Source organism: Colius striatus, chromosome W (genome assembly GCF_028858725.1).
Source record: "Colius striatus isolate bColStr4 chromosome W, bColStr4.1.hap1, whole genome shotgun sequence".
NCBI classification, from domain to species: Eukaryota; Metazoa; Chordata; class Aves; order Coliiformes; family Coliidae; genus Colius; species Colius striatus.
In genome coordinates this window covers 22,056,204-22,127,377 of record NC_084789.1, presented here as the reverse complement: position 1 = coordinate 22,127,377, position 71,174 = coordinate 22,056,204, and the positions used below count along the sequence as shown (strand labels likewise).

The 71,174-nt window shown below is 48.2% G+C and overlaps 1 protein-coding gene and 1 pseudogene across 3 annotated transcripts; one reads left to right on the top strand and one right to left on the bottom strand.

The window, feature by feature from the left end:
• Positions 1-12,035: 12,035 nt before the first annotated feature.
• On the bottom strand, positions 12,036-44,531 carry LOC133628654 (cyclin-dependent kinase 12-like). Of its 3 annotated transcripts, none has more exons than XM_062017065.1 (14): positions 43,023-44,531; positions 36,352-37,236; positions 32,763-32,939; positions 31,154-31,293; positions 30,350-30,520; positions 29,356-29,545; positions 28,393-28,449; positions 26,045-26,146; positions 21,912-21,989; positions 21,340-21,456; positions 20,377-20,508; positions 19,387-19,601; positions 16,257-16,688; positions 12,036-13,897 (listed from the first exon to the last, which is right to left on the bottom strand). In XM_062017065.1, the coding sequence occupies exons 1-14, from the start codon at positions 44,072-44,074 to the stop codon at positions 13,209-13,211; spliced, it is 4,437 nt and encodes a 1,478-aa protein (XP_061873049.1). In that variant the 5' UTR covers positions 44,075-44,531; the 3' UTR covers positions 12,036-13,208. The 3 variants fall into 3 exon arrangements, with proteins under 3 accessions (XP_061873049.1, XP_061873050.1, XP_061873052.1); XM_062017066.1 differs by having other exon boundaries at positions 12,036-13,870; XM_062017068.1 differs by lacking the exon at positions 12,036-13,897 and adding an exon at positions 14,502-15,068.
• Positions 44,532-49,125: 4,594 nt separating this feature from the next.
• LOC133628645 (mediator of RNA polymerase II transcription subunit 1-like) lies at positions 49,126-69,009 on the top strand (annotated as a pseudogene).
• Positions 69,010-71,174: the final 2,165 nt, after the last annotated feature.

The window sequence follows — 71,174 nt, the reverse complement described above, 5'->3', positions numbered from 1 at the left end:
CCATGGGCTATAGTTCTTCATGAACTGCTCCAGCATCGGGCCTTCCACAGGGGCAGCTCCTCACACTCTGCCCCAGCATGGGTCATTCACCAGGAGAACCAGGTACCAACTGCTCCAGCCTGAGTCCCTCACAGAATCACAAGTCCTGACAGCAAACCTGCTCTGGTGTGGGCACCTCCCCCACGGACTCCCAGGTCCTGCCAGGAACTTGCTCCAGGGTGAGCTTCCCATGGAGTCACAGCCTCCTTCAGGCATCCACCCTCTCTGGCGTGGGCTCCTCAATGGGCTGCGAGTAGGTCTTTGTTCCCCGCTGACCTCCATGGGCTGCAGGGGCACAGGTGCCTCACCATGGGCTGCACCACAGGTCACAGGGGAGCCTTTCTGTCCGGGCCTAAGCACCCTCCTCCCCCTCCTTCTCCACTGACCTTGGTGTCTGCGGCAATATTTTCACATTCTCACTCCTTGTAGCTGCTGCAGTTTAGCAACTGCACAGCAACTTCTTCCCGTTCTCAAATACATTAATCACAGGGGTGTTACCTCAGTCACTAATTGGCCAGGCCTGGATCAGCTGTGGGTCCATCTTAGAATTGTCTGGCATTAGCCCTGTCAGCTACAGGGGAAGCTTCTGGCAGATCTTTGTTTAAAGAAGCCGCCTCTGTAGCTCCCCCTGCTACCAGAAAATCTGGCCCAGGCAAAACCACTACACCTCCTACAACCCCCCAACAGGCCCCAGGAGGAGAAAAGGGGTGAAATCCAAGCAGGGGCAGAGGTTGGATCCAGCAGATGCGAGGCTGGCCCTGGCTGGGAGCTCTGGAGAGCAGGTGGTGTCCACCTGAGCATCCTACAACAGCCAGGTCCTTTCCCTTCCCTTCCCTTCCCTTCCCTTCCCTTCCCTTCCCTTCCCTTCCCTTCCCTTCCCTTCCCTTCCCTTCCCTTCCCTTCCCTTCCCTTCCCTTCCCTTTGTTACCCCCATCCTGGGCTCAAGCCCTGCAGCCCCTCTGGAGCCTCCAGAGCAGGGGGTATCACCCTGCCCATGCCCACCTTGGTGCCCCCAGGCCCTCACCCTGGGCTAGTCTCTCTTCTTCCCCCTCTCCATGGCAGGTGGTGGCTCATTTCATATGGGAAATGTCCATTTTGTTGCTACTTAAAAGCTGATTTACAGCAGCTGCATCCCAGCCCTGCCTTGGCCTGTGTTCATTCCATAATCTGCCCATTTCTCTTGGCAGCTCCAGCTCGGCTGGATTTACTGGAGCTCTGTGCCGGGTGGCAGGAGCACCCAGGCCCTGGCCCTGCTCCCACCTCAGCAGCCTGGTCCTCATCCTGCTGCTCCCAGCTGGATCCCATCTGCTTCAAGTGAATCCCGATGGTCCCAAGTCAGCAGTGTGGTGGGATAGAAGGGACCCAACATCCTCAAAACACGTACCTGGGGCTATGGGGCTGGAAGGGACATAGGCAGAGGATGGGGAGCACATGGGTGGCTTCTCATCACCCTGGCACAGCCAAAACCCCTCCTCCATCCCACAATGGGGCTGATGTGATCCAACCATACACCTGGTAGCACAGGGAGCAGACATGCCCAGACAGACCCCGTGGTGCTGGGGACATGGGGACAGCACCAGGGGCCTGAGCCGAGGTCCTGGCCCGGCAGCTGCTGGCAGCGAGTAGCATCCTGACTGACCCAGTCATCCTGCACACTCCTAATTAAATTTTACTCCACTATAAATCTTTTTGTTAAAAGTAATTGAAAAGCACACCTTTGGAATCATCACATTAACCCGGCATCCGCTTTATTAGAGTAATTAAAACCCTTCTCAAGTTAGCGGCAGGCGGATTGGCTGGATTGTGCCGTAATCCCGGCAAAGCAAACAACTTCAGAGCAAAACTAATTACATTTAGAGCAGCTGTGATAATAATCCTAATTCAACCCCATTTGGTGCCTAAAATCCAGTGATCTGGCAGCAAAAGCCGGGGGTGGTGTAGGGGGGAGCTGCTGCAGCCCACCTCTGCCCTCCACCTTGTCCCCTGCCAGGGCTGGCAGCAGCCCTGGGGTTGCCCTGGGTTGTCCCAATGCCTGGGGAAGCCTCAGAACCTGAAAGGGAGAGTCCCTCAGGGTTAGGGGGTTCCCTGTCCCTGAAATCCACCCTCTCCATCACCCTGTCTGATCCCATTATCTTTTGACAGGCTCTGCCCAGGTGCCTGGGTGGTGGCACAGTGCCCAGCCACCTCCCCACCCCACCACAGCCTCTCCAGGGACTGGGGGGATCGGACAGGTGCAGCTGGCATGCACAGCCGTAATGGCCACGGCTGGGCTGGCACAGCGGCCCGCGCCTGCAGGCACACGCAGGCAGGAGCAGCTTATGCATGGTTTGTCCTTGACTAGTCCCCTGCGTGGCTGCCCCTGCCTGGCGCTGCCTGCCTCGGCACAAAGCCCACCCCACTCTGTCACCAAGACCTCCCAGCTCATCATGTGTGATGCTAGAGCTTTGCCAGGTCTATCCATCAAAAAATAGGGGCAGGGCAGCCAGATCTATCCGCACCACACCTCCTTTCCAAAGTAGGGGCAGGGCAACTACATCTACCCTGGAAAAGTCAAGCAGGGCAGAGCAATCCCATTGCTTTGCTCCAGAGGGATGAAAATGCTCTGGAGGGAAGAAAATCCTCCACTGGCATCTTTCAGTGCTGGAGATGGTGGGTACATTGTTGGCACTGCAGCCAGGCAGGACATGGGAAGTTATTTCCATCCTCACCATTACCTTGAGGAACATTTGCTCCAAATGCATATTGGAGCTTTCAAAATTTTTATTATTATTATTGTTTTTATTTCATAGAATCATAGAATGGTAGGGGTTGGAAGGGAAAAATTTTCTTTTATTAAAGTTGCCAAAAAATTGTGTTAGATAATGGCTTCTTAATTCTACCTAAAATGAGAGAAGGAAAATGATGCCATTCATCTTGTATTGGTTTGAAATTACATCTGACAACTAATCGATCATACTGTGGGACATTAACTCCTTTGGATGGGGGCCCAAACCAGCTCCTTGCTCCCACAACGGATCCATTTAAGTACTTTACTGCTGGTATTTTGGCACGTGTCTCAGCGGGCTGATTCCTATCCGGTTGGTGCTGCTGAATGATTTGCCTTTCTCCGGATATAGCTGGCACCGTGTGCCGCCTCAGCCTCCGCCCCATCGCCTGCAGATGCCCTTCACCCAACCTTCGCCCTGCTGGGGGTCCAGCCCTCTCCTTCCCCCCTCCTTTCCCATGGGTCTCCCCTATTTTGGCCACTAACTGGGGTATTTTTGCTTGAGATGGGAGCACAGCCACGGGGACAAAGGGAGACAGCCACAGGACTTGGCTTTGCTCCCTAGCCCCACAGAAGCCCCAGGTGACCCGTGCCTCAGTTTCCCCATTGCCTCGTGCGGAAGGACACAGCTTTTGCCTGCCTGCGTGGTCACTGGGATAAAGAGGTCCCCAGGGCAAGTAGAGGGCTGCGGTGGCACCTCGAAGCCACAAACAGAGGCAGGTTGGCCTCATCCCCTATGACCCCCTCCCCAACAAACACTAGTGACCCCCTCACCACTATCACTGCTATGCCCCAGTAGCCCGAGGGGCCAGCAGAGATCTATAATGCCGGGGAGAGTGGCTGGGGCTGCAATCACCTCCCCCATGCAGGGACCCCTGGGGCGCAGCTGACGGTGCTCTGGGCACCTCCACCCCCTCAGCCAAGAGGAGTCGGATCTTGCCCCCCCCCCCCCCATCCATTGCCGTGGGGAGGGCGGGGGGAAGGACCCGGAGGGGACCCCGGGGACCCTCCGAGCATCCCCCGGGACGTCCCGAATCTCCGAGCATGCCGGGTTCTGTACCCAGGGTAGGCGGGGCCAGGAGCAGGGGCGGCTATGATTGGTCAACAGCACAAGGTTTGGCAAGCGGATTGGCTGAAGGCGTGAATCCTGGATGGAGATTGACTGAGGTCTGTCCCCATCCCTGGGACCGAGGATGGGTCACCTGCTGCTGACGTCGTCGGTGTACCAGGGACCCACTGCCACTGGCCTCATGTACCCCGATGGTTCCCGGTCCCTCCTCAGCCAGTGGGTGACACAGAGCAGGGGTTGTGTTCCCTCCCCCTCCCCAAAGTGGAGGATACCATGATCAAGTCCATGCACTGGGCTCTTCAGATGGGTCCTGGTCAAGGAAAGGCACCCACTCATCCCTCCATCCATCCCTTTATCTTTCCATCCACTCATCCATCCATCCCTTCATCTTTCCATCCACTCATCCATCCATCCCTCCACCCAGACACCGTGTCCCCTCCTGCCTGGGTTACCCAGACCTGTGCACATCCCACCTGGTTGGGTGACCTGGCACCCATCCCCAGGTCACCCGGAGACCTTCCTGGGGTCACCTCCCCCTTTTGGGATCCAGAACTCTCTCTGTGACCTGGAACCCCCCAACTGCTGACCAGGATCCTCGTGTGCCCCCCCAGTGGGTCGGGTGTAGCACCATGGGTAGGACCAATCAGGGCGTGGCGCGTGTGGGTGGAGCCAGAGTGTGGCAGAGATGGGTGGAGCCAGGGGGGCAGTGGGGGGCTGTATCCACTCAATGCTCCCATCAGCCCCATCACCCCCTTCATCCCCATCATCCTCATCACTCCCATCTCCCCCTTCAGCTCCTTCATCCCCATCATCCTCATTGTCCCCATCACTCCTTTCACCCCCTTCATCCCCATCACCCTCTTCACCCCCTCCACCCTTTCCCCACCCTCTCCCACCCCAGCCGCAGACCTCGAGCGTATGTCAGGAATCAGTCGCCTGTCGCAGGCACCTTAATCTGTTTTTCTAAGCCGCCCACGAGCAACGGCAGGAGCCGAATTAGGCCGACAGCTGCTCCGGGTCCTCTCCCCCTCCGCGCCCGCTCCTCGGTGCCCGCCGCAGCTGCTGAGCGCTCGGCTGCCACCGCCCGCCTCGCACCTCCCGCCGCCACGCGGGCACCGGCCGCTTGATGCCCTCCCCGGGCCCCGATCCCACAAGATGAGAGGGGCAACAACATCCCTCCCCTTCTCTTCCCCCCCCCCCCCTTATAGTTTTTTTGGATGGCAGTAGAATGTAATATGCAAATGAGATGGTTATTACCGCAATGTTCATCAAGCTGAGCTGAGAAGACATTAATAGCCTGATGAATATGCATGTGAATTTGTTAATTAAGTTAATTATTCTGCTGAAAATGCATTCGTCTTCCAAGGACATTTTCCCAATGATTTTTACATGCTTCATTCCTGCTGTATTTTATCAGGGAAATGGGTTTGCTTAAGTTGTAAAAAAAAAAAAAAAAGGAAGAAAGAAAGAGAGAGGAAAAAGGGAAGAAGGAGAAAAATTCAAAGAGAAAAGAAAAGGGAAAATAAAGAGCAGAGCTGGGCACAGGGGGAACTTTGGGGCTGCAGGTGGGTACAGGTGGGTGTGGGGACCCTCCTCCCCCTCTTTTCCCTCTGCTGACAAACTTTTGTGGTTTTCTCTTTTTTTGGTTTTTCTTTTTTTTTTTTTTTCCCAGTGCCAAATTTCCAACACATTAATTAATTGTTGTAGCCAATTAACTGTAGTTGTGCAAATGAGTTTAGCAAATTAACATGCAGTGCCTGTAATCACATAAAAAACTTGCTGAGAGGTGGGAGGAGGAGGGGGGAGTGGCAGCAGAGGCATGGGGCGGGAGGCGGCTGCTTGGCACAGGTGCCACCCCCATGGGGACTGCCGTGTCCCCAGGGCTCAGGTCATGCCAGGGCAGGCAGGGCTGAGCTCCATGGGGCTGATGGCCTCAGGCACTGTGCCAAGCTGTGCTGTGGGGTGCCACACTGTGTCATGATACTCTGCACCATGCCAAGCTGTGCCATGCTGTGCCATGCCACTCTGTGCCATGCTGCACCATTCCATGCTCTGCAGAGTCATGCTGTGCTGTGCCACACCATGGCATGAGAAGGGAGAAGGACATATGGCACCAAGTGGATGCCCACAGTGAAATCCCATTTCACCCAGCCCCCTATGGGCAGAGCCTCCACAGCCCCTCAGTGCCTGGAAGCCCCTCTGCCCACCCAGGGACAAAGTGAGGAACATTGGCAGGGCTAGGCTGGCATCTCCCAGTGAGGGGCAACCAGAGCAGAGGGCAGCCAGGGTCACGTCCCCTCACCAGGCAGCAGGCAGGCACCTGGGGTGGGCTGGCATCCTGCCTGGCTGTGGGATTAGCTGTGACATGGATACAGACTCCCCAGAGGCTGCATTGCTGCCAGCCTGGGGCTCTGGTGGCATGGCATGGCACGCATGGCTTGGCATGGCACAGTATGTGATGGTTCAGTACAGCATGGCACATTTCAGGGCAGCTTGGCCTCACATGAGGTAGCACATCCCAACGCGGCATCACCTGGCCCGGTCCGGCACAGCCACCATCCCCGGCCCAGGCAGGGTTAGTGCCCCTCCCCCGCCCCCCACCCGGCAGGCAGAGGGTTAAAGCGGCCCCGCTGAGCCATCAATTTTGCATGGTGGGGCCAGGGGGGGTGGGGGGGGGGGGAGCTGGACAAGAGCCAGGGGCTGTCTCTGGGTAACAGTAAACACCCTGGCTGGAGCAGCTGCCACTGTGTTCCCTGCATCACAATGCCCGAATCACGCTAATAACACCCCCCCCCCCCACGTCCCCTCCATGATGGCCAGGGGTGGGGTGGGAGGCAGGGGATGGCTGGAGGGGCAAAGGCTGGCCATGGTCTGGCTGTGGGGCCAAGGTCCAGCTGGGGGTGAGGGTCTGGCTGTGGTAAAGGTCCAGCTAAGGAGGTAGAGTCCAACTATGGGGCCGGGATGCGGTAATGGCCAGGATGTGTCTGTGGGGTCAGAGTCTGGTTGTGGGTCCACTGTCAGGCCATGATGAGAGTCTATCTGTGGGGCCAGAATCCAGTTATGTGGCTATAGTCCAGCCACAGCAAGGGTCTGGCCATGGAGTGAAGGTCTGGCCATGGCAAAGCTCCAGCTGTGGGGCTAGAGTTTGGCCATGGAGTGAGCACATCTGGACACGGTGAGGGTCTGGTCATGGGTCACAGCATCCCAGTGCCATTCACAAGGGAGTGGGGACAGTGATTCAGGGCCCCGGCTGCTCCCGGCGGAGCATCCCGGGATGCTGGTACAAAAGGGTCTGGCCCCCCGGCCACCCCCAGCATCGCTGCTCAGTGAAAGGCCCAGTCTGGTGACACCATGTTCCTCTGCAAGATGCCAAAGCTGGCATGTGGTGGCTGCTGTCCCCGTGTGACGTGCCACTGGCCGTCCTCATTGTCCCAATGCAGAGGCAGCATAGTAGCTCATAACCTGAACATCAGGTAGCAGCATCGTGGCACAGTGGGGCTGGGTATCATCTTCCTGTCCCCCAACATGTGGCCAGGGGCTTCGAGGGGCAGAGGTTTGGCCACCATCATGTTTATCACCTCCCACATGCCTGGAGCAGGGACTAGGTGCCTCAGGTTGTGTCCCCCCCATCTGCAATGTGCCCCCCACTTCTCCAGGCAGGCAGGAGGAGGCTGTAGGGGTCCAGCAGTGGTGGCAGTGGCCATCCCCACAAGCTGCAGTTCGCATTCCAGCAAAGGAGCCAGCTGTGCCCAACCCCACCACCCACATAGCCCTCCCCCCCGTCACTAAATATTAATGTCTGCCCTACATTGAGCTGTGGTACCTGCCATGGGAAAAGCCCCCCTGGCTCCCCCAGCCGGCCCGGCCCTCCCAGGGCTGTGCCAGAAGGTGTGGGGGGGATGTGCCTGAACTAGCTGTGCCCCCCATCCTGCCCGGGGCCCGGCAGGAGGGACAAAGCGAGAATGGGGGCACAGGGAGGTACGGGGGGCACTGAGAGGGAGGTACAGGGGACAGAGGGACTGCTGACACGGGATGGGGCTGGGGGCTGTCCCGGGGTTCCAGGAGCTACCCTCTCCAGACCCTCACCCTGACCCGGGGGGATCCCAGCAAGGCGAACGGGACAGCAGATTGGGAGGGGGATTTACAGGCAAATGCTGTGGCGAGAATGGCTCTGTGCACTCGGCACAAACCCCTCCCCACCACTGTCAATCACAGCTGAGGACGTGCCACTCATCACACGTGTGCCAGGCAGCACCGGAGTGGGAGCAGCTGCAGCCCTGGTGCCTGCCTTGAGCCCAAGCCAAAAGTCCAGAGCTGAAAAGTAGGGGGTGATTGATGGCAGTGTTTGGCAGGTAAGAGCACCCTGCGGCCCAATCTGCCCACCGTCCCCAATTCCTCCCTTGCCCCTCTTCAGAGATCATGTTGTCTCATGTCGGTCCCAGAGGCACTATTAATTAAAAATACATCCAATTAAATGGCAGGTGAAAAGCGTGCAGGCGCAGGCTCTCCCCTGGCCTCCTCCCCTCTCCTCAGCTCGGCTCGGCTCAGCTGTGCCGGTAGTGGGTTGGGGTGTGGTGCTGGGCCCCGGTCCTATGGCCACTGGGTGCATTTGGATGCTCTGTCCCCGTACAGGCACCCGCTGTGGTCCCTGAGGTGTGTGAGTCACGCTGTTCATGCCCTCCTCCTGCACGTGGGGCAGAGCAGGTGGCAATGGGAACAATGGCCGGGGAGTGAATGACCCCAAAAATGAGATGTGCTCAGCCCTGGCACGACCACCACCGCCTCGACGTGGGGACAGAAGCAACGGCGGGTGGCCACCAGCTACAGCCCGGCTCGGCTGCGGCATCCCTAGGAGGTGGCACCCGGGGTATACGTGGGAGCTGGGGAACCCCTCGGGCTGCGGTGGCTTCTTTTTCCCGTTAATTGGAGATGTTAATCTTGGGCGCCTTTCAGCTCGGGGTGCTGGCAGTAGGCACCAGCTTGTGCCGCGCCGCCTTTTTAATCAAGCTGCCGGTGTGGTGGGGCAGGGGCTTGCTGGGCCAGGAGTGGGGACAGGGCAGGACCCTTCCCAAAGAACCTCACCGAGGCAACCATGCCAAAGGGCATGGGAGGAGCGACAGCCTGGTAATGACACCCAAAATGCCAGTGCAACATCCTTGTCCCATGGGATGGAAAACGCCAAACCCCATGGGGTGGGAAGTACTGGGGCTCACAACCTCACCCCCAAAACCCACCCTCAACCCCCACCACTGGGTCTCCAACATCTCCACATTTTCTTTGATGGTTTTATCCCTTCCCTCAAGTTTGGTTTTGGTTTTTCCCAAACACCAAGGAAAGGTGTGAAGGGATTTTTTTTTTTTAAAGGAAACGTCAAAATTGCAAAGAAAAAAAAAATCCCACAACCCCTTTAATGACGACAGCGACACCTAGTGACTGGCACCCACGGACACGCGTGTTCACAAGCCTCCAGGTGCGCGCACACGCATGAACACGCCTGAGCGCACCTGGGGCTCGTGCACACGCATGAGCGTGGAGACAGACACGCTATTTACCGTGCTCGAATCTGTGGCTCATCCTGCCATCTGTATCAGACACGACCGCTGGCACCGTGGCGGGATCCCCACGGTGATCCTTCTGCAGTGGGAAGAGCTCCTGTTCCTCCTCCTCTCCAAGCCTTCACCCGTCCATCACCACCGCAAAGAAGCACCGAGTATGCCCACCCATGGAGTCCGGCAACGACCCCCCGTGTCGGGATCAGCAGAATTTCCCACAAGGAAGATCGTGGGGGATCCCACGAGGATCCCGGGAGGAGCTGGAACCTGTGGGATTGAGCAGGCGGGAGAGCCACAGCTCCGCCGATCGTAACCCATCAGGGGAAGGAAGGGAAGAGCGGAGGAGATTTACAGCGCCGGCTCCGAACGTCGCGCAGCCCCTGGGGTCATTTGGCCCGGCAGCTGCTGCCGGGGAAGTTCAACGCAAGAAAAAAGGAGAAACGAAATGGAATAAAACGCCCTGAACAGTTTTGGAAGGCAAAGGAGATGCCGCAGGAGCCTGCCCGTGGCAGGAAGGTGGAATGAAGTGAAGCCGTGCATGGGTGATGCCCCAGAGCGGAGCGGAGCGTCCCGGGCAACTCGCCGCCCCGGGCAGGGACCGGGAGGATGGATCAGCTGCCCAGCCGACTGCACGGCTCCCAGCTGCCCCGCTCATAAATCAGGGCGGCCGGGTGGCCAGGTTCGGCTGCTTCAAGGCTCGTTCCTGCTTTCAAAGGCTGAGGGAAGCACCCGGCGCCGAGGTCGTCCCCGCCCCCCTCCTTCCCCCCCCCAAACCATCTGCACAGAGATATATTTTAAGACGTGTCAGCGGCAGGGATGCTAAACCAGGCGAAAGGAGAGCGAGAAAGCCAGGGCCGGAACGAGAGATGACGGCCAGACTCTACCGTGAAGCGCGGCTGCGGTGCGGGGCCCCAATCTCATGGGGCACCCCGGATCGAGACCTGCAGCACCCCAGAAGCACTCCCTTCTTAGCCCTTGTTCTCTTCCCTCCCCCCGCGGGGGCTGCCCGGCCGGGGGTCACCTAAGGAAGGAAGTGAAGGTCTGTTCGAGGCTTAGCCCAGCTGAAGTAGCTGATGCTAGGGAGCAAACTGAGCCCCGGGAGCAGGACCATCCCCCCCGCCCCCTCCCCAGCCCCTGACACCCTGGTCCTTCCCCTTTGCCTTCCCTTGGATGAGAGCTGGGGCAAATTCGAGAAAGAGGGATGGATGGATGACATAGACCCACTGACCCGGCCACAGCTCCATCCCCTCAGGGCTAAAGCAGAATCCGTCCCCCAAGCTGCCCCAAGGTCCTCTCCAGCACCCAAGGAACTGCCCAGAGCAGAGGTGAGGTTTGGACACAAACCCTTTCTGACCCTCACAGCCCCATCTCCTCTCCTAACGCTGTTTCAGCTCCACATTTCCTCCTCCCTACTCCCACTGTAACCGAAGCCACCCCTGTGCTCCAGTTTGGGCGTTGCCCACCCAGCCAGGGACCAGCGCTGAGCTGGGGCACATGAGGGCTCAGTCCCACTCTCAATTCACCGAGTGGAATTTGGGGGTTACAGGGTAATTAGCAAAGGAATTCAGGGTGAGGGAGCATGAGGCAGTACATTAACAGGAAATATTTAATCTTCCAATCTCCACTTTCCATTTTTATAAACTGAAAAGAGAAAATATATTACAAAATATCTGTACAGAGATAAAGGTACAACCGAAAGAAACCCAAGACGCACTCAGTCTTGGAATGAAATTCGGAGAAGAGGTACAGGGAGAGTCTGACTGGATGCTTCTCTGCGAGGGAACTGGATACACACAAAACCCGGCCCATGGGGAGGAGGAAAGGAGGGGGAAACCACCATGGGAGGGCGTGCCTGCGACCTGCACCACCTTTTAAATCCTTTTAAACACATGGATTCTTGTCTCCCTTTCCTGCCCCCAGTAAATCCTTTTGTCTTGTGGAGACCCCTTTGGAAAAGCGAAAAAAGAAAAAAATACCCCAAGAGCTGTTGGGAGGGGGTTAGTGTCTCCCCCCTCCACCCCAGACTGGTCCCCCTTTGCTTCCCCAGCAGGGACTGAAGGCCTCTTGCTGGGACTAGGTCAGAAAAACCACTGGAGATAGAGCAAGTGGTCCCTGCCAAAGTCATGGCTCTGACAAACCTCCTCAGGGTGGGCAGTGGGCTTGGACCAGAGTGGGGAAAACCAGCTTGTGTGGGATCCCAGAAGCACCTCTTGACACAGGCTGGCCTGTGGGGACAGATGGTAGGTGCCTCAGACACCTCAAACCAACAAATTTACACTTGAAAGTTTGCACTCCCAGGTGCTGACTCAATGCTCCATAAGCCATTCCTCCCTCACTCAGCACCAGACACTTATTTTCTCCCCCTGCTCTGTCCTGCCACTTGGGCAAGGCAGGTCCTCCTCCTCTAGAGAAGAACCACCCATTCGGGTGCTGGGTTTTTTAAATTTCTCTCTCTGTGTAAAAAGGAATTATATCAAATTCTGGTGGTAGCAAGAGCTCTCTCAGCCCCCCACTCATTTAACATCTCAGAACCCTCATCTCTAAAATCAAAAGCCCCATCTGGTTTCTACAGGAAAGGCCTACTCAGAAAAAAAAAAAAAAAGCTCATCAATAAGTACCTTTGTTTTATTTCAGCTCTTTTGTTTAAGTCTCATTGAAATAGACAACATGGCAATGTCTGCAGGAGAAAATTCATTGTCAATACTCCCTTGGCAACAACAAAAAATAGATATGCTTAGATAAATGAGAGAGGAAGGGCTGGGAAGGCTCCAAGGAGCAAGGAGCTGCCTCTGAGACCAGCTGACCCTGATAGGACACACAAGCCCTAACCCTGGGGGGATGAAAGATTCTCCTACAGGTTGGGTGGGGTTTTTGTGTGGGTTTTGTTTTGTTTTTTTTTCCCCTTTCTTTTAATTCTTAAAGTGTTTGGGAAGTTAGGAATGACAAAGGAATACAGATTTTTAAGTGAGGTATTCTCTTTGACTCTTCAAAATAAGAAGAGACTAAAGAAACCTCAAAAACCCAAGACAATTGTCCCTGTAAAATTCTGGTGGGAGAGCTTCAACCCCCACAGAGATCCTTTACCAACTCACTAAGGCAAGATGGAGGAGCTGGCCCAGGGCTGCCTGGGCAGGGCTGGCAGCAGAGGAGAGGGTTGGCCTGACATCAGGATAAACAGGGTATGAGCCACAGTACAGGGCTGCACAGCCAGGACAACTGATCCAGGTGCTTGTGCAGCAATATATTCCCATTTCTTTCATTTTTTTTTTTAAAATGGATTAGGAAAAAAAAACCAAACCCAAAAAACAGCAAAACAACAAACCAAAAGCCAACACCCTCAAAAAGATTGCTTTGGGAAGCAGGCTCTTCCACCCCAGCCCTACCTGCACACCACCTACACTTCCCCCTCCAAGAAGCACTGCTGCCCAAAACACTTCTTCCTTATTTCCTTCTTTCCTCTGTGGTTGGGTTTGTTTCATTCCTCCTGATTTTTTAGGCTCAGGGTAGAAAGCTCACTGCCTGTTACAGTAGAGTTTTATTTCATTGGGGTGTTTTTTTTGTCTCTGTCACTAACCAAGCGAGACAGCGAGACACCCAAGTAGGGACTCTCATGGTGAGGCAGCCTAGCAAGGGATACAACGGGGAGCTCTGCAGCAGCTGAAATGTGGATGAGACCTTGCTCTGGCAAAAAAAAACCCAAACCAACAAATGTAAAGAAAAGAAACTGGCATGTGGCTAAAGGGAGAAAGACGAGGGAGGGGAGGGCCGGCGCGAGAGGCGCAGCTCAGTACGGAACCCCTCTCCCCCGTCCCCCCCGCGGAGGCACTCGGCCAGGACCACGGTATGTCTTCCTGTAAGAAGTGGCCTGTGTTGGGGCCCCCCAGCTGGGAGTTGTTCCTGCCCCGCTGGAACCTGCTGTCCCGGAGCCCAGCTCGCTGTAAATTTGGATTTTGGCCTCTGGATGTCCCAGTGTGGTGGTGGTGTTGCTCCCCTCGGCTTTTGTAAAAGATTGCCCAACCGAGTGTACGGTGATGGGGACTCTGGCGAAACGGAGGTCCTGGTCCCCTGGAAACTGGACAGATCCTGTGCCCTGGTAATTGCTTGTCTCCCCGAGGTGGCTCACAGAGCCCATGAAGGTCCTGCTTTTCCCCAGAGGTTGGGCAGAGGGTTCTAGTAATGTCTGGCCCAAATTCAGCTCCTCAGTACCAAATCCCCCCTCGGAGCCCTCGGTGCTGTATGTCCTAGAGGAGTGGGACCTGCCGTAGTCCAGGGCTCTGGAGGTTTGGTGTTCCTGCGTGGCGTGGCCCAGGGATTCCGTCTCTTGCTGGGAAAAGAGATGGAGCAGAGCAGCCGTCACGGCCGGGTTCAGCTCTTGAGCCGCACTGGAGAGATTCCCCTCGGAGAGAGGCGGCAGCGGTGGTCTGGGGGGCTCGGGGGATCTTTTCTCTGGTGGACGAATGCAAGGAGGACACGCTGTGGAAGGGTTACTTCTTTTAAACACCATCTCAATTAAAACATCATGCAAAACAAGATATAAGAAAACAAACACCAACAACCTCCAAACCAGCCTACTGTGACAATCCGCACTCTAGGCCGTGCTGGGAAAGAGGCTGAGGGTTTTAAAAGCTGACATCAAGGCACGTTGTCATCACCACTCCCCCTGCACCCAAGGAGGCTGTAACAGCTGTCCTAACACATAGGCACCTGAGGGAATTCCTGCTCCTGCAGCAAAGGCCTCCACCAGCACACATTTCCTGAAAGCAGAGGACCTCACCAGGTACTGCCTGAGACTGGCCCTGAACTGGTGGTGGGTTAAAGAGAAAAAACAAACCCCACCAAAACCAACCCCAAACACACAGGTATGACTGTGCTCATGCATGACGGAGGGGAGGGGGCACACCTCAGCACAGCAGGGCCCTGCTGTGCCTGCCTTTTGACCTCTTTACAAAGCACATTTCTAGCACACAGTGCAAATATCAACCCACAGATATTTGCATGTAACATACAGACTTCTCTGGAGCTTGAAAAAAGTCCTTTGGACCTCCCACCCCTTTCATTCCCAGCCCCTATCCCCCAAATCAGACCTAAACTCACATGGATTTTGATTTCCAAAGGACCCCTCCTAGCCATAACAAAAGCACCCTTCATCTCCCCACCATGACCATGCTTGCCCTACTTTGCATTTCTGTTTTTGAGACAGTAGGAAGAGCAAAGCAGCCTGGTTGAGGGTAGGAAAAGTGAGGGCAGAGCTCTGGCCCTCCCCCTGCCAAAGCAGTACCAAGGTTAGAAGGGCCACCACAGAGGGGAGGATGCAGTGTGCCAGCTGGGCCCTCAAAACCAGTCCTGACTCCTGCAGAGCAACACACAACTCAAACTCAACTGACTCCAGCTCCTTCATCCACAAAAAGGGTGAGCTACAAGATGATTCAAGTGATTGCTGGCGATGACATGAGAGGCCATGAACACCTTGTTTGAATCAGATCCTCAAACCATGGGCAAAAATGGTTATTAAAAAGGTCAAACTTTATTGTGAAAACCAGTAGTCTTCCAGGACCACTCCTCCACCCGTTATCAGTCAGTCCACTTGAAAACTCGATTGTATTGAAATCCAGAGGAACAATCTTCAGGTAATTTGAAAGCCAAGCTGATTTGAGGACATCATTTAAAGATTAATCATCATTTAAAATCACTATCAACAGAGAACAATGTTATTGAAATCAAAGCTGCTCTACAATAACCTAGTTATCTTCCAGTGCTAGGGCACAAAAAAAAGAAACCCAAACCCAAGCCATCCCCAAAAAAGCACAATCACAAATGGCTTGTGGTGGGTGAGTGTATTGAAGGCACAAGAACACAGCACGTTCAGCTACATTGCAGAGGAGTTGGGTATCGGGCTAAAAGAGGCTCCCCGTAGAGTCTGAGACATTACTCAGGAGGTGCTTCTAGAATTTGGTGAGGTCGTCACAGGATGTTGCTAATAGTTCAAAAAAACCCAAAAATAGAATCAAAGAGAAACAAAAAGAGACATGGAGATATTTACACTCACCTTTGAAAAGGACAAGCCAGGAGTTCAGCCAGACAATGGGGTCTGTTAGACACATCTTGTGTTTCTCTACCAGAACCAGCCATTAGGCTCTGGTTTGGAAGGTACTGAATTTCAGGACTCAAAAAAAAAAACCAAACCAAAAAAAACCTACCAGGCACAGCAAAGCTGGCTGCACAAGCTGTCACCATCCCTCCCGTTCCAGCATTCTCCAGGATTGCAGTTCTCATGGTCTTTAAAATCATCTCTGCATCTCTCTTATTTTATTTGGGTGGATTTTTTTGAGAGGGTAGGAAGGAAATAGTGAAAACAAGAACTGGGACAAACAGTAAGATGGGAAAACCTGCAGAGATTCAACATCCTGTGCAAAAGAACTACCTGGATGTGTTAACTGATTACTGGGGGTATTGGGAAAAAGATGAGCCTCCAAAGTTTTTTTTTCTTTGGCTTTTGGGTGAAACAAATCCTTGATCTTCACTGACCCATTCACAGTGGATTTTACATGCTTTGGGAGTGTGAAGCAGAGCATTAAGTATTTCTATGTTTTGGCTTTTTGTGAAAATCTCCTGAGCAGTCCAGCACTTACTACAGTGAGGGAGTCAGCTGCTTTCTCAGGCTTGATCACATTCTAGCACTCAGCACCTCCCATCCACACCCCATCACACCACTCAAAGGTGTCTGGCTTCCTCCTGGCCACAGTTAAACCAGAGGCACTCTGATGGAACACTTGAACTGTTCAACCAAGTGCATGGCAGCCAGTTTGCACAGGCAATGGCCGTGATTATTTACCTGTACTTTCCTCTGGCCCCCGTTGCTCTTGCTCGCTACTCTTCTCCCCATTGCTCTCCTGCAGGGTTATTGTGGGCTCCTGGCTCTCCATCAGCTGACTCAGCAGAACTGCCAGCACATTCTGCATATCTCCCTGAACACTGGCTGCTTCTGGAGTCACTGTTTCCTCTGGTAGCTGGGTCTCTGTGGGTGGCTCTTCTATGGCTTCCTCTGCCGCTATCGCTGCCCGAGACTCGTGCTGCTGAGTTGTGGCTTCTGTCAGGGCGTTGATGGACTGGTTGAGAGCCTCCAACTGCTGCTGCATCTCTGGGTTAGAGTGTATGTTCAACAGCTGAGCCATCTGTGGGATGGTCAGATCAGTCTGGCTCTGCAGCAAATTCAGTAAGACAGCTAGTTCGCTCTGATTCAGCTGCTGGGTGATTTCTCCAAGGCCTGCAGGACACACAAGAAGCATCACAGGAAGGTCAGGCAAAGCTACATCACATTGCTTTGTCATCATGACAATGCACATCCTAAAAAAACCACTTTTCCCTGTCCCTAGGGCCAGTGGAATCAGAGAATCAGAAAACTGTTTGCTTGGAAAAGACCTTTAAGCTCAGGAAGTCCACCCCCTGCGCTCACAGTGCCCAGCCCACCACTAACCCATTGCCCTCAGCTCCATGGCTTTTCAATAGCTCCAGAGCTGGGGATTCCCCCACCTCCCTGGGCAGCCTGGGACAGGGGCTGACAACCCTCTCAGGGAAAAAGTTCTTCCTCAGCTCCAATCTAAACCTCCCCTGGGGCAACTTGAGCCCATTTCCTCTTGTCCTGTCACTTGTTACCAGGGAGCAGAGACCAAGCCCCATCTCACCACAACCTCCTGTCAGGGAGTTGCAGAGTGCTCTTCTCCAGGCTGAACACTCCCATTCCCTCAGCTGCTCCCCATCAGACTTGTGCTCCAGCCCCTTCCCCAGCTCTGCTGCCTGGCTCTGGTCACGCTCCAGCCCTTCAGTGTCCCTCTGGCAATGAGGGGCCCAACACTGAACACAGCCCTCAAGCTGCAGCCTCACCAGGGCTCAGCATAGGGGGACACTCACTGCCCTGGTCCTGCTGGTCACACCATTTCTGACACAAGCCAGGATGCCATTGGTCTTCCTGGCTACCTGGGCACACTGATGGCTCATGTTCAGCCACTGATGACCAACACCCCCAGGTCCTTTTCTGCTGGAAAGCACAGAGGCTCCAGGAGGAGTATTCCATGAGAGTTGGCTCAGATTTCCACCATCAGCTTGCCCCCTCTAGACTGTGATGAGCTCTGAGAAGCTCTGCAGCAGCACCCCGTGGCACCACACACACACTGCACTCACCCAGGGCTACAGCTGGTTCCTGCTCTGTCAGCCACCACCCCTGCAAACCTTTCAACAGAACCGCTTAAACCAGCCCAGCCACCAGGACACCACCAGTTATGGCAGCAAGTCTGTAGATCATAAAATTGTTGGAAAATTGTTGGAAAAGCCCTTTAAGCTCCTGGAGTCCAACCCCTGCCCTCACAGTGCCCAGTCCACCACTAACCCATGGCCCTCAGCACCTCAGCTCCACAGCTTTGCAATAGCTCCAGGGATGGGGACTCCCTCACCTCCCTGGGCAGCCTGGGACAGGGGCTGATAACCCTCTCAGGGAAAAAATTCTCCCTAATCTCCAATCTGGCCCCCCTCAGCCCGAGGCCATTTCCTCTTGTCCTATCACTTGTCACTTGGGAGCCTCCTCCTCTCCAGGCTGAACACCCTCATGCCCTCAGCTGCTCCCCATCAGACTTGTGCTCCAGCCCCTTCCCCAGCTCCACTGCCCGGCTCTGGCCACGCTCCAACTCCTCAGTGTCTGTCTCATAGTCAGAGGCCCAAAACTATGAAGATGGGAACCCTCAGTCCACTTCAGCCTTGCTGTTCTGACCCAGCAGTGTAGCCCTGAGTGAGACCCCTGAGGCACCAGAGCAGGTTTTCCCAGGATGCTGCTGTTTGGGATGGAGGAAGGGTATGTTCCACTGACACAGCACAATAAATTAGGCCCAGCAGAAGGTAATTCCTTGCTGAAAGCTGTCCTGGGATCACAGAAGAGACTGTCCTGATCTGCAAGTATCCATGTTAGCTTAAAATACAACTCGAGTGACATCGTCTCCCTTTACATCATGCTGGAGCAGAGCTTCCGGAGTGACAAGTGGCAGGGGTGTCCCTTCACACTGACATGATAAGTCAAACTTTTGGGGAAGAAGGGTACAAAAGTTTGGTTTTAGAAGCTTAAAATTAAGCTCTTCTTGCTGGTAGGCAACTAAGAACACTACATTCACTTTATTCAGCTGCTTGTTAATCCAACCACCACCTTTTGTCCATCTGCTATGTTTGTTTCCTTGGACACATGGATTGCACATTCCCTGGAGCAAGAACTCTCTTCCTCTTTACTTGTCAGCACATTTGACACAAAGGAAGCTTTAGTCCATATCCGTGTTTTTTATAAGGCTCCTACAGAACAATCAGTGTGGTCTGGGCAGCTTTGTACCTCTCTGTACTCACAGGAATCAAAGTACCTCCCCTCCAACTAATTTCTAGAGGCAGGAAGATTGGTCACAGTGTTGGAAACAGTGTACAAGTCCTGGTCCTGTAAATCTTTATGACCAACTGATCAACAAGTAAAGCACAATAATGTACACTTTTGCCCACCAGACACCAGCCTGTCACATTCCACACCTCACCTTTACATTATGCAATCAATAAAATCAAACTTCAGCTGATTTGCACACCCTTTACATACTGTACCTTCCAGCCTCTTAACTGTTACTCCTCTGGCCTACCAGTGACTCCTCTCATTGTCCTCTGTGAACTCACAGAACATACTCATTGTCAGCTCATCACTGAGTGTCTTCTGAAGACTGGTCAGAATGTTCTGCAGACAATAGTTTTCACAGCAGAGGTGAAAAAAAGGTGTGTGTGGGGGGAAGGTCAGAATAGTAGGACTTTGAAATATCCTTTCTGTAGAGATGGAGGCAAAAGAGACAGAATGGCTTGGAAACAGACATGAGCCTCCCACACCCAGAGTAGTGAGAGCAGAGAAATAACACATCAAGAGGAGCCTTTTACAGACCAGAGTGGGCACTGACCTACTGGATCTCCAGCACCAGCCTCTGTTTTGAGCTGGGCAGGCTGTGGGTGCACAGGATTACTGTTGTTTTTGACAGTGTCTGTGCTTGTAACAGAGGTAGTTTCTTTCCTAGAAACTTTTGATACGGGTGGCTCCTCCACTGCAATCCCACTTTGCCGCTGTCGTCGGCGTTTCTTGCTCCACAGCTCATGGCAATCCTGCCAGTGGGGAAGGCTGGAAAAGAACAACACTTGGCAGTTAAAAAACAAAGCAACAAAACCAATTTGATCCCCAAAGACCACAGAAAGTCATTGGTGCCAGAAAAGATGCACAGATGTTCCTCTGACTGCAACCAAGAACGGGTAAGGCTTAGCATCAGGAAAAGCAGCCTAACTGCATGAGAATAATTTAATTTGCACTGGATTCTCACCCCTCAATTGGATTGGGTTAGCTACAATGTTACACAAGCTCCCAAGAGCTTAAGTCTGTCAAGCATTGAGTGTCTCGTGGCTTTCAGAAAGCTGCTGCCTTCAGTAACTCTAAATGAAACAGAAATCTCACAAGCTACTGCTGTACTGGCACACAAAGCAGATAGAGAGGGGCTTTATAATCTGCTGATTAGAGGAGGAGAAGAGAGCTGCAGCGTGAGACTGCTCAACAGGCACTTTCTAGGCAATTAAAAAGCAGCACAAACAAGGCCTGAACAGTCCTCCATGGCACAGAGGACAGGGATAAGCTACAAGCTACTCCTGCATGTCTTATAACAAGAGTTTCACCTTACTAGCATTAAACTGAGCTTTATAAAACCAGCATGTTTTCTGGCAGAAAGTCAACAGCACAGGAAGAGCTATCTGCTCAGCCATATGACAAAATACAAGGGCAGTTGAGAAAAGAACCTAGAAATCGTAACTTAATTCTGACTGAAAAAACCCCAAGGCCAAGGCAGTGGCTCCTTCCCAAAGCTCATTAGCAGAGCCCACTGCAGTGGGAGATGCCAGCTGGAACTTACTCTGGAGGTGCCATTTTGCTGAGGTCAACGTCCTTAAGGAAGTCACTCTGCAGGGCCTGTTCTGCCGTGCAGCGCTTGCCGGGGTCGAGCGTCAGCATGTGGTCCAGCAGGTCGAGAGCAGACGAAGGAATGCTGCGCAGAGAGTTGGAAACAGGGCTGAGATAAGGGGCTGCTCTGAGCAGGGGGAGAAGGCTGCTTTCAGAGAAACAGCTCAGGCATAAGAGAAATCCCTGCAGTCAACATTGATTACTCTGTGATGCTGCAGCTCAAAGACATTGACAGAACAGGCCTCAGACAGGTGATTTTTCAGTCTGATTTTGGCCATTTATGAAGAGCAACTCTGCTACAAACCCCACAGGATTATCACACAATCATACTCTCCCTCCAGAGAGTGTGTACAAAGGGTAACAAGCACAAGCTGGAACACAGGAAGTTCCACTGGGACACAAGGAGAAACATCTTTGGTGTTGAGGTGAGGGATCCTGGCCCAGGCTGCCCAGGGAAGGTGTGGAGTCTCTTTCTTGGGAGGTTTCCAAACCCACTTGGACATGTTCCTGTGCCCCCTGATCGAGGGGAACCTGCTTTAGCAGGGAATTGGGCTGGATGAGCTCTGGAGGGCACTTCCAACCCCCACCATTCTGGGATTCTCTGTCTCTGAGGTCAGATAGTCTCACACTGAAGTGTGCTTCCCAAGTGCGTGAGCATGCAGAGGCAGGGAACCCCTCCAACAAGCATCTGTGGCAGATCAGATATTTCAGAAAAAGGGACAATGACCCCATTCCAGCCTTCCTCAGATGGGAGAAGCCCTCCTGGAGAGGGCTGCCTGAGGGCAGGAGGTAAGCAGGGGAAGTACTGCTTTATCCTGCCAGTAAACAAGAACCAAAGGATAGCAGATAAGTCACACAACCAAACAGAAGGCCATAACTCCCATGCAGTCACTTAACTCCTCTTCTACCAACTCACAAGGAGAACTCCTCACGCAGGCGCCTGCGGTATTGCTTCTTGGGTTTCATAGTGTTGAAGTAGGGCAACTTGATGACATCAGGCCACACCGCTGGACAAGGGCTCCCACAGAGCCGGCTGAGAACCAGAAAAGCAGAGGTTGATCAGCAGTTGAACAGAGCTAGGAGAACAGCCAGGGTGAAAAAAACTCCCTTCTGAGCAACTCACCGTACCCCAATAACCTAGGTCTGGACACACTTCAATGGAGATTAAATACGTCTTCTTTAAGATGAGGGTTATCAGGAAGAGGAAAAAAACCTACCTTAAGTTTATAAACTATCCAACATGACGAATTTTCAGTGAGATGTAATTTAGGTTTACTAACAACAACAAAGTTTACTGAAGGTGCATATATTAGCAGTCATATCCTTGACATTAGTTAGGTGTCCATGCCCATTCACATTTACAGTTACAGTCCCTTGCTGGTCTAATTTTGCAGACAGGTTACAGGAGAGCTCTTAAACACAGAGATCGTGTGCACGAGCAGTTTCTGCAGTACCTCTTCTCATAGGCATGTACGTACAATGCTTTACCTGATTAATTCAAGTTGAGCCAGTTCCAGATTAGCTTGAAAAATAGGCTTCTTGGTAAACAGTTCCCCGAGGATGCAGCTGGAAAGAGGAAAAGCAAGAGGTCATGAGAGTAAATCCTTGGGATGAGCATTTCTGTTCAGAAACAGGTTTGCCTGAGGAGAATTATTTGCATCAGGGCTTGTAGTTGGGAACTGACAAACTAACAACAATCAACAATTTTGAACAATCATGAAGGACAGGCGAGGTTCCTGAGGACTGGAGAAAGGCCAATGTCACTCCAGTCTTCAAAAAGGGCAGGAAGAACGACCTAGGAAACTACAGTCAGCCTCACCTCCATCCCTGAAAAGATGATGGAACAATTAATCCTGAATGTTATAACTGAACATATGAAGGAAAAGGTGGTTATCAGGGGAGTCAACATGGATTCACCAAAGGGAAATCCTGTTTGACTAACCTGATAGCCTTCTATGAGTGCGTAACCAGCTGGCTAGATGAGGGGGGAGCAGCAGATGTCATCTACCTTGACTTCAGCAAGGCTTTTGACACTGTCTCCCATAACATCCTCATCAGAAAGCTCAGGCAGTGTGGCTTGGATGAGTGGACAGTGAGGTGGATCGAGAGCTGGCTGAATGGAGTACTGTGTCCAGTTCTGGACTTCTCAACTGAAGAGGGACAGAGAACACTGGAACATCTTTAATATGAGGAAAGGTTGCAGGAACTGGGGCTGTTTAGTCTGGAAAAGAGGAGACTGAGGGGAGATCTTATTAACATTTATAAATATCTAAAGGGTGGGTGTCAGGAGGTTGGGACATCCCTTTTTTCTATGGTATCTAGCAACAGGACAAGGAATAATAGGATGAAGTTGGAACACAAAAAATTCCATATAAACATAAGGAAAAACTATTTCACTGTGAGAGTGACGGAGCCCTGGCACAGGCTGCCCAGGGAGGGCGTGGAGTCTCCTTTCTTGGAGGTCTTCAAGATCCACCTGAACACATTCCTGATGCTAAGTGGACCTGCTTCTGCAGGGGGGGTGGACTAGATGATCTCTAAAGGTCCCTTCCAACCCTACCATTCTATGAAATTAACCTATGTGTACAGAGTCACCAACTCTAGGCAGTTGGGAAATAACATTCACTGGGCTGGGTAACATCACAGGCTTCACACTTCAACTCTTTGCAGTGAAAGGAGGATGTGTCAACAGCATGACAGGAAAAACACCCAGGCATCTCATTTTCCTCCAGCTTCAGACCATTTATCATTTCCAATTTAGTGGGGGATATTTACTGGCCCAAGTTATCCTCAGCTACCAGTAGCTGACTGTCATTGCCAAGCAGAGGATATTGCTCTGTAAACACACACACACATACCAGTTATACAGCTGGAAGAGAAGGAGGGAGGGGACAAGTCTGACTCATTCAGTTCTTAACACCTACCTTTAAGCCTTCTGACAGGGATGACAGTCAGTGCCACATATAGCTGTGTGCTGATAGAGGCACCTGTCTGCTGGGACTGGGCTAACCCCACTCATTTAGCACGTGACAGCAAATAGCAAACAGACCTCAAGAGTTTCCAGAAGTAATTATCAGTGCTTGTCATGGTTTGACATGACAGCCTTTTCTGGTAAGGGGGAAGGGGCTGTAAAGATGGCTCCTGTAAGGAGTTGCTCGCAACTCTCCCCAGCTCAGAGCCAGACCCACTTCTGGGGCTGAGCCAATTAGACGCCTCCACGATCACTTTTTAAGAAGACGCCTGAAGGGGAGGTTTTCTTCCTCCATCTTCTTTCCTTCTTCTGCCCCTTCTTTTTCTGGCTGGTGGTGGTGCAAGGAGTAGGAACAGTGAGAGAAACAACCATGTGGACTCCAAGGTCAGTGATGAAAGAGAGGAGGAGGTGTGCTGGAGCAGAGACTCCCCTGCATTCTATGGAGAGAACTGCTGAAGCTGAGATTTATTTTCATTTCTTTAAAGACCCTGCATCGGCGGTAGAGACTCATCTTGATAATGAGCCCGCATCAGGGGCAGAGACTCATTTTGCTAAAGCTGGCCCCAGACCAGGGGCAGCGATTCACTTCATTAAAGGCCCCGAGTCAGGGACAGTGATTTTGGCTGGAGGAGTCCGTGTCCCGAGGGAGGGACCCTTTATCACTATGGCCGGAGCAGGCCGTGTCCCGAGGAAGAGACCCAATATCCACAGCTGTAACTGTGGGGAGGAACCCACGACAAAGCAGCTCATTAAACTTATGCCCAGAAGAGGCCTTGTCCCGAGAGAGGGACCCTGCAACTGCAGAAACTGCAACCGTGGTGAAGAATCCACGTCAGAGATATTCATCAAGGACTGCGTCCCGTATGAGGGAACCTGTATTGGCAGAAGCCGCAGCTGTTGGGAACAACCCATGCCAGAGAAGTTCGTTAAGGACTGTGTCCCGGGGGAGGAACACCGTGTTGGAGCAGGGGAAGAATGCCAGGAGTCATCCTCATCTGAGAAGGCAGAAGCGGCAGAGCCCATCTGTGAGAGACTGACCACATTCCCCATTCCCTGCCCCCCTGAGCAGCTGAGGGGGGAGGAGGTAGAGATATCGGGAGCAGTGAGCTGGGCCCAGGAAGAAAGGAGGGATGGGGGAGGGAGATCTTAAAGTGCTGGTTGCAATTGTCTCATCGTCCTACTCCCTATTTGCTTTTATTCCGTTCTGTTTCTTGTAGAATAAACTTTCCTACTTTCTTCTCTAAGTCGAGTACTGGAGTCTGTTTTGTCCATAACCATAATTGGCAGCGAGCCCTCCCTGCCCTTGTCTCAATCCACAACAACCTTGCTTATCTTTTTCCTCCCATTTTGCTGGGGCCTCTGCCATCCTAACGAGGGTGGGGGTGAATGGGGACACTGAGCGAGAGACTGTCGTGGTGCTGCTGTGCTAAACCACAACAGTGCTCAACTTCTACAAACTTTTGTTGTTTGTGTACTAAGCTGTGCTGAAAGTTTACCTGGGAATATCACAATGGGAACTACATACTTTGGGAGATTCCCACTTCTGAACACTGAACCCTCAAGTCTCTGGTTCTAAACAACCACTTGTGTACAATCTTTGTGGCTAAACTGCCTAGACTCCTCCCAATCATAAGGCTCCTTCCACTATCGGAAACTTGAACTCCCTACTTTAAAATGTTTCCCAGGTTAAGCTGAAAAAAAAAAAATCAGGTGACAAACAGATCAATCTGAAAAGCTTACAGAAAAACTGTATTAGGTTGTTAAAACTGTACACTGAAGTCATGACCAGCACAGACTAAGCTTGTCACTTCTGATCTTAGTACATGGTTAGCAAAGGTTGGTTACAAAGAATACTTTCAATGTTTTCACATGTTTATACCAAGAAAAGCCTCATTCTAGGAGTTTTTACTAAATGGTATAGTTTTAGTGAGGTGACATTGTCATAATTTGACATGACAGCCATTTCTGGTAAGGGAGAAGGGGCTGTAAAGATGGCTCCTGTAAGAAGTTGCTCACACCTCCCACCAGCTCTGAGCCAGACCCACTTCTGGGGCTGAGCCAATTAGATGCCTCCACGATCACTTTTTAAGAAGCAGCAGCAACTGAAAGAGGAGGCTTCTTCCTGGGCCCGGGAAGAAAGGAGGGATAGGGGAGGGAGATCTTAAAGTGCTGGTTGTCATTTTCTCATCATCCTGCCCTGTTTTTGTTTTGTTCTGTTTCTTGTAGGTAGTAGAATAAACCTTCCTACTTTCCTCTCTCAGTTGAGTACTGGAGTCTGTTTTGCCCAGAACCGTAATTGACAGCGAGCCCTCCCTGCCCTTGTCTCAATCCACAACAACCTTGCTTATCTTTTTCCTCCCATTTTGTTGGGGCCTCTGCCATCCTAATGAGGGTGGAGGTGGATAAGTGGGGGCAGTGAGGAAGAGACTTTCGTGGTGCTTCTTTGCTAGCTGGGCCAAACCACAACAGACACACATCAATTTCCTCAAATCACAGAATTCTGAAAGTTTTCCTAACACTCTGCCTAGCTGGAACAGATACAGCTTCAGAAAGTAGCACAAATCAGAGACAATTTTCCATTAGAACTTCTCTGTTCACCTGCTGTTGGTCACAGCCCAAACAGGACAAGAGATCCAAGCCAGGCACTTACCCACAGCTCCACACATCTATGGCTGGCGTGTAACGCTCCTCACCTAGCAGCAATTCTGGTGGTCGATACCATAATGTAATGACTTTATTGGTGTACGGACGGCTGGAATACAAGACACAAATATAAACTGATGCCAAGGGCCACAAAACCCTTACAAACTGTAATTTTCACTTCCCAATGTCAGAAATGTAAATAGGAGTGAGCTTTCAAGTGCCTAGACTTCCATAGCACCTGCCCAAGTTAAAGAAAGCTGGTATCACAGATTTTACTGGTTTGTCTGTGTGCACAAGATAGCAAGTTGTAGGTACCCAAGACTGAAAAATCCTGACTTGCAACAGTGTGGCATAATGTAGTGGGTCTGGGATGGTAGTGATTTTCCACAGCAGCTCCTGCAGTGCTGTGCTTACTGTTGATATCAATATTATGACTACCGCTCACACAGCATCAGGGCTGTCCCTCCAGCATTCCTTCCCCCACCTTCACCAATAGCTGTGGGTGGGCATGATCTTGGGAGGGACTATGGCCAGGACAGCTGACCTAGGCTGACCAAGGAGATATTCCATACCATATGACCTCAGCTCAGTAATATAAACTGGGGGAGAGGAGCAGGAAGGGGAGGTGAGATTCATTTCTGGCCTTCCCAAAGCAACCGCTACGTGTACTGAAGCCCTGCTTCTCGGGAGGTGGCTGGACATCGCTGCTGATGGGAAGTAGAGAGTAACAGTTTTATCTGCTTTTGCTTTGCTTCCCGCGCGCGCGGCTTTGCTGCTTCTTTATTAAACTGCTTTTATCTCAACCCACGAGACTCCCATCTTATTTTCTCCCCTTCCCTGGCTTGCTGAGGAGGTGGGGGATAAAGCAGTGTGGTGGGCACCTGGCATCCAGCCAGGCTCAAACTACCACACATAATTACTTAAGTGGCCTGGAAATTAAAGCTTACATTAAAACTTATATTAGAAATCAGCACTGTTTGCCATTTAAGGAAAGGTATAAAATCAAGAAAGCTTACAAGGTGGATACAGCTGCTGCTGCTATGTGAGGAATCCACAACACAGCAATTCCCTGAAAATACCATGGAGCAGAGTGGAGGTTCTGTGGTCAGACTCTGTGATGATACGAGGGAACGAGATGGTCCTCTAGAACTGATCAGCAGCACTTTTGGTACCCTAAGCCAATGGTCTACTAAATCTTGACAAAATTCTACCCTTTGTGTGAACTTTGCTCATTTTAATGTCATTATAATACCAAAACACACCTCCATCCCAAAGGCTACCCAAAGGCCTCCAAGGTGTGACCACTCCTTGAGTCTGCGCCCTGAATTGTTTGTAAGCTGTACCTTTAAATGTGAGGCAAGATAATTTTACACCAATCGTAATAAAGGTATTTATGACTAAAGCCACTCAAACGCCACCTTGAAGGTAAAAAAAAGGTATAAAAGGGTTAAAGAAAAGGGGGATGTTGAGGAGGACACCATCGTGAACAAGTCAGGGAAGCTCTATCACAGACTATCTCTGACTCCTGGGATCAGTCAATGGGCTGAGCCTCTCTTCCCCTCCTTAGGATGCCTTGGGTGAGACAAACCAAGCACTTCTGCAGGAAACTTAGAAATCTCTATAGAGAGTTACTCTTTAACTTTTTATAGCCAGACTGTATTTCATAACTTTGCATGCTGTATTACTTATAGAGCTATTTTTGCCCGTGCTTTCTTTTGCAGACAGTCTCTATCACCGACAATCCATAAGAACCTGTATATCAGTTGCATGAATAAAACTGCACTGTTTCAGTCATCACAGGTTCTCACTGAATGCGACCAAACCCTGGAGTGTGGCTCTGATAGTTCATGAGCACAAATGGACTGAAGGTGCAGTCCACTATCAGTGAATCCAGAATGGTGATAGTTCACAGGAGGTGAAAGTGCCTGGACTGATTGAGGTAAATTGGGCATCACTCAGAATTTAAACCTAGTTGCACCTAACCTCCCACCTTGGTGAGGAGAGGTAGAACACAAGGGGGATTATTTTCTGCCAAACCACTCTGTTCCCTTTTAATGCGACAAATAGGCAGCAGCAGGCTGTCATGACCAAAAAATGACAGATCTCAGAGCAAAACATGCCCCATGGCAGGTCCATGGCAAACAGAGATATTTTGGTTCCTTCTCAGTTGGTTTATCTAATTAAAAGTTATTAATACCAGCCAGGAGTACAATTTTCCAACAGTTGGATCTTAACACTTGAAAACATTTCTCAGGCAATGCCAAGACTTCCAAGCAAAGGGACAATGTGGATATAAAGGAGCTCATCCCACCTATGCAAGCCATCTCCCCCTTCTTCCATCCTACTATGCCTCACCTCTCCTCTGAGCTGTAGAGTCGGGCAAGTCCAAAATCTGCAAGTTTGATTTGCCCACTGAAAGACAAAAAACAGTCACTGGTTTGAATCACAGCTGTGCTCACAGGCTGCAAACAGGAAAAGAAAATCCCCCCACACGGTAGCAAGGCCTAACAAAGCAATGTTTTCAGTAATTATTTTTGGATATACCAGTTTTACTTTTCCAGATCCTATTTAACACTTCCAAGAAATTAAAAAAAAAAACCAACCACCCCACAATAATTCAGTCTTATCCAATCACAAATCCTTTCCAATGGGCCAACTGTCCCAGACAAATTTTTAGATGTATATCCAGACATGTGGATGCAATTATGCACAGTATTACCCTCATAGGCTTTAAGTTTTCTTATGGGTATCCAGATAAAGACTTGAGAATTAACAGCAGATGAATAATTGTTATGTACTTTGTGACGATTTACCTTAGTGCCAAACACTGCTATCTAGAGAAGAGAGAGCATCCATGGAGAATGCTGCTTCCTACATTAACCCTCAGTGGTTTCTCTGCATACAAGTACTTCTAATAAACAGTATTTTTGCCAAAATACCATGGAGACCCAGGTGTAAACTGAGACCCATTTACTTCAAGTCAACATGTAAGGAAGTCAACTGTGAGAAGCTGCAAAGCAGTGAGCTGAGGGCCTCACATAGAGAGGCAGCTACCCAACTGCCAGTGAAGCAGGTTTGTTAGGGCTGCTCATCCTCACAGCAGGAGTTGTGCTCTCAGCCAGCAGCAGCACCCAGGAAAGCCACAGCTTCCCTCTAACCCCTTGTCACACTACAGGTGGAAACCTGCAGAGCTGTATTCCCAGGGTGTATCGATATCTCCTGTTCCTAAGCACGCTCAAGGTGAAGACAACTGTGTGCTCTCAGCTAGGGAGAGAGCAGGGAAGAGCTTGGAGAGTAGCATATCTACTCCCAGGTTACCTGTTGTTCAGTAAGATGTTAGAGCACTTAATATCTCGATGAAGGAAGTTCTTTTTGTGACAATAATCCAGACCCTCCATTAACTGTTTCATGAAAGACTTGATATGGTCCTCTGAGAAATGTACCAAGCCAGATTCTAGCAGCCCCATTAAGTCATGGTCCATGTACTCAAACACAAGGTAAAAGGCACCTGGTATAATAGAGAAATGATTAAGACAAGGGAGAAGAGACAAAGAAAAAGCAGGAACAAGAGCAGATTCAGTGTTGAAATATTCCTATTTGTGCACTGTTGAGTGTATTCAGTTGGTGCTTTCTTTAATGTACTCTTGGGATATTTAGGGACATCCTTGAAGATTTTTTCCCCTCAAGTGGAGATAAAACCCAAAACAACTAAGTAGCCCCTCTAATGCATCAATCTGATATCTGAAATCAAAATTCGCCCCAGAAATAAATTCCTTTTAAATCCTGGTCATGTGTACCTATCTGTTTTGTTTCTCATTTCAAGCTAGTTTGTTGAAGAGACTACTGTTATACAAGCCTTGAACTGATGCTTGTGGTGTTCCCTTCATTCTCATGCAAGAGAAGGTCCCAAACAAAAACTAGTGGGATGCTAGAACATCATTCTTGCACAGAGTTCAGAAGGCTTTTCACACTATCAGCAAGTTTGTTGCCACTAAAGTGTTAAAAGTGACCCTGTAAAGGCTTTTAATTATTTTTTTAAAGACTGCTCTTTTGTGACTCTACAGGAATGCAATGTATCCTTTTAAGTCTGCAACTACTTCTGCTCTGCAGTGCAACAACTCATCTTAACTGGAATCTATCCTTTGATGTATGGCCAAACACGGGTGCCAAATTTGCTGGAACAATGTATCAAGGAGAAACACATAAAAAAAGACAAATCTACACCAGATTTTTAGTTTTACACTACAAATAAACAACTGGAGCTGCATCACCTCTTTGGCTAATCAAAACCACACACTACAGTAAATACTACCTTTGTCCTTCTTAAAATCCACTGCATCTTGTTTGTCCGTGACAATTTCCTTCATGTTAACAACGCTGCGGTGGATCAACTGCCGAAGGATTTTGATCTCGCGGATGGCCGTGATGGGGAAACCTTCCTTCTCATTGTCCAGTCGCACCTTCTTGAGAGCCACCAGTTCACCTGTCAAAACAAGCCAGTGTCAAAGCATCTGCACACATCATTTTCAATAGCTCTGTGGGTTTCCAGGGGAAAGCTGAAAGTAGTCATGAGCACAGTCAATATCCACCAAGAAACAGCAGAGGCGGCTTTAGTTACCACCCTAATGTTTGTTAAGTTGTTCTGTCAGAAGTTACCACATCAACAAATCAAGACAGACTACAGTGCTCCTCCTAATGTGCTTCAACAGGTCACACATAGGAACATAAATTTATCCTGGACACCACTCCAGTCACTTTCACAAGCTCTGCTACAATCAAGTCAGGCAAAGGCACATTTAAAAAGCAGGGCTTCAGTTGGCATCTGTGGCCACCGTAGCTCTACCTCCCACCACCTGACCACACATGCACAGCATTTCAGAAGCAGAGGGGGCAGCTGGGCACTAGCACTCAGTTACCAGGATTTCAGCCCTTCTGTTCTTTTGCCCCTTTTGAAAATACCTGATGTAAATGGTTATTCCAGGGTTGGAGCCATTTCTAGTTCTACAGGTACTCATCATTAACCAGTAACATGGATAATGCTGGAATGGGTTTTAAGCACATCCACAGTAACAAGGCCTTAAAGTAATGTGAGTCTGAAGGCACTTGATAGCCTTACCTGTATCCTTATCCTTGGCTTTGTACACCTGCCCGTACGTCCCTTCTCCAATAATCCCAATGATATCAAACTTGTCCACGCACCGCTTCCCCCAGTCACTTTCCGTCTGTCTCCTTTCCCCATACCGAGGACAACAGATTCTGAAAGAGGGAGGAGGACTGTCAAGACCCCCACGTGCTCCATCTCACCCAGCACCCCACAAACAAATGCCCCTTAGACTGTTTTACACTGTATCGTAAAAAAAAAAACAAACCAACCACGAAATCAAACAACCAAATCAAACCAAACCCCATCCCACAAAGCTCAGGCACCCTGTCCTTACATTCCCAGCAACTAAGCGTTCAGTAGAATTTAATGAATTATGTCATATAATCTCAGCTACTGCAGGTACAGGCCCTGCTGTAGAGGAACATCACCCTTCTGTTTCATTCAGGTACTAATATACCCCAGTCAGGACACTGCCACTAACACTTTTCACTTCAGTTATGCATTTATCAGCTACATACAGCTAACAAGCAACACATTGCTCCTCCTATGGAAATATGGAGTGCAAAGAGTGGGGAAGAAGAAAATGGGTATCATGGCACTTCAATTCTACAGACTTTGAGGGAGCAGAACCATTCTGCTATAGTCTGCCTGGGGTATGCAGTGAGCTACATGGATTTCTACAAAGATCTCATTATATACTTTTAATTGAGAGTAGCCTGAAGGAGAAGCCAACTAGTATCTTTAAATAATACCAAATAATTATGCTGCAGGAGAATATGAATCAGTGTTTGGATTCTTTTGCAGAAAGACGACATTTGATTTTTATTTAAAACAAAGTGTAGCTGGTGCTCTGTGTACAAAACACATATTGCATAAATTTAATTATCAGGGGAAGTTGTATACACCATGCAACACGATCAATATTTCAATTGTGCATGAAAAGTTGTTTGTCTCCTATTTGGAATAACGAATTCCTAGAAGCAACATGAGCTTTCTAGAGAGAGACTCATCAGGAAGTTTCTTTGGCCTGCAGGCTATAGGCTAAAGCAGAAAATGAGAGACACCTTTCAGTGTAGATGTGGCCATTGAAAGGGTCAAAGGAGAAGACAACAGAATCCATCACATCTCCAGGACAAGGTCTGAACCGTAGTCTCCATTTGGTGCAACAATTACACTACCTTCCTCCCAAACTGTTGTACTGTTAATTCTCAAAAACCACACAGAAACATGAACTTGTTTTTATCCATATTACACTTCCCTTGATGAAGACAGCATTCCAGTGAGTTTGGGGACAAAAGAATTGCAATCCAATTGAACTAAAACTGCCTAAAGTTTTATAAACAAGGGCACATTAAGTGTTCTCCCTGTCCAATAATGGGTGAGGAGGCTGCTGAGAGCTGGAAAAGTAGCTGCCAGGTGTCATTTCCAAAGTGACTGCACTTCCCACAATGCTGTCTCCACATAGAGCACAGGGCATGCAGTTAGCTCTTCCAGGAGCGCTGGGGTATACGTCAAGACTTAAAGCTTTGGAAACCTAAACTGACATCTGTGTGAAGAAACAGAAAAACGAACAACTCAAAAAAGTTGAAAAAAAAAAAAAGAAAAAGAAAGCCAGCCTTACTTTGGTCTCTTTTTGAACGGTTGCTGAGGTGGTGTGGTTGCCTTTGGTTCCGGGGAGTCAGGAAGAGATGGGTCCCCTCCTGGGAGCTCTGGAGGGAGCGGGAGGTCCGTGAGTAAGTGTCGTGGTCTCTGCTCTCTATCTTTCTTCATAGGTTTTGGAGGAAGAATCTCTTTTGGACTAAACTCCAAAAAGTTAATACAATACAAATATCAGACTTAAAAGCCAATTAACAAACAAAAAAACCCCCTACTGTAGGACGATAGGTCTCTATTTGAGAACATACAGTTAGAAGCCCAAGTTTAAGTGCCAAAGTTAGCATAGCCAAGTATAAACCAAAACAGCCTTCAATTTCACAGTGATAATACATCAGGAAAGGGTTAGGTTTGAACCACTGTCTTCAAATAAACACACAGCTCTCCAAATAGCTCAATTTCTACAAATAAGGAGTTATTCTGAGTTTCCTGTGACAGTTCAGGTTTTCAGCCAACACTCACTTTCTGACCCAAACTTCCTCTATTTAGTCCATTTATGAAATTCAATGCATGGCTTGCTAAAGACCACTATAAATACAAACCCAGAATTAAATCTCTCTACATAAGTAACTTCTAAGCAAGGGTTGACATGTGGCTCTAACTTGGGAAAATTACTGAGAAAACAAAAGATGACTTTTTTTTTAAAAATCAAATTATCAATGGCATCAGAAGTTTGCTTTAGACTGGCTAGAGTCCCATAAGCAGAATCTAATTTCTCTCTCATGTATGCAGCAAGAATTCCTAGGTCTGAATAGTCAGGAGTCCTTCAAACAGATCTCTGCTTCACCAGGAAGAGATTAAGAGACATGAACAACCTTCTCTGGTTTGCTTTTAGGGGAGCCAGCAGGAGGTCTGCTGTTTGTCAGCATCACCAGGTCTAATGCTTTAGCACAGAGTACTCTGTGTAAATGAGTTGAGGTCATTCTTCTGATTTTTTAATTAGACACTGCCTAATCTGCATGACAATCTCTTGTGAAATAAAGTTAAGAAACAAACAAGACAAAGGAGGATTCTATTCTGGCACTGAGCTCTGACATTTGCAAAAGATAGGGGAACAATCTTATCCCATTGCTATGAAGTCACCAGGCAGCTGCAGTGTCACGTTAGCCTAGACCTCCAGAGGAAAGCACTCACTGACGGGCACCGTCACCAGTGGTACAGCCTAGAAATGGGAGAGCTGCAAATCCCTAACATGCAAAATGACACCCATCTGGGTCACTGCACCAAAGCAGAATCCATGTTACACCTCAGAAGAGGTTCTTAAAGGAGGATCTGGACATCCAGGGCCTGCCACCATGGGTAGGAGGCAAGAAGCTTTGTATCAACAGAGTAGATCAACAAGGTTTTGCTTTCTTTACAGCTTACATGTGTGTATTTGAATCACTGACCTAACGTCCAGTTCTTACAGACTGAATGCACACAGGAACAAAAATGTAGTTGTTTCACTTTGTGTTTAATCCACTTCTAATTGGCAATTCCTTTGTCCCTGACAGCATTTAAATATCCAATATCCTGTCAGATTCAGCCTTTTTCCAGACACACACCAAAAGTCAATCTCTTTGCACATCTCCAGAAGGGTGAAGGAGGAGTTGTAGGTTGAACCTGCAGGTGCCCAGCCTCCCAGGAGGTCCCTTCTCTCTTCAATTACCCACCCACTTCCTCAGAACACTGGGGCATTTCACCAGGCATTACTTTCAATGCAAGAAAGTCAAACAGATCCTTCAAAGTTGCCCAAGCAGAAAAATGATCAAGTTCAAAGGCCAACTGCCTAACAAAGGCTCCTAGAAGCTACCTCCCTTCTTCCCCTCCCCTAAAATATCAGAAATGCAATCAGTCAGGTCTGCATAAGTTCTGTAAACAGTCAGCCAGATGTTCCCAGACACCTATGCAATTTCTAGGTGCAGCATCAAGCACGTACAAAGTTTGCACCACTTGTTTCTAAACAGCTTTTCCTCTCCTCCTGCTAGGTGAAGCGATCCATGGCCAACCTCAACTGCTATAAAGTCTAATAATGTTATAGAGAGTCTTGAGAGCTCAATGAGCATCATTGAGATAAAGAGTTTCTAATTGAATGAGGTGTGTTTTGTACTTGGACATTTCAAAGCACATTTCCAAATCCTATGCTTGCCATGGTCTCAGAACTGAAGCATTCTTCCAGTTTCAGCACATGAACACAAAAGTCTCTCTAAAAAAAGTTTTGTTCATTGGTACAAAGGCAGTTGATCAAGAGTACACTTCTGCACTCAGTGCCATATGCAACTGCCACCAGACTCAGCAAAATGAAGAGGGATTTCTCACCCTTTTATTGGGGAAAAAGTCACTATAAATCTATTTACTGAGCTTAGCAACCAGCTGCATTATCACCAGCACTCCTAAGTTCCTAGTGATGGCAGAGATAAACTCCACTTTTAGAAAACTGAGCCCCACCTGAGTGATTAAAAAACAGCTCTAGGTACAAGTGGCTAAAAAAATATTTGCATCACCATTTGCAGTATTTGCATCACAAGTTTTGTGTTCAGAATTAAGTCTGTTAAAAGTTCATCACAGATACACTTGTGATATATATCAATACCAGGACAAACCATGAAAATCAATGAATCCGAATATGTAATGTACTGTGTTTACTTCAACCACAGGGTAATTGTATCAGGTCATAACCCTTGTGTAACACACGATTAAAAATCTCGCTTTACTAACCAATGAGATACTTAGTACATCTTAAACAATGGCTGGAAAGACACAGAAGTTGCTCAGGAACTACAGGCTTAGCAGATCAAGTAGGAAAAAAAACCATATCAGTGATGACCTGATGTTAAGAGCACTACAACATACTAACAACTACCAAAAGGAAAAAAAAAAAAAGTTGTTTTTTCTTCTTCTCCACCTTCACTTTGGATATTCTGTTAGGTTCCTCTCTTCCCCCACCAAAAGAAACCTCACTATATGGTGTCAAGTAGGTGTCATTTTGCTCTTTTCTTTTCAAACAATACCTACTTCTTAAGCAATAAGGATTGTATTAATTATTCAATAATTAAGACTAAGTCAACTAAATCGATGCCATTTTTTACACGTGTGCACAGCCTACACGTTCAATGAATTTGGAACAGAAATGGCCCTGGTTTGTGTTCTTGTCCTGGAATTGTTAAGCTTTTTCCTGTTACTTAAGCACAGGCTTTAGAGGGATTAAAAAAAACAGTTTCAAATTAAGCCTGTGCAAATGGCTGCAAGGCAAAGGGATATGCAGTTCTCCATCTATTACTGTAATAAATATGAACAAAGAGCTGTGTGAAACCTTTACTAGTCAGCGTTAAAGCAGCAATCAAACCTCTCTTTCTCGCTGAGATAAGACCTAACTACCTGCACAGGGCTATAAAACTCTCCACATAAACCTGATGAGGTCAAACCCAGGAATGGATGTGCAATAATAGATTTACACCAGTAGCATAGTCCTCAGCATGCTCTACGGGATAAGCCATCAACTGTCAAACCAATCCAAAGAACCTGCTTATTTCAATGGTTTGTTTTTAAATGCTAATGGGAGGCTCACGTGACCTTACCTATCCAAGTCATCTTCCCCAACTAAAACAGGGGGGAGTGGAAGCGGAGGCAACGTTGAAGTTTTCAGGTGTGGGATAGGAGCCATCACAGACACTTGTGTTTTTGTAGCAACTTGGACAGAGGACTGAGAGTTCACCTGAGAGGATAAAGTAGATGTCCTTGGGTGGGAAGAAGATGGCGAAGACGTTGGGGCTGAAGTAGGGACCTGAATGGGAGTCGGGTGGGATGGTGGCAAAGGTGGAACAACAGGTGATGGAGGCAAAGGTGGCAACGGTGGAGTTGGAGGTGGTGGTGTGGTTGTCGGCAGTGGTGGAAGAGGTGATTTTATGGAGGGTAGTGGGGGTGGGATCTCCTTCTCTACTGTGTCTGTCTCTTTTGGAGATAGGAGGTCCTCTATCACTGCTACAGGCTTCAAGTCTTTTGTTCCTATCTGTTTCAAATCTCTAACTGGAACAGGATGTTTCCTCTCAGAGTTCTCCTCTGCCTTGATTTTTGTCGTCTCTGCAGGGGCTTTAGTCTCTGCATTTGTATACAGTAAATTAACTAACTCTGTATCTGAAGATAATTTTTCAGATTTAACAGTTTTGATGACCTTTTTAGATTCTGTTCCAGGCTCCTTAAGTTCAGCTAAGCTGTTCTCCTTTCTAGACAGGAAAACAGGCGAGCCCTTTGCCTCCTTCCCATCCACCTTGGCTGCAGCTGCTGCCGCTGCTGCTCGTTCTTTCTTCTTCCGGCTGAGTTCTGCCCCCAGGCTGGAGTTCAGCGGGAGCCTTGTGGGTGATATACTGGAATGGCGACTGCGTGACCCAGACCTCTGCTTCTTACTGTGAGATGATGAGTGTCTTGGATACCCAGGGCTTCGGCTACGGGACTTCACAGACTTCCTGTGGAGAGAACAAGAAGAGAAATGAAATGAAGCATCTCTCGACCTCAGAGCTCTTCAACAGCATCAATAGCTCTCTTAGAGAATGATTCAAATCCATTACTTGTCAACTAAGACTGTAACACCTGTTAGGAGAGACTAAAGCTACTGAAACCAGTTTCTTGACTAAAGCAGTAAAAGTTTCAGGTCATCATCCGGCCTTCCAATATCAGGACTACCTTCCCAATCATACTGTCAAGACAGAAATGAAGGATCAAGACCAGACAAGTGTCAAGGTAAGGCAAGATCACGGATGGCCACGATAAACAGAAGACTTCAGAACAGCAGACTTCAGTTGAGAGGACAAGCTGGCAGTTTACAAACCTTTCACAGTAATTATGTACTACTTTAAAGGAAACAATGGATAAAATACAGCTGTCCTCACAGGAAAACTGCCTCAGGAAACATCTCACTTCAAGCTAATTTTTCCCCCTGCTTCTTTTACTCAAGTTTGCATACTGCGATTCAGAAGGGGGAAAAATAAGCCAGGAATTTTAGTTCTGTTTAAGGTATTTCCAGAGGGTCTCAGTCTTCCTCTATAGTAAGAGGACTCTAAGGTATATATACAGAAATTGAAGAAAAAAATATATTAAAAAAAACCCCAAACACAGAAAGACTGTGATGTGATGTGATGTGATGTGATGTGATGTGATGTGATGTGATAAAAGCAACAAGTGAGGAAGGAAACACCTCACACTATCAGGGGATGTACTGTGAGGATGAAGTGAACTGGTCAGTAGCCAGCAGTAACCACAAGCTCACTGGAGAGTGATGGGGAAATGAAGATAAAAAAAAAAAACCTGGTACTTCCAGTGTCCATGTCAAAAGACATAACTGTTTCCTCCACTCAAGGAAGAATTAGGATTTTGCAGCTTATGAGACAGCATACTTGAGCTGCATGGGTGGTAGGCTCTGTGTGAGCCACCAGGGAAGCGAGAAATTCTGATCAGATCCTGTAATAGAAACTATGCTCCAAGTTTACTTTTATTTTGTGATTTATTACTCAGAACATATCTAATTTTGAAAAAACAGATCTCTCTCAAAACATCATTCCACACTAATTATAAAAAACAGATAGTGTTTACTGCCTTTAAACCTGCTATCTTGCTTATAATCGCTGACAGAATGTAATTAACAACAAGGTCTAAACTCTTGATCACAACTATTAACAATGTTACACAAATTAATATTATTCTGAGACAACAAAGGGTGTCACTGCACAGTGGTGTGGAGTTTAACAGACTCCTCTTCCCTGGATAGTCCAAGCATAAGTATTCTGCCCTCTCCCAAACCTTGTGCTAACAGCAGTCAAATAACACTGAGTGTAGGTAGTCTTTACCTTTAGACTTACAAAATAAAAATACAATCAGAAAGAGAAAAAAAAAGGTGTAATCTAAAGTCACTCAACTATTTTCCTCTTTAACACATTGCTCTGGAACAGGACTGCTGCTGCAGGATCATCTCTTTTTTCAAAATTTCTGGTCCCTAATGAAATAACCATCTTGGATTCAACTTACCCTTTGGACAGCAGCTCACCTGCCACATCCCAGGGCAAAGCTGCCCAGAGCTGAAAAAGTCATTACACTTTCTTTATGCTCCAAGACATTCTCAGGCTATGGAAAACACTCCTAATGAATCCTGAAGGATGTAGTTTACTGCAACCATAAACAGTTTTGGGGTTAGCATTCCCTAGGATGATTCTTTCAGGATAGATGAAGATGCTGCAATACTTAGTTTTCTGCTCCTTGTCTTCCATCCTCCCCCATGATTACCCTGCAACAGTTACTCCAATTTAACTGGTTGCAGAGCAACAGTCTCAGTAAGATCACTCAGTAGGTCTGATGCAAAGTAAACATTTCTGAAAGTCTCACTTGCCCTTATTTTTCACAGCATGACACTAGAAATGCAGCCAAAGACACCTGCACAGACACAAGGGAACAGGGAGGCTGGAGGCAGCAGTGGGGTGTTCAGACAGGATCCCCTTACCACAGGCTGCTGCGAGAGGAGTTGTGCTGCAGACCCGGCACATCCAAGAGCTGAGAATGACTCCCTGACCTTCCACCAGAAAACATATGTGCTCCTCTGTTCCACCAGGACTAAACCCACTTATTCCCTCCCAATAGTCTTCCCTGCTCTACAGACACCACTTGCACTTCTCTTCAGCTATCTAACGTATAAATAGCTATAGGTAATTATCAAAGAGCTGTGGTTCCTAAGCCCATTTTCCAGCTTGGTGTATGTGGCTTCTTTGTAAGACCTGAAAAAGGCACTGCAGCCAGAACCTTGTCCACTTCCCCAGCGATACCAACACAACCGGTAATAGATCACTCTACAGTAAACCTTACCTCATATCACCAGACCAACAGCCCCAGCACAGTGCTTGCCATGGGGCAGTTCTCTACAGCAACACTTGCTTTTATCGCTGCTGGGTATCTCAAAAGAGATGTAAGGCAAAAGATGCACAGATAGACTTTGGTTTTTGAAAACATCCTTTCCATCCTCTGGAACAATCTTTTTAAGGCTTTGCTGCAGCCAGTTAGTTAGCACTTTTACCCCCTTCACCCTTAACACATGTTAAGGCAATGCTCTACAGCTTACTTGCTTTGCTCAGATTATCAAGAACAGGTAGGGGGTGATCCAGTCTCACACTTTGTTCTTTATTCTGGATAAAAGTGCTCTGGGGTTAAAAAAAACCCCCACCTTATGGTCTCCCTAGCACTGGAAACTAGAAATACAAGATACTAACTATGACAACTGTAAATTAATATTAAAAAAAATCAGAGATGATGGCTCACCTAAAAAAATCCAAATAAAAAAGCATAATGAGATTAATTTAATCTCACTCCTCAATAAGAATATGAGAATGGTCTTTAGAAGAAGGAGAACTAGAACGCCCCAGACCTCCTTGTGCTGAAAACAACCATAGCTAATAGCCATTAGTAGAGGTGACCCTGCACCAGCTGGTAGACCAAAGCCCCACATCTACATATTTCCACATTACTCACCTCACAAACTCTGAGGAACATTGACACACATTAAAATATTTCACTTCCTCCAAGCCACAACAGAAGTTAAGAGTAAAGTGAAAACTAGTATCTGGAAAGCCTGACCACATGCCCCATGCTGTCACTGCTCAGGAAACAAGCTCAAACAGAAGGGCAGCATTTCTTATTTATGAATGCTGGATGACCTTTTGCCATGGCAAGGATTTGCCCAACAGTGGCCACTACTACAGCCCATGCACACACTCATGACTTTGCTGCTATACTTAATAGGGAGCACAACCCACCTTCAGCAAGCTGAAGGACTCTGGAATTTCTTCTTCTAGTTTTAGCTGCAATGACAACAGTTGTTGCTACAAGGAACTGCACATTGATTCAGTTTCCTAACACTTTATTTTGGAAGGGGAGACTAAAGAAAACAGAGCACACTAAAAAACTCACCCATGTATCATCAGTCACTGGAAATAATTCAGTGTCCCAGAAAAGCCTGAATTACTTCCTCTGAAGAATTTAAGTCAGATGTTCCCTGCATAGGTGAGTGAGCAAATTAAAGACATTTTCTCTCCCAAACCGTTCCTGCCCCTCACAGGGAACAACAGAAGTGATCACATAGTCACTCCCTGGCTACTCTGGTGCAAAGTCACCTGCCTCCATTTACACACTCATCTGCAGCAGATCAACCCAAGCTGGCTTTAGTGGAGCTGGCAAGGAAGGCTTGGCTCATCCCCTCTCCTTCAGGTGAGCTCCTGAAGAGCTGCCAGCAGAGGGGCAAGCCCCATCTTTGGCTTCTGGAGCAGACACTTGACTATAAACCCACACTGATTGCCTCCCTGTACAGGCTGCAAGCTCAGTGAAGCAAAACCAACAACAAATTACAACTTACAATTTGCCTAACATATGGGAAACACGTTAGTGCCCTCTGTCTCTACCAGAATCCCTTCAAGTGGGTGTTTTCTGGAGGTATAATCCATATTTTTTTTGTTTTGCTTTAAAAGTACATACAGTATGTTATCTGCCCAGAAAAGAGAGGAGAGTAGCAGGTTATCAACTAAAGTCAGAGATTCAAAGAATTCAGTACAAGCTGAGTGCAAACAGTAAGTAACCTTTGGAATCTATTTTGATTTGGGGGTCTAGCATTTTGTCAGCGAGACAAAGATGCCCTTAACAAGTTTCTTAGGTGAATATGTAAGTTCAGGGAAGCAGCACAAAGTGCTTCAGAGTTGCTCCCATAATTAAGATCAGGAAAAGATAACCACTTGATTTCTCAATTCAAAAGCAACTAGCCATTTAAAGAAAGAGTAAGTTTCAGGTTCTCCTGAGAATTGGAGTAACCTGAGGGGGAAAATTACCTCTTCGTATACCACTCCAGCTTCCAGATGGTTCCTCCTTGGTTAGGGCCAAACAAGGACATTGAACAGGTGCCATAACACATGATTATATCATGAAGTATACATACATCTGCTACTGCTGTATTCATATTATTCCAAAAGCATTAGCAAACATGTAAGAGCAGTGACATCAGGGCAAAAAAGGATTGAGGGGAAGGAGAAAAAACATCAAGGACTGTCCCTCAGAACCTCTCAGGTGTACACAGAGAAAACAGAACAAAGGATAAACAATTTTCACTATGTAAAATCACAACAGAGTAGATTTTATCTCACAGCTTCCATGGTGCTAAAACCAATTCACCTCTCTCAAAGCAAGGACAAAGGCACCATTTCAAGCCGAAGATGGAAGACAGTATTTCTGAAGTTAAGAGAAGATCTCCAAGCACAAAGGGCAAATTCCAAAAAACCCAGTTTTTTTGGAAACTGCTGATCACATAAATGTGCTCTGGAGGCAGCCTCTTCACTCAAAGCTTGTTTGGACCAGAGGATGCAGTACAGCTAACAGCACAGAACACTTCTATAGCCATTACATTCCAGGTCACATCTTAATTGCCATGGAGCCACAACCAAAGCTCTGCAGCACCCATGGTGACAAGTGGAAATTCACTTAACATAAGCTGAAGCTAGAAAAAACAAGAATCAACATTAGATTATGTATTTGTGCACATAACAGGGCAATTAACAAACATTTGAAATAAAACACACAGAACTACCTTCAAATAATAGTTTCCTTCTGTAGCAAAGGTTATTGACTAAACAACAAAAAACCCCAGAAAATTGTAGTTAAGCTAGAATCCAGCTGGTTCCTACTTACTCTTCCAGAATGCCCTGATTTCAGAAGCAAGAAACTCTAGTAACAAGAAAAGAAAGTTAAGGCTAGAAAGAGGGAGTTTATGTGTGGTCATCTTTAGTTCAAAGAAAAAGAAAAGACGAGTCAGTTCAGAAAGAGCAAAATACCTTCAAAACAAGCCACCCTCCAGAAAAGGTGGTCAAGTTTCCACACATAATAAACAGATAAAGGCTTCTAGAAATAGGTGAAGCCCTTCTGCAGGGGCTACCTCCAGAGTGGGTGTAATTTAATCCCAGGAGCTCATTCAGCCCTGGGCCTTTCTGCTGAGAGCCAACATGGATGCTGCCTGCCACCCCTCAGGGAGGTATTTTCCAAAGTGTGAACACCATTTCAAAAGGGAATTGCCACAAACCTGACCAAAGCAATTCCACACAGATCACTCTGTGGCCAAATTAGGCAGCTGATGACCTGAGTCTCACTGAGACAAAGGAGGGGGTTAAACCCTCCCATGCCCAGAGTCAGCCCCAGCCAGTCCCCCATCCCCCAGGGTAATGCAGGGAGCACTCACCTGGAAACAGGGCTTCGGCTCACAGATCGTTTTGTGGTGAAAGGGCTGCTTGAGCGTCGTCGGGTGTAAGGGCTGGGTGACCTCCCACTGTACGAGCCGCTGCCTCTCTCATAGCTCGAGGAGCGCCGCCGGTTGTAGGGGCTTATGGACCTCTGGCGCCGGCTGTACGGGCTAGGGGAGCGCGTGTTTGACTGGTAGGCCACGGGCTCCTTGTAGGGTGGGCTGATGGACGGCCGGTGCGAGGAGCCACCAGGACTCTTCCTGTAGGGATCGTAGTTACTGGATGTGTGAGAGCGGGGAGGGCTGAGGTCGTATTCCTGGATGTAGGAAGCTCCTGAAGGGCTGTCGTCCAATTTCGGGCTATCAGACCATTTTCTGTGAGGGCTTCTGGATTTCCGCTTCAGGCTGTCAATTGCTTTGTAACTTTTTGGAGCATCCCTTTTCCGATGGCTTTTACTGCGCTCTTTGTGGCTGGACTTGAGCTCCCGGTCCTTCCTGGATTTCTCCTTGTGCGCTTTGGCTGAGCGGGACTCCTTGTTGCTACTCTTTGAGGACAGTGACTTGAGGTGCTCCTCACTCTCCAGAAGTCTCTTGGAGGATCCCGATATCCTCTCCTTGGTGGACCCGGACCTGCTGGATGCCTCCAGGCTCTTTTCCAACTTCCTCTCTTTTTCTGCCTGCTTGTTTTTCATCAGCTCACGAATGCGCTTGTGCTGGTGGTGCCGGTGCTTCTGTATCCTCTCACTCCTGTCCACTTTCCTTTCCTCATTCTCCCTCCTGTCCAGCTTGAGGGCCACATCATCCGAGAAGGTATCTGAATCTGAACTGATATCATCATACTCCACCAGCGGCTTGATCATTGCACCCAAGGGTGCCATTGTCTCCTGGGCTGCCATCGGTGACTCCTTGGAGTGCCTAGACTTATGCCTCTTGTGCCTGGAGGCCAGCCGGTGCCTCTCCTTGCTATTTGAACTCCTGCTGCCAGGTGCGTGCTGCGAGGACCCACCACCACCCCCATCCTTCTTGCCCCCATGTCTCTCTGGATTTGGCATTCCTTCTCCACTGTACTCGGGGGAGGAGGGGGGAAATCCTCCAAAATTCTCAAACTTCCTCAGCACCCGCTCCTCGCACCATTCACGCCAGCCTCAGCCCTCCCTGCTGCCAACAACCCCTCCTACATGGGGAGCGGGACAGGGAGCACGGCCCCAGAAGAGGTGAAAGAGGGGCCGGGGACAAGAACCAGGAGGGGAAAGGGCACCGGCCTCACCACCTCATCCGAGGGGCCCAGGACCAGAGGGTAGCGCCACCGTGGGGGTGCCCCGGGAAGGCGGGGCCTGTGCCCACGATCCCTCCCCACCCCTTCAGCACCGGGCGCCTGGGTCCCGCCACTTGGGATCCCTCAGCCAGAAGGCCCCCAGGGCACCGCCGCCACCCGCACCCCCCTGACCAGCCCGTCGCAACCTTCCGCTCACTTCCCAAAGCGAAACGGCTTCGCGTCCAAGGGGGGAGGGAGAGTCACTCGCCAACTCTCGCGAGACCGCTACTGCCGCCCCACTGGCTGTCCGTCAATCCCGCGAGACTTCGACAGTGGATGCGAGGGGAAGCGGGGAGGAGAAAGTGGCGCGTGTACGCCCTCTCGCGAGAGCTGGGCCACTTTTGTGCACACCGCTGGATGCTGCTCTCACCGACAGCTTCGAGTAAGATTTTTTGGGGGCGGGGGAAGCGGGTGTGCGTCAGCCTGCCCGTTCTTCAGCGCCGCAAAGCTTCTCACAGCACACCAACTCCGACTCCCCCCTGTTCTTCCTCTGGGATGAGTTTTAAAGCTGTTCGCGGAGTCGCTATTTGCCCTCACCCAAGTGGAACACGTTCACCGAAGCGGCCGGTACAGGGTCCTTGAAGGAAGGGGGGGGGGGGGGGAAGTGGATTCTGCCGGCAGTGCAGCCATGACTGGAGAGATGGCGATAGTTGGGATGGCGGCTGTTGGTGTTGCCACTGTTGTATGAGGCCACGCCCCAGACCACCGGTCTGCTGCTCAGACCACCAACTGGACCCGACGCCGGTACTGCGGGCCGCCCGTCCTCGCCAGCGGTATGAAGGCGGCACCGGGTGGTACTGAGGGTGAGTGCTGCCGGAGGAGTGCAGCTGGCGCTCGGGCTTCCCGCAGGCCCCATGAGGAGATGCGGGCTTGGTGTCGGGCCAGGGCTGAGGTGATATCCCGAAAAGTGATAGTAGGGCTGTGGCTTGGCTGGAGGGAGAGGTTCCCGTGGCCGGTGGGGCCATGCTGGGCTTTTTCTGAGACTGTGACTTGCTTACCCGGCCGGGCCTTGGAGTCTTCATGCTGTCTGTGGGGTGGTTGCATTTTTTTGAGGGAAATAAAAGCAAATATTTCTTAGAGGCTCCAACTTTGCTGAGAGTTGGAAGAACTGTCCCTGGTCTTAACGGGACCTTATCGATGTATGTAAATATCTGGAGGGAGGATGTAAAGCAAGGGGAGCTGCCTCGTTTCAGGTGTGACCCAGAGGCCATGGGCACAGAGGCTGTGGAGAAGTTTCTTGCTGAAAAAGGACATAAGAGTTTTGTTAGAAGCATGTTTGCACAATCCAAGCTTTCACACAGCTAGGTCAGCTTGACCTTGGGTGCATGCCAGGAGGAGACTGCCTGAAAACAGTGAGCAGTTGAGAAGAAGTAAAAGCAGGATATTTTTAACCACAGCTGTACTGAGATTTTGCTTAAACTTAAGAGTGTGAGCTTTAGCAATTAAGCAATTAGCTTGTGCCAAGTAGCATATTGCTTTGCAGATGCAACCAATTAATGTTATGTTACTATCACCTGCATTCTGTACTAATGTATAAATATCAGTGTGTATTACTAATAAATGAAAATTGACTCTACCTCAATGAGGATACGTCTTTGACTCCAGAAGCTCCTGCGCATCAGGAGGCTCCTCAGGAGCATCAGGAAATACTTTGGTTCTGAGGGTGTCCCAGCACTGATACAATGCCTAGGGCAGCGGTGGAGTTTCCTTCTTTGGAGAGGTACAAAAGCAACCCAGAAAACCTGTTGGTGTCCCTTCTTGAGCCAGGTGCCCTGCTGAGGCTCCAGCCTCCACTCTTCTGTGATTTAAATGCAGTTGAGAGGTTGTTGTCTTTTGGCCCAGCTAGCACAGCAGCACCACAACAGTCTCTCACTCTGTGCCCCCATTCACCCCCACCCTCGTTAGGATGGCAGAGGCCCCAGCAAAATGAGAGGAAAAAGATAAGCAAGGTTGTTGTGGATTGAGACAAGGGCAGGGAGGGCTCGCTGCCAATTACAGTTCTGGGCAAAACAGACTCCAGTACTCGACTGAGAGAGGAAAGTAGGAAAGTTTATTCTACAAGAAACAGAATGGAAGCAAAAAGAGAGCAGGATTATGAGAAAATGACAACTAGCACTTTAAGATCTCCCTCCCCCATCCCTCCTTTCTTCCTGGGCCCAGCTCACTGCTCCCCATATCTCTACCTCCTCCACAATCAATGGCTTGAGGGGGCAGGGAATGTGGTCAGTCTCTCACAGATGGGCTCTGCTGCTTCTCTCTTCTCAGATGAGGATGACTCCTGGCATTCTTCCCCTGCTCTGATATGGGGTCCCTTCCCCGGGACACAGTCCTTAATGAACTTCTCTGGTGTGGGTTCTTCCCAGCAGCTGCAGCTTCTGCCCATACAGGGTCCCTCACATGGGACACAGCCCTTGGTGAACATCTCTGACATGGATTCTTTGCCATGGTTGCAGTTTCTGCAGTTAGAGGGGGTCCCTCTCCCGGGACGTGGCCTCTTCTGGGCTGCCAATTATGGTTCTGGGCAAAACACTCCAGTACTCAACTGAGACAGGAAAGTTTATTCTACTGCCTACAAGAAACAGAACAGAACAAAATGCAAAGAGAGAGCAGGATGATGAGAAAATGACAACCGGCACTTTAAGATCTCCCTCCCCCATCCCTCCTTTCTTCCTGGGCTCAGTTCACTGCTCCCCATATCTCTACCTCCTCCCCAATCAATGGTTTGGGGGGGGGCAGGGAATGGGGGATATGCTCAGTCTCTCACAGATGGACTCTGCTGCTTCTCTCTTCTCAGATGAGGATAACACCTGGCATTCTTCCCCTGCTCCAACACGGGGTTCCCTCCCCTGGGACACAGTCCTTAATGAACTTCTCTGGTGTGGGTTCTTCCCAGCAGCTGCAGCTTCTGCCCATACAGGGTGCCTCACATGGGACATAGTCCTTGGTGAACACCTCTGGCATGGATTCTTTGCCACGGTTGCAGTTTCTGTAGATACAGGGTCCATCTCTCAGGCCAAGGCCTCTTCTGGGCATAAGTTTAATGAGCTGCTTTGTCATGGGTTCCTCTCCACAGTTACAGCCTCTGTGAACATGGGGTCCCTCCATTGGTACATGGCCTCCTCCAGCCATAGTCACTCTCCCCTGGCACGGGGTCTTTATCAAAATGAGTCACTGCCCTTGGTCCGGGGTTTTTAGCAAAATGAGTCTCTGCTGCTGATGCAGGGTCTTTAGCAAAATGCAAACAAATCTCAGCTTCACCAGTCCTCTCTGTAGAATGCAGGGGAGTCTCTGCTCCAGCACACCTCCTCCTCTCTTTAATCACTGACCTTGGAGTCTGCATGGTTGTTTCTCTCACTCTTCCCACTCCTTCTACCACCACCAGCCAGAGAAGAAGGAAGAAACAGGAAGAAGCCTCCTCTTCTGACTTCTTCTTAAAAAGTGATTATGGAGGCATCTAATTTGCTTAACCCCAGAAGTGGGCCTGGCTCAGAGCTGGGGAGAGCAACTTCTTACAGGAGCCATCTTTACAGCCCCTTCCCAGAAACAGTTTCATGTCAAACCATGACGGAGGTATAAAGTGTCTGACAATGTCTAGCAAACATTTCTTTCTTCTGCTTGGATTCATTCAGGTCAGTTTTAGGTCTGTGAACTGTACATATATAAAAAACAAAAACTCATGAAATCTGCAGGAGGGGGCTTAAAGGGTTGTGTGCCATGGCAATTGAAATGTCATAGATATCTGTTTGCTTTGGACTTACAGTGCCAGTGGTGAGGTTTGTTTTGGCAGTGGTGTTCGCTGGGCTTTGACAAATGCAAGTGTAGAAAAAGCTATCTCTTAGCAAAACCAGACAAAATTATAGTATTCCCGAAACCTGCGTTCTCTTTGGGCATGTGTCTGACTAGAGAGTAGGGGGAAAAAATTAACCATTTCACTTTCAAACTTTTTGGGCTAGACTATGTAACACTAGTTTTCTTCTTTGTCACTGTTCATGTATCCCACCTTTTCTTTCTTCAGGAAGATATCATTCCTAGCAGTGGAACCTCCTAAAATATATACAAAGCTTGTATAATCACAGGTAGTAAATGGGAGTCTATGGGATCTGAGAGGTGTTTTGCAAAGGCTCAAGAGTTTCCAAGTTGGTAGAGATCCATTACCCTTTTTGTCATCTACTGCTTTGTTATCTCCCAGTGCAGAGCTGTACCCTGGTTCTAGAGCAGCACCAAGGAGACACCAGCCCTTGGGTTTCAAGCTAGCATAAGGTCAGAGTATGTCTGTTTAGAGAGTTTGTGACAACTGGCAACTGGACCATTTGGTTGAGTTTTTCAGTGGTAGAAGAGTCTGTGAAGATCTTTATTGTACAAGAGGTTGCATAGTTGGAAGGGGAATCCAGGAAACAAAGCTTGACCTCACTTCTTTAGCACGATGTTTTCAACACTCTTTGTTTCCTGTCCTGGGGAAAGTTCATCTCCTGACCATGCTGTTGGATCTTCAGAAAGTGTCCTGATGTATTCCTGTCATGGCAGAACTTAACCTGATAGGGCCACGTGATTCAGAGTCCACGCAGAAAGGGAGCTCAGCTTTTCCCAACCCTTAAGCATAAAATGCCCTTAAGCATTTTATGTCTCTTTAAGGATTTGATAGCTTGTGATATGTCCTTAACATTTCTTAAAGTTAAGATCTAGGTCACAGGGATAAATCATCAGCAAAAATGGTTTCTGAAATCATGTTTAGCTTAAAGGTGGAAAGAGTTCTTGTTACAACTGCTAAGCTGTTTTATTTATAAAACTGCAAATATAATCTCATTCTTGTTTCTGAATATTCCCCTGTCTTATGGAAGCAGAGAAGCTGAATGAGTACCCTCTTAGAAAGACTTCATGCAAAGTACAACCAAAACAGACCTTGGGCAGAAACCATGAAGTTAGTCTGTCAAGTCATGGTAAGAATTGTTATAATCTCAGCAGGAGGGTTTCTGAAGTTTCTTTATTCGTGATTTTGTTGGTGATTTGTTAGATGTGAGGCATGCTGTTTCTCACACCCTACAGTGTGCAGAAGGGGAGTGATGTCTGTACCACTTCTGTCTGGTGTGCCTTTACCTTCCCCAATTACAGCCTCTCCCTCTACAGCCGAATTGATGTGGGGCAGCTGTCAGCTCAGTGCCAGCAAAATGGTCAAACTTGTGGTTTCAGCCAGTGCTGAGAAGCCCAAACCATTCTGCCACTTGCTGTTTCAAGGTGTTGTGTTTTGTAAAGCAATTTCAGTGATGCTCAAAACTTCATGTGGCTTAGTCAAATGTGGGATTGAAATAGTGGTCTCTGGGTCTGTGGAAGGAGGAACAAGAAGTGTGGGAAGATACATCAAAGGCTTCTGCATATCTTCTGGTGTTAAAAGTTTGCCGGTCTCATTATTTCTCTGTTGTCTCTTTTATAACTCTTAGCTTATGCCTATTAAAAGTTGCTACAGTCTGTTCTTCCAGATGAGCAAGTTGCTTAAAAGAAAATAAATCAGTTTCAGGCCTGCCTTTGTTACCTGCTTCCAAAAGGGATACTGTTCTCCTATATGAATCAAACTGAGGATGTAATTTTGGGATGAAATCTAATCTGCTTTTAATTACCTCAGTAAACTTCGCTTGGATGAACAAAAGTTGCAATAATTCCCTCTTACTGAGTGATACGCAAAAATGATGTTTTTCTTCTTTTCTCTGCCTAAGGAAAAGCAAGTTGGGATGAACTCGGGGACACCAACATCTCGTAAGCTGTTTGGAGACTTTGCAGAAGACATTAAAAGGTTGGTACAGTCCGAGTGTTGCTTTATGAACTGCTTAACAGTGATGTGCAGTGGAAATACTCCAAATCATAAAAGCAAGCAAGGTTGTTGCTAGTACCTTTCACTGTGTTCCTAGCACACATGTGCTCACGTTTACAGAATCCCAGACTGGTGGGGTTGGAAGGGCCCTCCAGAGCTCATCCAGCCCAACTCCCTGCTAAAGCAGGTTCCCCTCGATCAGGGGGCACAGGAACGTGTCCAGGTAGGTTTGGAAACCTCCCAAGAAGGAGACTCTACACCCTCCCTGGGCAGCCTGTACCAGGATCCCTCACCTCAACACCAAAAAAGTTTCTCCTCACGTTCTAGTGGAGATTCCCGTGTTCTCCAGCTCACGTCAGTTACCCTTTGTCGTGTCACTGGCCACTACAGAACAAACACTGACCCCATCCTCTCAACACCCACCCTTTAGGGGTTTCTCAGCATTGATGAGGTCCTCTCAGCCTTCTCCAGGTTAAACAGCCACAGATCCCGCAGCCTTTCCTCCTCAGAGAGATGTTCCAGTGCTCTGATCAGCCCTTTGCTGACCTTCCTCCACTTCCCTGTCTCTCTTGAGCTGGGAGCCCAGAACTGGACACAGGACTCCAGATGAGGACTCACCAGGGCAGAGTAGAGAGGGAGAACTTCCCTTGACCTGCTGCCCACACTCTTCTTACACACTTTAATCTCTGTGCCAGTCAGGACCATTCCAGACTGCCTGTGTTAACTTTATCCTAAGTGCCTAATACCTGAATTCCCTTTGCAGAAGAAAATCCATTCTCTGCACTTCTGAGAACATTTTTTTTTCTCTGTGCAAATTGTTCTGCCTGTATTTTGAGTGCAGATGATGTGTATAGTTGCACGTGTAAAGGTGTGAGCAGACGTAGGAGGGAGTAATGAGTTGAGATTGGTTTTAATACTGATGTCTTATTCCTGGAGAAATGTAGAATCATTTCACTAAGCCATGTTTTTTATTCTCCATCAAGTATCTTCTCTGCCTGCCATGACAGATCGCTTGGAATCTATAGCTAGACAAAATGGATAGGTCTTCTGTATCTTATGGCCTTTTCCTGCTTATCTGTATATGTCATAATCTCAGTGCTGGGTTTTGTGTGCATCTCATAGCAAGTTCTATTTTGTTTTGTATGTAAGCCTTGGATCTCATCTTAGTGCAAATGGCACTGAATGTTACATCACCTCAGACATGTTCTATGTGGAAGTCCAGCTAAACCCCACATGGCTGCTGTGTGATGTCAAGGTGGCTCACCATGGAGAAAACCCTGTGGTATGTATTACCAACAACATTGAAGGCAATGCCTTTGTGGTTTTGGAATTGCCGTTTTGACTCCCTTTTGTTTGAGCAGAGGAAATGGATTATATGGAATGTTCTGCCAGATTTAGTAGCCCATTCTCATGGGTTAATCTGATTGATGCAGTGTATGTGTGCAAGGACCGTTTTACTAATTGTGTGAGCCGACACAGGCAGGACACAGGAACAATCAGAGAACCACAGATAAAATGCCAAGAGCAAATCTCTAAAGGTCCCTTACAACCCCTACCATTCTATGACTCTATTCTCATTACCTCACAGTCCAGGGGTTCTCTGAAACTGCACTCAGGCAGAGGCACGTAAGTGGGGATGCAGCACCGCAGAGATCGGACCTGCCAGCAGCAGAGCAGAAAAGCAAAGACCTCAAATCTGATGCTTTTCTCCTATAAATCAGGGTTTGGTTTTCAGGTGTAATTTTCCACTGTGCTTTGATCCTTCCCCCAGCAAGGCAGGAATCTCGAGAATGTCTGATAGGTGCCTTTGAGTCCATCGCAGGCCTGTGTTATCTAAACAAGGATGTTCTACTTGCCAAGCACACAGGGCTAAGCAACAGTTAGCATTGTTGATACCTGTGTTTTTGACACTTCTCATGGTTTGACATGACAGCCTTTTCTGATAAGGGGGAAGGGGCTGTAAAGATGGCTCCTGTAAGAAGTTGCTCACAACTCTCACCAGCTCTGAGCCAGACCCACTTCTGGGGCTGAGCCAATTAGACACCTCCACGATCACTTTTTAAGAAGAAGCAGCAACTGAAAGAGGAGGCTTCTTCCTGTTTCTTCCTTCTTCTGTCCCTTCTTCTTCTGCTGGTGGTGGTGGAAGGAGTGGGAAGAGTGAAACAACCATGCGGACTCCAAGGTCAGTGATGAAAGAGAGGAGGAGGTGTGCTGGAGCAGAGACTCCCCTGCATTCTACAGAGAGAACTGGTGTAGCTGAGATTTGTTTGCATTTTGTTAAAGATGCCACATCAAGGGCAGAGACTCATTTTGATAAAGAAGACCCCGTGCCAGGGGCAGTGACTGGCCGGAAGAGGCCATGTCCCGTGGGGGAGACCCAATATCCACAACTGTAACTGTGGGGAGGAACCCATGACAAAGCAGCTCATTAAACTTATGCCCAGAAGAGGCCTTGGCCTGAGAGATGGACCCTGTATCTGCAGAAACTGCAACCGTGGCGAAGAATCCACATCAGAGATGTTCACCAAGGACTATGTCCCATGTGAGGCACCCTGTATGGGCAGAAGCTGCAGCTGCTGGGAAGAACCCACACCAGAGAAGTTCATTAAGGACTGTGTCCCGGGGGAGGGAACCCCGTGTTGGAGCAGGGGAAGAATGCCAGGTGTTATCCTCATCTGAGAAGAGAGAAGCAGCAGAGTCCATCTGTGAGAGACTGAGCACATCCCCCATTCCCTGCCCCCCCCCAAACCATTGATTGGGGAGGAGGTAGAGATATGGGGAGCAGTGAGCTGGGCCCAGGAAGAAAGGAGGGATGGGGGAGGGAGATCTTAAAGTGCTGGTTGTCATTTTCTCATAATCCTGCTCTCTTTTTGCTTCCATTCTGTTTCTTGTAGAATAAACTTTCCTACTTTCCTCTCTCAGTCGAGTACTGGAGTCTGTTTTGCCCAGAACTGTAATTGGCAGCGAGCCCTCCCTGCCCTTGTCTCAGTCCACAACAACCTTGCTTATCTTTTTCCTCCCATTTTGCTGGGGCCTCTGCCATCCTAACAAGGGTGGGGATGGATGGGGAGCACGAAGCGAGGGACTGTTGTGGTGCTTCTGTGCTAGCTGGGCCAAACCATGACAACACTCCAGCTGCAGGTCAGTTGAGCACGTTTACAGTCCTACTGGCCAACCTGCCGTTATGTTCCCACACTAATCTCTCTTTTTCTCTTGAAAACAATGTTATTTGAGGAAGTTATTGCTGTGTTTCTGAAAATCTTAATTCTTGTGGAAGGATGGAGAAATTAATCTTATAGAATTTAGATCTGTGCATGGAAAATACTAAATGCTGAAAGAAAATGCCTTCTCTTCTGCACATGCATGAGTTTGAGCTTTGTATTTACATTGGCCTAGCCCCTCTTTTGAAACTAGACCATCTTAAATAACTCTATATATGATCATAGATTCAGCCTAAGGCTTCACAATTTGAAAAGTTTTATTTCAAAAAAGTTATTTAAGTGGAAATATCATTGCTTGAATTATTCTCAGAGAGGTTTCATGAGCAGAACTAGAACCAGAGCAGTGTGTAGTTGTGAGCATTGTGTTGCTTCTCCAGAAAAGCTGATTCTCAGAAATTTTATTGTCCTAATATTTTACAGTTACTGTGCTGCACAAAGTCTGAAATTGCTGCATTCAACATTGATATCATTGTATGTTATTTCCTTTTCAGAGTTGTCCAGAACTGGTGCAACATCTGAGGTGAGCAGCAAGAGGTTTTTTGTAGTATTTTTTGACAGGCCTCTTTTGGAGTATTGGTCTGATGCTATTTTTATGTATGGAAATGCAAAATATTTCATACTTGTTCCTTCCCCACAAAGTCTCTCTACTTCTCCAAGGCATTTTCTTGCTTGGTTCAGATACTTGTGATGCTGATTGCTGTGCGTGGTGTCTTGGAAGCCATACCACAGCATCCTTCAGAATCATTAAAGGTGGATCATTTGAAGAACACATTTTTGTAGCTTTCATGTAGCAGAAGTATTTTCTTAAGTGGCTTAGTGTCTGTATGAATAGAATTTTTAAAAACAAAACCTCACCTCTTACAAATTTGAGTACATCACCTTTTCTCCCTCTTCTTTTCAGAGAGAAAAATTTTGATGAATTTTCTAAGCATTTAAGGAGGCTTGTGAACCTGTATAAATTGCCAGGAGATAAGTAAGTCTAGATTATATTTATTTACATCATCATATGTAAAATTAAACAAATCTCCAAGCCTTTTAGCTCTGTGCTTAAGTTTTCTTGGTGTGTGATCCTACTGACTTCATCACTATGGCTTGCATGTGTGCATAGTGGGTAGGGAGGATTTAATGTGAAGTAGTAACACAGAATGAAAAGTTACAATTTCTCAATACTTGATCTGAAGGGAAGTGCTGCAGCTTGTAAGCTAGCAGTTGTGAGAATTGTATTTCATTGCACGGTTCTTTTCAGTGTTTCTTACATTGTTTTGTTGTGGGTTTTTTTTTCCCTAGCAAACTTAAAATGAAAATGTACTTAGCTCTGCAGTCCTTAGAGCTGGATCTCTCAAAAATGGTAAGGAAGTATTGGTAAGGACCTCTTCATGATTTGTTGTTGGTTTGTTTTTACTCAGTAAATCTGTACCATGTTGACTGATTCTGATCATGCCAAGTACTGTATATCCAGGAGTGTCACATTGATGCCTGTATAGTCTGATGTTATTGCTAAGAAGTACAATGCTGAGGCTATAGAAGGCCTGTCCTAGCAGAGGAATTATATAGATATAAAAAATATATAATTATAATATATGTTCTTAATAGAAACTATACATAATAAATAATATATACATTATATGTTATGATAGATATATATTAAAATTGCTTGGAGCTTTCTGAGCAATTTTATTTTTAATTGCAGAATTCAACTGAAAGTTGAGTTGGGAAGGTAAAAAGTTTGTAACGAGATAAATTAGTGGGAACGTGTTTTACAGTAAGAAACATTTGTCAGTTTTTCACTGCTGCGGATTCAGTGGATGAACCATCTGTGCTGTAGAGTGTAAAGTAGCTTTTGTTTTGCCAATAACAATGTGAATCTTTAGATTGCTGCCTCCGTGTGACTGAGAAGTGTATATGTTGAGCTGAAATCTTAAAGTGCCATCAGTACTTGCATTTTGGCTCCAGGTGTGACTCTGACTTGTTACAGACCTATGATTGCCTCTCTTGCAGGCAAGCCACCAATGCAAATCCCCTCAACAAGATTCTTCATGACAGTGTTGTCTATCTCACCCCCAGGAGTGGAGGTATCTTTGATTAACAGTTAAGAAAAACCAAACAAACCCTTTCTTTCTTCCTCTTTATGGACATTATTTTGCCATCAACTGATGACAGTAATGGAAAATACTAATCAGACTGAAAGAGAGATAAGGTGGTTGAGTAGTTGTGAGTCCCACGTGATTCAGAGAGTCAACTTTTCTTTCCAAAGCCACACACTTTTATGTCAGATGACCATGTCTGTGTCTTTTGACAGCAGAGAAACAACTCATTCAAGGTGCACTGGTAACTGCACAGGATGTGCTGTGTTACAGTGCAAATATTGTGTGATTCCAGGGATTAGGAGTGATCAAGTTAACTTCTGTTGTGAGGGTACCTGTTCAAAAGCTTCTCTCCCACGGGTTTCCTGATGAATCTCAAGTATTACATCTCACCTTATGATTTATATGAAGATGGCACTGGAGCCTCTGTTATTTTGCATGAGAAGAATGGTAGGTCAACTTTAGAAGCTAGTGTGGACTACTGCTGCTTGAAGGAGAGGAGAAAGCAGAATTCCAACAGTCTGTCTCCCCTCTGCTGTTGCCCTTGTAATACAGGAATCACAAGTTGGCTTGCAGAGGACAGGTTTTGTAAGCCCATGTGCAAATGCTGGCTCAGTTGACCATTTTCTCAAACCTTGTGGCTTTTCTGGAGTCTGAAGTGAACTGCTACCAGGGGTGACAGTCTGCAGACAGAGCCTTTTTCCTTAGATTGAATTTCATTGTTAACATGGGATTTACTTTATTGTGGAAAGGCTTGCGTCTCTGTCATCTTACTGGAAGATTGGTTTTTATGCACGTAGACATCTGTCTCTCCCTAAAATGAGAAAACCCAAGCAAAATTGAGGCAGGTCTCGGGGAAGAAGAGGGTGAAATTCTCCAAAATCATTATTTGTTTTGCTTTGTAAAGAGTATGCTACAAATTTGCAAATGCATTTGGAATGTGTTTTAATGATTATGCAATCAGTCTACCTTGCAAGAAAAAAACAGTGTTAGGCAGCACAACTAGTTTGGCTGTTGGTCATTTAGTGATAAAGGTGAATGCTGTGACAACTGCCTTGTGTAAACTGTTTCCACCATAGTGATATTTAATTCATAAAACTTGCCTTGTTTTTTTTCATCAGCTTATGTTGTTGGGGTTTTCTTCCTTTCCTCCTCTTGCAGTTCCTCGGTCTTTGGGTATGAATGTGTTGGTAACAATTGAGGGAACTATGGCGATGTACAAACTTCCGATTGCACCGCTGATTATAGGCTCTCATCCAGTTGACAGCAAAGGGTAAGGCATGTGCCTGCCAGGCCTTTCTCAGCAGCCTTGTTTAGACACAAATTCAACACAGTCCTGCACTGAAGTCAGCATGGGGAGATGGCTGCAAGATATCATGGCATTATATAAAGCATTTATGTACTGTCTTTAGACCAAGATATACCTATGTCAGGCATGTGACATGGAACAACTCATCCTGACTGTTATCACTGAACATATGAAGGATAAGATGGTTATCAGGGAGAGTCAACATGGCTTCACCAAGGGGAAATCCTGTTTGACTAACCTGATAGCCTTCTATGAGGGCATAACCGGCTGGCTAGATGAGGGGAGAGCAGCAGATGTCATCTACCTTGACTTCAGCAAGGCTTTTGACACTGTCTCCCATAACATCCTCATCAGAAAGCTCAGGCAGTGTGGCTTGGATGAGTGGACAGTGAGGTGGATCGAGAGCTGACTGAATGACAGAGCCCAGAGGGTGGTGATCAATGTCACAGAATCGAGTTGGAGACCTGTGGCCAGTGGAGTTCCACAGGGATCGGTTCTGGGGCCAGTCTTGTTCAACATCTTCATCAACGACCTGGATGAGGGGACAGAGTGTACCCTCAGCAAATTCACTGATGACACCAAACTGGGAGGACTGGCTGATTCCCCTGAAGGCTGTGCTGCCATTCAGTGAGATCTCAACCGCCTTGAGAGTTGGGCAGAGAGGAACCTCATGAGGTTCAACAAGGACAAGGGCAGAGTCATGCATCTGGGAAGGAACAACCCCATGCACCAGTACAGGCTGGGGGTCGAACTGCTGAAGAGAAGCTCTGCAGAGAGAGACCTGGGAGTCCTGATTGATAATAAACTAAATATGAGCCAGCAATGTGCCCTCGTGGCCAAGAAGGCCAATGGCATCCTGGGATGCATCAAGAAGGGTGTAGCCAGCAGGTTGAGGGAGGTTCTTCTCCCCCTCTACTCTGCCCTGGTGAGGCCTCATCTGGTGTCCTGTGTCCAGTTCTGGGCTCCTCAGCTCAAGAGGGACAGGGAACTTCTGGAGAGAGTCCAGCACAGGGCCACCAAGATGATCAGGGGACTGGAACATCTTTCATATGAGGAAAGACTGTGGGAACTGGGGCTGTTTAGTCTGGAGAAGAGGAGACTGAGGGGAGATCTTATTAACATTTATAAATATCTAAAGGGTGGGTGTCAGGAGGTTGGGACATCCATTTTTTCTATAGTATATAGTAACAGGACAAGGGGTAATGGGATGAAGCTGGAACACAAAAAGTTCCACTTAAACATAAGAAAAAACTCTTTCACTGTTCAGGTGAGGGAGCAGTGGCACAGGCTGCCCAGAGGGGTTGTGGAGTCTCCTTCCTTGGAGGTCTTCAAGACCCGCCTGAACATGTTCCTATGCAACCTGATCTAGGTGAACCTGCTTCTGCAGGGGATTGGACTAGATGATCTCTAAAGGTCCCTTCCAACCCCTACCATTCTATGATTCAAGAAGGTACAACGATCTGTTTGTATTTGAGCAAACTGTAAATCCTGTGTCTGGCGCTCATAGCAGAAGCCAGAGTCATTCACTGCATCTAATAAGATCTTCTATCAACCCAATGTTTCAGAACTCCATCTTTCTCGTCAGTCACCAGTGCCAACAGCGTGGACTTACCAGCTTGTTTCTTCCTGAAGTTCCCACATCCCATTCCAGTGTCTCAAACTTTCATTCAGAAACTTCAGGCCTGCACAGGTGGGTGGCAGATCTGTCAGACAGGTACTCCCCAGGTTTTAAACAAACTGCCTCTGAGTTAAAAGGTGCCAGAGAAGTTATTAAAGGTTTTGTGCTATTTTCAGTAAAACCTGGATAGATTTCTTTTACTGCCCCACCATCTCTTCCTGGCTCCCTGGTGCTCCCGTTCTGGGCCATCTTCTTCCCTCAGGTATTCCACTGTTTGTCACCCCACCAATGTTTGTACCCTTGTATGAGCTGATCACACAGTTTGAATTATCCAAGGAGGCTGATCCTCTACCTTTAAACCACAATATGCACTTCTATGCAGTAAGTACATTGTTACAACCAGGGTGTTGTAGATGAGAAGTTTGGGATTTTTCATATGTTCCGAGTATCTTTCAAGTGGGATAAAGGAAACTGGTACAACATTTCTTCACAGGCAAAAACTAGTCTATCTGAGCATTGGAATTCAGAATATAGGTAATGAAAAATCTGTTGCTGTTGGGAGTGCAGCTGCAGGAGTGACAGCAGAGGTATGGGACTGAGCCTTCCCAGATTCTGGCCCTTCCTCTTGTTCAGGCTGCAATATGTGACTGAACAAATCACATTGCTTTGTGAGAAATCCTTCTTAAATGTGTCAATGACAGATCTCCTGTTCATGTCAGAGGGTTTGTCTTTGCCTCAGAAGTGATGCCATACTGTGTGAAACTGTTTTAGTGGGGACAGTGAATGCTGTTTGGCAGTACTACTTCTGAGGAGCTGAAATAATGATTTACTTGTTCAGATTGAAAGGAATATGTCTTTGTTTTTTGTCATTTTCAGCCAGAAGGGTGACTGGATATCACTTGGATCTGGGGCCTGCTTTTTCCTTCCTAGATGTCTGTTATTGCCTTGTACCCAGCAGTAACTAAAGTAAAGCAGAAATTGTTTTGTCGGGCTCTTCCAGGACAGCAGCACTGTTACTTTCTGAACAAAGATGCTCCTCTGCCAGATGGAAGAAGCCTTCAAGGAACTATGATTAGCAAAATTGCCTTCCAGCACCCTGGATAGGTTCCCCTCGTCCTCAATTTGATCAGACATCAGGTGGCCTACAACATGCTGATTGGCAGCTGTGTCAAGCGAACATTTTTAAAAGAAGGTGGGTCTCTCATCAAGTGGGATATAATGTGTGGATAATTAGAAACCCTGGGTGATTTTCCATGTGTAGAAATAAGAAATGAGGCCCATGCTTCTCCCCTGTTGTGTTTTTTGTGGGTTGGTTTGTTTGTTTTCCTTCTATATGGGGGCACTGAGCTGGTGCCTCTGGTTCATCTCCTGTGTTCCCTGATTTAACAGTTCCCATGTCTTTCAGATTCTCCTGGGATCCTGCAGTTTGAAGTTTGTCCTCTCTCTGACTCCTGTTTTAGCATCTCCTTTCAGCATCCTGTGAATGACTCCCTGGTGTGTGAATGACTCCCTGGTGTGTGAATGACTCCCTGGTGTGTGGTAAGTGGACTCAGTAAAAGCACAACCATGTTTCTGGGAAGGAATACGGGCAGGGTTTTTTTCCACTGGAACCAGGTTTTTGATCTCTTCCAAATGCCTTCTCTCTTTTAGTGGTAATAGATGTGCAAGACACTAGTCATGTGAACTGCAAACTGTACAAAGGGCTGTCTGATGCTCTTATCTGCACAGATGACTTCATTGCTGTTCTGGTTTAGCAAGGAGCAGCTTTTGGCTTAGTAACAGGGGGAGCGGATTGCAGTGAAGACTCGGTAAAGAGTTTGCGGACTCTCCCCTGGCTCCTGGGTTCACACCCACCTCCGGCCCGGCTGGGCCAATCTGGCGCCTCTGCGATCACTATTTAGGGGACGGGAATTTGAAATGCGAGGCAGGAGGTGTAAGAGTGATACAAGATGGAGGCGACCACGCGGACCCTTCAGCCAGAGAAGGAGGAAGGAAGGAGAAGCAATAGACCAGAGACTCTTCGGCAAGCTGTGGCGAGAATGCAAGCTGTGCCCCTGCAACCTATGGAGATCCATGGCAGGACTGAGAGTTACCAGCAGCTCCATGTGAGTGAACCCGGACGGACGAGGGACTGTGTGGGGAGACGGCCATGGCCCAGGCCGTGTTGGAGAGCCTGCACGTCACAGAGCAGCCCCACACGAGAGGCAGAGAGGAGCTGCAGCCTTTGGAATAAGTGCGTGTCGGAGCAGCCCGTGCTGTGTGTGTGAGTTACCCCACGGACTTGCAGGGAGGACTGGTGTGGAGTTCACCCATCCTGAGGAGGGACAAATGGCAGAAGCTATGGGGAACAGACTAACTGAAACCCCCACTGCCTGCCCCCCCCCCCCCCCCCCGAACCGTTGGGGGAGGGAGGGACAGGCTCTGAGCCCGGGAAGAGGGGAGGTGTGGCAAGAAGGTGTTCTTAAAAAGGCTGGTTGGACTCTTCATTGATGTATTACTCTGTGTTGTTTCATTTTGGTTATGTTTTGGGTTTTTGGGGGTATGTTTTAGTTGATGTTGCATTAAATTATTTTTCTGTTTTCTTCCCCAAACCAAGTAGCCCTGGTCTGTTTTGTCCTGAACGTTAAGCGGCAATTAAGCTCTCCCTGCCCTTGAGCAATTCTCAGCCTCTTCTGTACTTTGGACAGGTCTTTGTTCCCTGATGGGCCTAAACCACGACAATTGCCAAAGTTGTTCAAAGGTAAGCTGGATTGGTTTTGTGCTACCATACACTCCAAATCATACAGGTGAACACTGTGTCTAGCTCACATTTATCCTAGTGGCTTTGGAGCCCTTATGTCTGTGGGTGAGTTTTGGTAGGGGTTGTTTGGAGGAGGGGGAAAGCTCAGAGCCTTGTTGAAGATTCCATTCCAGATGTTGAACCATAGCTATTTATTTTTGGGTGTATGTTTTTTCTGCCTTCTCCTGTGGTTGGTTGCTTTCTGTGTCTGGTAAAATGTGGAAGTGCTCCCCTGCAGTTTGCCATGTACACACAGGCCTTTCATCAAGGTTCCTCTGCCCCAGCCACCATTCAGAACAGCAGAGTGTTCAGAGGACACAGCACAGACCTTTTGAGTGAGAATAGCTGTGTGTTTTTTTTCTTTCAGAACATTACCAGCATGTCATCCTTGAATAGAATGTGGCATTATCAGTTTTGCAGAGTCAGAGTAACAACCAGATTGCATCCTGTGCTTTAACTACAAGATCGTGATCTGTCAGCTAATAGTTATTAGTGTTAATTGATTGATTAATTCTTCCTTTGTGATTGCGGGACAATGCATAAAGGCATGGTTGTCTTGTGGCTGGATAAGTGTGAAATCAAGCAGAACAGCAGGGCATTTAAAGAGCCTGGACCTGTTGTTCTCTTGTGCCTGAGAGCCTTATTGCTTGCTTTATGTCCAATGGGAATCATTAAAACTTCATCTTCAGTGAATGTTACTGTAGGGCAGCAGAATGCAGGATAGCCTCTTTGCCTTGTGTCTTGCAGATGTATGTCCATTCCTGTCACCATGAGAGCAATTTGTAGAAAAGCAGAAACGATTCAAGCAGACACACCAGCCTTATCCCTCATTGCAGAGACAGTAGAAGACATGGTGAAGAAAAATCTTCCCCCAGCCAGCAGCCCAGGGTATGGCATGACCACAGGCAGCAACCCAATGAGTGGTGCCACTACCCCAACAAACACTTTTTCTGGGGGGCCCATCACTACTTTGTTTAACATGAGCATAAGCATGAAAGAGAGGCATGACTCAGTGGGCCATGGGGAGGACTTCAACAAAGTGTCTCAGAACCCTATTCTCACTAGTTTGTTGCAGATCACAGGGAATGTGGGATCAACCCTTGGCTCAAGTCCAACCCTTCCCCATCAGACACCACCACCAGTATCCTCACCAGCATGCAACACCAAGAACCACCCCATGCTCGTGAACCTTCTTAAAGAGAATCCTCCTCAGGATTTCTCCACTCTGTATGGGAGCAGCCCTCTCGAAAAGCAGAACTCTTCCTCTGACTCCTCTAGAATGGAAATGGGCCCTGGGGGGAATAAGCAAAAGAAAAAAAAAATCCTGCCTGCCGACAAGCCCAAACATCAGACTAAGGATGATTTCCAGAGGGAGCTCTTTTCAGTGGATGTTGACTCCCAGAACCCCATTTTTGATGTGAACGTGACCGCTGATACTCTGGACACCCCCCATATTACTCCAGCGCCCAGCCAGTGCAGCACTCCTCCCACTACCTACCCACAGCCCTGTCCTGGTTTGAGGCAGGACACAGTTAATTCCCGTGAGGAACCAGGAAAGGGCACAGCCTGAACAGTTGACCCAGACTGGCCAGCAGGTATTCGATACCATCCTAACATCATGCCCAGTGTATAGGTGGGGGCTGGCCGGAAGAAGCTCTCTTCCGGGGTCGCGGGCTCTCGGTCGCCGGTCCGGAGCGGTCGCTTACGTCGGGTCCCGGGTGGTGAGCAAGTGCATCACTCACCAGTTTTCTTTGTAATATTCCCTTGTCTTTGTTATAGTTGTTCCTCTTCAATTTTCCCCAGTAAACTGTTATTATTTCAACTTACGCGGGCTCTTTTACTTTTTTTTTTCTCCCTCTCCGATCCCCTCCACATTCTGTCTGGAGGGGGAGGAGTCGCGGTTTTCTTCCCCTTTGCTCTGGCTGGGCAAAACCACGACATTAATTGGTGCTACTGCACTGGATGGGATTGGCTTATGATATGATTTTGTCACGGGTTATTAAGTTGGGTTGGAATGTGTACATGGCTTTTCTGTCTCTTCCACATTTTCTCCTAGAACTTAATAATGGCACTCAATTTATGGGAAAACCTGACATGTTTAATTCCTCCCACTGTGTTACTTACCCTCATTTCTTCAAGGTGCTTCTAATGGATTCTAACAATAATACTTGGAATGTTCTAATTACCATGTTCATATTATTTTCCCTTGTTTTCACCTCGGCTTGGATTGTAATTTTTTTTTTTTGAGAGCTGTGAGGAGAGGCATACAGAATATGGACAGGTGTCCAGGGAGCTTTTTACCTGTAAAGATTTGGAGAACACATCAACCCATTCCTAACTCAGCTGTGCCAGAACCAGTTGCTGTTCCAACTTCAGCAGTGGATGTTGCAGTTGCAGCTGTGAACACTCATACCCAGACTGCTGACACCGTTGCTGTTACCACTGTGGACACTCATACCCAGACTGTGAATATTGTTGTTGTGTCCACTCAGACTGCTGCTACAACTGTGGATGCTCAAACCCAGACTGTTGCTGTTACAACTGCGGCCACTCAAACTGAGGCAACTGATACAATTGCTGTTGAATCAGAGTATCAATTTGTGCCAGTATCAGTTGCTCCTGTACAGAAAAAGAAATACACAAAAAAACCCAGTTTGCAGCACTAAGGATGAAGATGAACAAGGGATATCACAGAGGGAAGAAGAGTTGGAGCCAGAGATAATCAGCCGGTCCTTGTCCCTGAGTGAACTGCGAGATGTGTGGAAAGACTACAGCCGTCGCCCAGGTGAGCACATTATCACCTGGATGCTCCGATGCTGGGAAAATGGAGCCCACAGTTTGGACTTAGAGGGCAAGGAAGCCAGGGAATTGGGCTCCTTGTCCCGGGACGGGGGCACTGATAAGAATCCATTTGTATTTCTGGAGTGACAGGGGGATCTCAACAGCTATCTGTATTAGAAGCTGAAGTGAGTCTGACTGGGACAAATTGGCACAAGCATCCCATTGCGACAGGCCCCAAAGCTCCATGCATCTTAGGCATAGATTATCTTAAGAGAGGGTATTTTAAGGACCTAAAAGGATACAGGTGGGCCTTTGGTGTGGCTGCAGTGGAGGCAGAAGAGATTGAACAATTATCCAGCATGCCTGGCCTTTCAGAGGACCCATCTGTTGTGGGGTTGCTGAAGGTTGAGGAGCAACAGGTACCAATTGCAACCACAACAGTGCACCGTCGGCAATACCGCACCAACAGGGACTCTGTGATTCCCATTCATAAGTTGATTTGCCAACTGGAGAGCCAAGGGGTGATCAGCAAAACTCACTCACCCTTTAACAGCCCTATATGGCCAGTACAAAAGTCTACTGGAGAGTGGAGACTGACAGTAGACTATCGTGGCCTGAATGAAGTCACGCCACCGCTGAGCGCAGCTGTGCCAGACATGTTGGAACTCCAATATGAACTGGAGTCCAAGGCAACCAAATGGTATGCCACCATTGATATTGCCAATGCATTCTTCTCAATCCCTTTAGCAAAAGAGTGCAGGCCTCAGTTTGCTTTCACTTGGAGAGGGGTGCAGTATACTTGGAATCGACTGCCCCAGGGGTGGAAACACAGCCCCACCATTTGCCATGGACTGATCCAGGCCACACTGGAGGAGGGTGAGGCCCCAGAACATCTGCAATACATTGATGATATTGTGGTGTGGGGTGACTCAGCAGTGGAAGTCCTTGATAAAGAAAATAATTAAAATCCTTCTAAAGGCTGGCTTTGCCATTAAACGCAGTAAAGTCAAAGGACCTGCACAGGAGATCCAGTTTTTAGGAGTAAAATGGCAGGATGGACGTCGTCATATTCCAATAGAGGTGATAAACAAGATTGCAGCCATGTCTCCACCAACTAACAAAAAGGAAACACAAGCTTTCCTAGGTGTTGTGGGTTTTTGGAGAATGCATGTTCCAAATTATAGTATGATTGTTAGCCCCCTCTACCGTGTGACACGGAAGAAGAATGATTTTGAATGGGGTCCTGAGCAGCAACAAAGTTTTGAACAAATTAAACAGGAGATCGTTCATGCGATGGCGCTTGGGCCAGTCCGGACAGGACCAGATGTTAAAAATGTGCTCTACACTGCAGCTGGGAAGAATGGCCCTACTTGGAGTCTTTGGCAGAGAGCACCTGGGGAGGGTCGAGGCCGACCCCTCGGGTTCTGGAGTCAGGGATACAGAGGATCCGAGGCCCGATACACTCCAACCGAGAAGGAGATACTGGCAGCATATGAAGGGGTTCAAGCTGCATCAGAAGTGATTGGCACAGAAACACAACTCTTCCTGGCACCTCGACTGCCAGTGCTGGGCTGGATGTTCAAGGGGAAGGCATTCCCTACGTATCATGCAACTGAAGCTACATGGAGTAAGTGGATCGCACTGATCACACAACGAGCTCGCATAGGGAAGCCTAGTCGCCCTGGGATCCTGGAGGTGATCACAAACTGGCCAGAGTGCGAAGATGCTGAAATATCACCAGAGAAGGTGACACGTGTTGACGAGGCCCTATCGTATGATGAACTGTCAGAAGATAAGCGGTATGCCCTGTTTACCAATGGGTCCTGTTGCCCTGTGGGAAGGCATCGGAGATGGAAGGCAGCTGTATGGAGTCCCCTACACAAAGTTTCAGAAGTTGTAGAAGGAGAGGGTGAATCCAGTCAGTTTGCAGAGGTAAAAGCCATCCAGTTGGCTTTAGACATTGCTGAACGGGAAAAATGGCCAAGGATCTACCTCTACACTGATTCGTGGATGGTGGCAAACGCTCTGTGGGGATGGCTACAGCAATGGAGACAGAACAACTGGCAACGACAGGGCAAACCTGTCTGGGCTGCTCCACTATGGTAGGACATTGCTGCTTGAATGGAGAAACTAGTTGTGAAGGTGCGCCATGTAGATGCTCACGTACCCAAAAAGCGGGTCACGGAAGAACATCTGCATAACCAGCAAGTTGACAAGGCTGCTAAGATTTCTCAGATAGATCTGGATTGGCAACATAAGGGGGAGTTATTTTTAGCTCGATGGGCCCATGATACCTCAGGTCATCAAGGCAGAGATGCTACCTATAAATGGGCTCGCGATCGAGGGGTGGACCTAACCTTGGACACTATTGCACAGGTTATCCATGAGTGTGAGACGTGTGCTACAATTAAACAAGCCAAACGGTGGAAGCTCATATGGTATGGAGGATGATGGCAGAAATATAAATACAGAGAGGCCTGGCAGATTGATTACATCACACTGTCACAGACTCGCCAAGACAAATGCCATGTGCTCACAATGGTGGAGGCAACCACAGGATGGTTGGAAACATATCCTGTGGTTCCTGCCACTGCCTGGAACACTATTCAGGGCCTTGAAAGGAAAGCCCTCTGGCGATGTGGCACCCCAGAAAGAATCGAGTCAGACAATGGGACACACTTCAGAAACAACCTCATAGATGCCTGGGCCAAAGAGCATGGCATTGAATGGGTTTATCATATTCCCTATCATGCATCAGCCTCAGGAAAAGTTGAGAGATACAATGGGTTATTGAAAACCACACTGAAAGCAATGGGAGGTGGAACTTTCAAGCATTGGGATACACACTTGGAAAAGGACACCTGGTTAGTCAACTCTAGAGGATCTGTCAATCGAGCTGGCCCTGCCCAATCAGAACCCTTACATATTGTAGAAGGGGACAAAGTCCCTGTGGTACATATAGAAGACATGTTAGGGAAGGCAGTCTGGGTGTGTCCTACCTCAGGTAAAGGCAAACCCCTCCGTGGGATTATTTTTGCTCAGGGACCTGGGTGTACTTGGTGGGAGATGTGCAAGGATGGGGAGATTCAATGTGTGCCTCAAGGGAATTTGATTCTGGGTGAGAATAACCCGTGAATTAAATTGTATAATGATAGCTGTTGAATGTCATGATTCCTATAGTTGCTCTATGTTATGTATGTGTAGATGATTATGATGTGTAAGCCTAGACATGATGTGTAGATGATATAGAATAAGGGGTGGAATGTCCTGGTTTGAGCTAGGATAGAGTTAATTCCCGTGAGGAACCAGGAAAGGGCACAGCCTGAACAGCTGACCCAGGCTGGCCAGCAAGTATTAGATACCATACTAACCAGTCATGCCCAGGGTATAGGTGGGGGCTGACCGGAAGAAGCTCTTCCAGGGGTCGCACGCTCTCAGTCGCCGGTGTGGAGCGGTCGCTTACGTCGGGTCCCGGGTGGTGAGCAACTGTATCACTCACCAGTTTTCTTTGTAATATCCCCTTGTCTTTGTTATAGTTGTTCCTCTTCAGTTTTCCCCAGTAAACTGTTCTTCAACCTGCGCAGGCTCTTTTACTTTTTTTTTTTTCTCCCTTTCTGATCCCCTCTGTGTTCTGTCTGGAGGGGGAGGAGTCACGGTTTTCTTCCCCTTTGCTCCGACTGGGCAAAACCACGACAAGCCCATACCTCACTCGCAGCCCAGTATTCAGAGAATGGTTCGGCTCTTGAGTTCGGACAGCATCGGAGCCAACGTTACTGACATCCTTTCAGACATAGCAGAGGAGGCTTCCAAGCTACCCACCACTAACAAGGACTGCCCACCCATTGGTACACCAGAGACTCTTATAGTTCAGGACATTCACAAAGTGCCCTCTTTGACCCCAATGATCCAGCAGACCTGATAGCAGATGCTGCTGTGAGCCCCAACAGTGATTCTTCAAACCATTTTTTTTCAGATAGGGTAGATTTCAATCCTGACTTACTGAACAGTCAGAGTCAAAGTGGCTTTGAGGAGGAGTACTTTGATGAGAGTAGTCAGAGTGGAGACACTGATGATTTCAAGGGCTATGCGTCCCAGGCTCTGACCACTTTGGGGGTGCAAGTCTTGGGGGCTGATGGGGGGGGAGAATAAATTTAAGGGAGGCAATCAGTCTGATACGGTAGATTTTAGTATTATTGCAGCTGCCAGCAAAGCACTGGGGTCCTCTGACATGATGGAGCATCACAGTGGAGGCCAGAGCCCTTTATTGAATATGGGGGATTTAGGCAAAGAAAAGTCTCAGAAACAGATAAAGGAAGGCAATGGGTCTGGAAGTAACATGGCAGGGCCCGGGATAGACGGGAAGCGCAGCCGGATGCTGTCCAGCGATGGTAAAAGCAAAGAGAAACTTCTGAAGCGGAAGAAGCAGGAGACAGATGGGAAACCTCCATCTCACAGTTCATCAGACAGGCCTTTCATACCACCAGCAAGCATGGGTGGGTCCAAATCTGGGAGTTCAGGCAAGTCTCAGACTCCTCCTGGCATGGCTACTCCTCCTATTCCAAAAATCACCATTCAGATCCCAAAAGGAACAGTGACTGTTGGCAAACCGTCTTCACACGGCCAGTATACAAGTAGCGGTTCTGTCACCTCCTCCAGCAGCAAAAGTCATCATAGCCATTCTTCCTCTTCCTTCTCCTCAATCTCAGGCAAAATTAAAAGCAGCAAATCAGAAGGGTCTTCTGGCTCAAAGATGAGCAGCAGCCTCTACTCAAGCCAAGGCGGCTCCAGTTCAGGTCTGTCCAAGAGCTCAGCTCAGTCAGTGGCAAAGCCTGGGTTCTCCCCCATCACCAAACATGACCTCAACAGTGGTTCTGGAAGCACGAAGATGAAACCTCAAGGAAAGCCATCATCCCTCACGAACCCTTCCATGAGTAAACCAAACATCTCTCCATTTCATTCAAGACCCTCCAGAGGTTCTGACAAACTCACTTCTCCCATGAAACCTGTCCCAGGTACTCCCCCATCATCTAAAGCAAAGTCACCCAGTGGATTTGGGAAGGTGGTAGAATTCTGCTGAATGTTGTGAATTTCTGGCCCGTGTCGGAGCAACTCTAAATGGAAAAAGAACTTTTCATTACTAAACCACTCTCCATCATCTTCAGTAAGTCATGGAGAACAGGAGAGGTGCCTGAGGGCTGGAGAAAAGCAAATGTCACTCCAGCCTTCAAAAAGGGCAAGAAGGAGGACCTGGGTAACTACAGACAGGTCAGCCGCGCCTCCATCCCTGGAAAGGTGATGGAACAGCTTATCCTGGGTGCTGTCTCCAGGCATTTAAAAGACAAGAGGGTCATTGGGAGCAGTCAACATGGCTTTACCAAAGGGAAGTCATGTTTGACCAACCTGGCAGCCTTTTGTGAAGATGTAACCAGGTGGATAGATGGTGGTAGTGCAGTGGATGTGGTTTATCTTGATTTCAGTAAAGCATTTGACACCATCTCCCACAGCATCCTCACAGCAAAACTGAGAAGGTGTGGGCTGGATGATCAGGTAGTGAGGTGGATTGTTAACTGGTTGAAGGGAAGAAGGCAGAGAGTTGTGATCAATGGGGCAGGGTCTAGTTGGAGGCCTGTGTCTAGTGGAGTTCCTCAGGTGTTGGTGCTGGGACTGGTTCTGTTCTGTATATTCATTAATGACCTTGATGAGGGAACAGAGGCACTGTCAGCGAGTTTGCTGATGATACTAAACTGGGGGGAATGGCTGACACACCAGAAGGCTGTGTTGACATTCAAGGAGACTTGGACAGGCTGGAGAGTTGGGTGGGGAGAAATCTACTGACATTCAACAAGGGCAAGTGTGGAGTCTTGCATCTGGGAAAGAACAACCCCATGTAGCAGTACAGGCTGGGGAATGAACTGTTAGAGAGTAGTGTAGGGGAAAGGGAGCTGGGGGTCTTGGTAGACAGCAGGATGAGCATGAGCCGGCAATGTGCCCTCATGGCCAAGAAGGCCAATGGCATCCTGGGGTGTATTAGCAGGGGTGTGGGTAGTAGATCAAGAGAAGTTCTCCTCCCCCTGACCACATCTGGAATATTGTGTCCAGTTCTGGGCCCCTCAGTTCAAGAAGCTGTTGGAGAGAGTTCAGCACAGGGCCACAAAGATGATCAAGGGAGTGGAGCATCTCCATTCTGATGAAAGGCTGAGGGAGCTGGGGCTCTTCAGCTTGGAGAAGAGGAGACTGAGGGGTGACCTCATTAATGTTTACAAATACCTAAAGGGTGGGTGTCAGGAGGCTGGAGCCAGGCTGTTCTCAGTGATGTCCAAAGATAGGACAAGGGATTATGGGTACAAGTTGGAACAGAAGAGGTTCCAAAGAAACACAAGGATTAATTTCTTCCTTGTGAGCATGTTGGGGCACTGGAAGGGGCTGCTCAGATGGAGTGTGGGTCTCCTTGTCTGGGGACACTCCAAACCCACCTGGATGAGTTTCTGTGTGACCTACTCTAGGTGGTCCTGCTCTGGCAGGGGGCTTGGACTGGTTGATCTCTCGAGGTCCCTTCCAACCCTTGAGATTCTGTGGCTTCTCTGTGTTTGCCTGAGTGTTGCTTCTGTGTCAGCCCAGCAAAGGGACTCCCTGTACTCAAGGAGTGAGAGACTGTGAGCTACGCATATCCCAGTTCCAGTCCAGTTAGACTTCATATATCCACTGCAAACACTTCACTGATGTCGATGAAACAGCCAGTGTGCTGTCAGGGTTTAAAAATGGGCCTTGTTTTCACAATCTGTCATTGTTTTGCCCAGCTAGCACAGAAGCACCATGACAGTCTCTTGCTCACTGCCCCCCATCCACCCCCACCCTCGTTAGGATGGCAGAGGCCCCAGCAAAATGGGAGGAAGAAGATAAGCAAGGTTGTTGTGGATTGAGACAAGGGCAGAGAGGGCTTGCTGCCAATTACAGTTCTGGGCAAAACAGACTCCAGTACTCGACTGAGTAGGAAAAGTAGGAAAGTAGGAAAGTTTATTCTACAAGAAACAGAATGTATGAATAAAAGCATAAAGAGCAGGATGATGAGAAAATGACAACCAGCACTTTAAAGTCTCCCTCCCCCATCCCTTCTTTCTTCCTGGGCCCAGCTCACTTCTCCCCATATCTCTACCTCCTCCCCCCTCAACGGCTCAGAGGGGCAGGGAATGGGGAATGTGGTCAGTCTCTCACAGATGGGCTCTGCTGCTTCTCTCTTCTCAG

Excerpts from the sequence above, each read along its gene's own strand:
- LOC133628654 (XM_062017065.1), bottom strand. The coding sequence starts at position 44,074 with ATGCCAAATCCAGAGAGACATGGGGGCAAGAAGGATGGGGGTGGTGGT. Across the intron at positions 30,521-31,153 it reads AGCCAAGGATAAGGATACAG|GTGAACTGGTGGCTCTCAAG; the intron begins GTAAGGCTATCA and ends TTGTTTTGACAG. Across the intron at positions 21,457-21,911 it reads GCTCAACTTGAATTAATCAG|CCGGCTCTGTGGGAGCCCTT; the intron begins GTAAAGCATTGT and ends TCTGGTTCTCAG.